The sequence below is a fragment of the Athene cunicularia genome, assembly GCF_003259725.1.
Source record: "Athene cunicularia isolate RWA chromosome 1 unlocalized genomic scaffold, athCun1 chr1_part2, whole genome shotgun sequence".
NCBI classification, from domain to species: domain Eukaryota; kingdom Metazoa; phylum Chordata; class Aves; order Strigiformes; family Strigidae; genus Athene; species Athene cunicularia.
The window spans coordinates 49,454,600-49,526,688 of NW_020799092.1; the positions used below are offsets into that span (position 1 = coordinate 49,454,600).

The following is a 72,089-nucleotide window of genomic DNA, read 5'->3' on the forward strand; positions in this document are numbered from 1 at the left end:
TAAATATGTTATGTTTTTCCTTTTCCTGAGAATTCAGCTTTAACTGAAGAAGGTTATCTGGAAGATGGAAGTGCTCTTCCTAGACCAGGTGTTTGCCAGTGTTGTTAGCTTCTCTTTGTGAAGCCACTTCTGGGAATGGGCCTTCACAGGTCCTCCAGCCTGGCCAAGCCTTGGTAGTCATTCAGCTTCCTCAGGGTGTTTGAATTCAGCTCCCTTTCTCTTTCCTTCTGGCCTTGGCTCTGCATTTTGAAGATGTGTACTCACAAGTTAAGACATCACATATTCCTCACTCCTGCTCTAGCACAGACAGGGTTTAATATTAACTTTATTTACTCAACAGTAGAAGTTGTATTTAATCTAAGATCTTTTAAATTTAATACTGATAAACTGAGCAATTTCTTAATGTATGCTCACATTTTGTCAGTCTGTTATATATATGCTGTACAAATGCGATGCACTGGCTTTGTAAACACACAAGACAAGGAGAAAAAAAAAGCATTTGCAAACCGTTACTTTTCTGTGAAGTAATGGAGCTGTGAGAGCTGCAGTTCATCTTGTGCAAGGCTGAGAATGGCTGAGCTGATCTAATACATCCTGGTCCCTGAAAAGGCAGGTCTGATCCCCCAGCTTCTGCTCGTGTGCTCCCTCACCCCTTGCACTGGTTCTGGTGCTGTCTGGATCTGTAACAAACCAGTTTGACTCACTGATCCAGAATAAAACCGAATAGGTAAAAATGGAGGTAATTTTCTGCTGGGTTGGTGAATTGAGTCATCTTCACAAAGGGCGTGAGGAATGCTGTACAGAAGTGCATGGTGAAGGTTGATGGAGAGGGGCACTTTTTGGTAGCAGGGATCTGTTAGACCTACTCAGCTGCTTCTTTCACCTCCAGGACATGTGTCCATGATTGTTCAAGCAGTCCAAGTGGGTCCTGCTGTCCTCGTGTCATGACACAATGCCTTGCTCTTTCCATGTACCAGCAATTGCATCCATCTGGTCCCATGATGAGCTGGTTCAGTGTGCTAGACTGCCAGAAATATTCAATATTTGTATGGTTTTAGTTAGGTCTCTCCCAGTTTTGCATTCTGAGTTGGTTCTCCAGGATGTTAACTGAACACAAGTGATAGTGGAGAAATGTGCAGGAAAGCTTGCCTGGGGACATGGGAGGTGGCTTAGATTAGTTGAAACTGTAGACTGCAGTTCTACAACATACCTGTTTTCTGTATTTCTGTTCTCCCTTTGCTTGGATGAATTTGAGGGGCACATTTACATTTCCCGTCTGACTGAATTTTCATCTTCACAATGCCATTATGTATACAATGGACCTAACTCTGATACCTGGTTTGCAAAAATCTCTCTCACCCACAGGATGCTGAGAGGAACCTACAAGAAGGAGAATCTATCTAAAGAACAAAGGTGCATTAATAATTTTAATAAGTTCATACACAGACATGAAAAATAAAACCCAAATCTCTAACTCATGTTTGCTCGTCAAAAATGTCTGCAGCTGGTCCGGTTAATTTGACAAGGTACAGAAATTAGCAAATAATTTCCCTTAGACTCTGATAAGGCTAAAGTGGATTGTAAGAAATGGATAGGCTGTATTTCCAGGCCCATCCATACATCAAGTCCAGCAGTGAGAAAAAGTTCCAGCGCTGTTCCCATATGTATCATAGCTCACACTTCAACTGCTTGCTACTTTGGGCATTCTTCTCATAGTAAGGTCCCCGTACTTGATTGAGTTTGTAGTGCAGGTGATACCTTGGTGAGCTATGCACAACTTCTGTGTGCCTGGGACTGCTAAAGGCCACTGGAGAGCTAGAGCAATCATTGTCTTTGATTTAGTAGCAAAACCTGTTTTCATTACTTAGTTTCAAGTCCTGAGGACAGCCCAAATCCTCCAGCACTGGAGCTTTCAATAAGACATTGTTTGTTCTGCTGGGCTGTCGATAAGATGTCATTACTTTAGCTGCAAGATAAGAAGGGATTTGTTAATGGCTTCTCTTGGGGGATGGTGACATTTTTTTCCCCCTTATAGATCACTGGGGAAAAAATATGGGAGCCAGCTGACAAGGAAAGAAAATCAGTTTGGCTTATTTTTTGTATTTATGCCCCCCAGTTAAAGCTTTAAGTTATGAAAAGCACAAGTGCAGCCTTTTTCTTTTATTTGTAGTCGCATGTGAAAACAGGGATATAATATGCAATGTGCATATAATATATACCTTTTAAAGACCAAAAAGATAATACTTTAGCATCTCTTTAAAAAAAAAACCTGCTGTGAGCTGTAACAGGTCTAAAACCTACTGTTAATCTGGAAGTATGGTACTCCACAAGAGGCTGATCAGTTTTTGCTTTTCCCAGATCTGACTAAGTAGTTACTAATTAACAGCAGATATGACAAGAATTTTTCAGCTTTTTTTTTGCTTTGGCATAGCTGTCAGTGCTGTAACCTGGGAGCTGCACTGCTGGGGATGGAGCTGCTGTCACCCTCGCCCATGACCTCTGCCTCTGGCCGAAACCTCCTGCAAATACCCCTGTCTGGTGTCACCTCTGACCTCAATTGCACAGCAGGTTTCTGCAGGCTGCTGTCACAAAACTCCCTGGCCATTCTGAGGTTTTCAGAGACCAGGTGACATTTTGGCAGTCTCAGAAATAACAATGCCATATTCTTTGCAAAACCACATTTAAGACAATGATTTAAGGGTCCGATTCTGCTAATTTTTAGCTGTCTGTATAATCTTCTATGTAGTTGAAGCACCCAGAGGGCATGTCTGAACTTGAAAAATTTACTTGGCTTCAGCCTGAGCTCAAGGCACAATAGCTACCACTGAATAGGGATATTTAGAGGACCCAGACCAGGTGCCAACACCAGCCCTGCCTGTTTGCAGTTGTGCAGGGGACTTTTAAAGGCACAGCCCTGCCCATTCAGCTGGGTAACCAGCTCAGGCAGGCAGGCAAGCTGCTTTTTAAAACTCATGTAAATAATGGTGGGATGAGGGACTGGGTTGCCTCTCTCACTGCCCTGTCTCCCACTACCCGCCCTGCAGGACCCTCTGCTGGGCTGGTGCTGCCACCACAGCCACCCGTGTGGCCACAGCCACCCATGCCAGCACAGCTGCCCATGCCAGCACAGCCACCCGTGCCAGCACAGCCGCCCATGGCACCGCATTCCCCTGCCCGGCATGCAGCTGCACAAACAGAGGTTGGCATGAAGCAGCCCCGGGGTGGCTGGGAGGAGGCAGAGCCCCTGACTGCTTATGCTGGCAAGGCCACCGCAGTATTTTCACTGAACGATTAACCTTAACCCCTGGCTCACCTCTTGGTAGCCAGGCTGCTCTTACCTCCATAAAACCCAAGAATGTGACAAACCAAAAGTGCCATCGACCCTCAGTCGAGTGGATGGATGTTCAGGACTCAATGCTAGTCTGGGGTTATTGGTCACTATTCCCACTGGCTTGCCAGGCTCCAGCAAGCAAAGATCCTGCAGTGCCCTTGTCATAGAGGCTTACATGTAACTCTGCTTATTCTGAGCAGCCAGACTGGTTTAGAAAATGACTGCATGAATGAGCACAATACAGCTGTAACAGGAGACCAAATGGGATCTCAGAGAATGGGGAGGTAAGGTGATAGCTGAAGATGGCTTTGGCTCCCAGCACAGCTTATTTAGCCATTTGTGGTGTGTCTCCACTCAGAAGATCTTACATGGATACTACATGAATATGCATTAAAAAAAAGGATCCCTGAGATGTGTTAATGCAGTCAGATTTGGCTGTAATTTCTCTCCTGTTCCACAATTTAAGAATAAATTTCTTTTTTCCCCTATAAACTCTCTCTTCATATGCCAGAGGTGACTTTTTGGTGTTCTGGCCTGTGCTCACTGCATCATGGAACACAGTAGGATTTTCTCTGCGGTCTGTGTGTTTTTTATTATTTTTATTTATCTTCAGCATTTAGGAGGTTACCATAGCCCACATATTTATAGAGAATAATATATCTTGATACAATTGGATGGAAAACTTTTTTTCTTTACTGGAAAAGAGCATCTTGAAGTGTGAGGCAGGCCAGGAGTTATGTTCTTTACAGTTGGCAGAACACTCATCATTTGAGTGTGCTTGAAAGAGGATAGAGGATATGGGTTCAGATGTGCACTTCCATACTCCATGCTAGGACTGCCTGGAATAACCAGAGAATTGATGAATCCGTTCTAAAAGCAAGAGAAGTGATTTAATTTCTTTGCGTCATTACTGACTGATAAACTGTAACTTCAATCCCAGCAATTAGCATTGCTTTTACAGGATAGCTGTAACAGAGAATGCAATAAAATTTGTAGAAAGTAACTTTAAAAGGCTCTTGTTTTGATGCACTTCCAGCTTCTAAATAAAAAACACTTTCTTCAACTTTCCCGGAAAGACTATGCTACTATTATCAGTCTGTTAAGATACACTATTTTCTTGTGGGGAAAGTATTGCCCCAAGCCATGTGGAGGTTATTTATGACTAACTACATCCATACCTTTCCAGTGTTTTGTGTACCTGTTACCATGGTTGAGGTCCATGTAAATGCAAATAAAAATAAAGCTCATAGCCACAAGTGCTGCTCCCCTGTACAGGAAAAGCAGACTTATTTAGTAGACTGGAAGTGACAGGTGGGCATACCAGAGAAAAATCTAGAGTTGCTGTGAATTGCTGATACATTTGCTGACATTTCTGGTGATGTGCAGGTGGGGTGTACCAGGTGGGGCACACCTTGCTTTCACCTGGCTATCCAAAAGCAGCACAATTTATCCACTCTGTGATAGAAAGAATTAGAACTAAGCAGGGACCACCAGAAGTAATATGCTACTTTGGCTACTTGTGTATTAAGTAGAAAAATAATAAAGCCTGTTCTTTGAAGGGTTTAAAATGTATCAGTCAATTTAGGAGCACACCGTCCTCATAGAGATTTGGCCTATATACTTCTGCTTATAGGATAATGATCCTTCTTATGCTTCATCACAAAGTTTCTTCTGTTCTTGCTCTGATAAAACCAAATCAATGCAATAGTGGCAGAACAGCTTGGGTACTGGCATCAACATGACACATAGCCCTTAGTCAGCAGAAAACAGGTTGGAAGTGGTAGTGTCTGCTTCCACAATGATCATAAAGCTACTGAAAGCAGATCTTGGGAGTCCCTAAGGGAAATAAGACCAACACACCTCAGTGCAAACAAGGTGTCTGTTTAAAATTATTCTTCAGCCTTCCCGTTCTCTAAGTCTTAGAAAAGGATTTCCTTGAAGTAGAAGAAGCAGAAAGGAACTGATGGCTGGCTGGCTGGGAGAGACAGAGTGGACTGCCTGGAGGTGGGAGCATCACAGACTCCATCCAGATGAAGAAATAAATGATGACTCTGAAACATAACACAGGGTTTATCATGACAGCAGTGAAAGGGTATAAAGACTTAAACTGTTTATTTGTATGAGAACATAATGGTCCTTGTCATCGACTTGGTGTTGAAAGGAATGACTTCCATCTAGAGGATGCAGAAAAAACAGGAGATAAATTTCAGTACTAGTAACAGTTTAATGGAAAAAGATTGAAAAAGAGGAGGAATATGGAAATTAGACAGGGATGACATTGTAAGAATTTAAATATAGCATTTGGCAGCAGCAGTATCATTCATGGAAAAACAAACAATGCTAATCAACATCAGATGTATTGTTATTTTAAAATAGACTTTATTTAATGACAATAAATATTAAGAAATCTTAATATTCAGAAACTAATAGCAAACATTCCTAGAAAAAATACAAAAAATACATTCTTACATTCTGAATTTTATCAACATACACAGTTTAAAACAGTGTTGATGGTCTCTAATTTATGATGCTTGTTAAGGCAACGAAATGATCACTGGTCTGAATTCACCCTGACTGCAAAAAATCTGTACGAAGTCTGGCGTACATATCAAGTGTAAAAAAGAGTAAAATTGATTCATAGTTTAAAACAAATGTTAATTTTCCCTTCAAGAAGATCTTAAATATTACTAAAGTGACCTAGCCTAAAAAAAAAGAAAGTTAAAAATATATTGGCAACTGCCCCCCCCCCCAGCATTTTGTTCTGATGGCTCTACAGAGCTCCCTGTGTACAAGTAGAGCATATTTCAGCAGTTGGAGGTAAGGGCTACAGAAATGCACATCTTAAATCAAACAAAATGCAATTATTAGGCACTCTGTTGATTTTCTTCTTCTTTCTCATTCAGAACTGTGTTGTGAATAACACTGTGTATATGGCAAAATGAAATGCATTTCTGATATAATGTTTTCAGAAATGAAATGTTACAGCTACCTTAACAAGGAGGGTGGCATTTCAGAAGGAAAACACTAGAGCAAAAAGTTGATGCCCACACAATACTCACTGCTCTCTTCAGCCTAGCTCGGGTTTTAGCTTTCTGGATTAAGTGCCTATTAGAAACCATTAGGTAAAACCTGCCTCCTGGTTCAGTTTAAACCAAGAGGAATCCAGTCCATGTGCCCCGAGACCAGTCTGTGATGGAAAGCACGGCCCCGAAAGTAGGGACAACTGGAAGACTAGTTTCAAAAGCACGCTCTTGATCTGAACAAAAATGGTAATGTAGAAACACACCCGAAGCTGAATAGGATTTTATTACGGGAGGAGCCCAAGTCATAGATACACACACTTTGTCGATGTAGCATGGTTTTTAAAGAATAATTATTTTAAAGGAATGAACATAAACTCTCGGTGTCATTGGGGGCCAAGTTTCCCTTCAGGAGATGCTGCCAACTGATGTAAAAAGGGGCAACTGAGAGAGGCCACAGGAACCAAACAAGGAGCAGATGACCAGGCACTCCTGAAAAATCAGCCTTAAAGTCTGCAACTCACAATATGACCCCAGGCAAGGCACTCAATTTCTTTATTTCCTAGTCTCTTTGCCTCTCAAAGAGGGCCATAAATACTTCCTTAAGACCAAATAATTACCTGAAATGGCCCATTTAGTGCTGCATTTCTTTTTTCCTTTATCACAGGATGTCTCCTTGCTTGCCCCAGCCTTCCAACACAGCACGTGAAAAGGTATTTAAGGCACACTGGCGCTGTGATTCCTGATGGGGGGTATGAAAATGGCAACTCTCAGCTGAACACAACTGCAGATGGGGAAGGGCCAGATCAAAACTAAATTCTAAAGCTCCAGGTCTGAAAGAATCTGACTGGCCTTTGTAACCAAACTAATTTTGCACAGGAAAGTCTGAGTACTTCACTAAAATTGTTCCATTAAATAGTTTTTTTCTGACAAAAATTTGTTTTAAACTGAAGTTTGGTATACTATGTAGTGACAGGACCAGAGGCATTGGGTACAAACTTAAACACAGGACATTCCCTCTGAACATCAAGAAACAATTTTTCACTGTGAGGGTGACCAAGCACTGGCACAGGTTGCCCAGGAAGGTTGTGGGGTCTCCATCCTTGAAGATATTGAAAAGCTGTCTGAGCATGGTCCTGGGCAGCTGGCTCTGTCCGAGCAGGGGATTGGACCAGGTGACATCCAGAAGTCCCTTCCATCCCCAATCATCCTGTGACCCAGGGAAAAGGTCAAATCAGTATTGAGGAGATATATTTTGATAAGAAATTCTGTCTTGTTTAGAAACTTCTGTTTGTCCGTCTGCCCAATTTATATTTGCTTCCTGGTAAATTAAAGATTTGTCACTATTCTGATGAAATCAAAACAATTGGCAAAGGGTAATTCCCTGTGCAAAGAAGCACTGGTTCCATCGCTGCTCTGGTTGACTGTCATTTATTGTTATGGTCTGTTTTTCTGTCCTGTGTTTTTTACTCTTCAGGTGGTGTCTACACAAAGTTTTCTGGGCATTATAATAAGCTTCAGTCCTTCAGTGTCAGAAATGGAAGTGGTTCTCTGGAACCTGTGAGTCTCTTTCTTTAATCTTTCCTTGATTTCTGAACCAAGCTTTCCTCTCACATTCTTCCATGCAATCACACAAAGTGTTGCTGAGTGAAAGCTTGTGTATCATGACTGATGAAAGGACTTCCCTCATGTGCTACCACCTCTCCTGGTTTAAATGTTGCTGTTTCAAAGGACAGGCTTGAGGAACAAGTCAATATTTGGAAATTTTGCTACAAAAATCAGATTTTTGATTCCTCCTGATTACTAATGGGATAACATATATCTTATAAATGCTACTTAGTTTCTGCAAATGAAGTTCTTAATATGCAAAAAAGCTATATCTTTAATAAAAAGCTATATCTCTAATCTGCCTAAAAATTCTGCATATCTATTACATTTAAGAGTGTGACATTACAAACACAAGAATAATCACCTGGTTTACAGAGTACAGGCATACTTTTGCTTTTTTAACAAGTTTTTTTTTTTTGTTTTCAGACTTAGTAGAAATTGGTCCACTAAAACTGTTCAAAAAAGAAAGCAAGTTAATAATCTGGAATATCACTGCTGCAGACACAAAGCAGAGCTCTACATACATGCTTATCTGTAATTCCCTAACTCCCAACAGTTTGCAGCTGGAGCCAAAATAGCCAAGCAGATCTGCAGCCTAATTTGAAGATGACTGATGGCTCTAGCGCACGGATCCACATCTCTAACATCCCTCCTAGTTATTTAAAGCTTCATAACATGGTTAAGGCATATTAAATGGTTTATTCCAATCTCCAGTTTCAATAGATTCATGGTCTATCAGGGAAGAGTACAGTGCCTCTGGTGTTGGAGAAATGCAAAAAAGCCCTCCACAAGTATTGATTTAGTACGTGAAAAGACTTTTGAACACTCATTACTGTTACAGGTAGGAGATCTTCAAGGCTATGGTCATTCAGAGCACAATGGGCAAGTGAACAAATGAAAATACATTGACTGGGGAAAGATAAAATGCCTGAGTTTTCTAGTCACTTGGAGTGCTATAAAGTCAGTTTGTATGCATTGATTTCAAAGGCAATTCTGTTTACACAGAGATTGATGAACAGGATGGGCTTACAGTCCTGCTGCTTCTTGTGATCCAAGTCCATGATTAATTGAAATACGTTGTTATCCATTTAAGTCTCAGTATGCATAGCTAATTCTGTGTAGCACACAACAGCGCTTACTATGTCAATTCCAGTGGCTTAACAACATCATTCTGAGTTGTATTTTCCTTCTTTTTCCTTCACGTTTTGGCTTTTCCTCTTCATTTTATAGTTGGGGTTTGCATTATCAAGTAATCAAAACTCCTTCAGAAGATGTGATGGCATTCTTACAAGAAATCATCGTTGTTCTTAAGGTTTTATTCAAGTCAAACAAGAGATCTAATAGCTGATGCCTAAATAATGTGGAAAGCATTCTATGTATTTGAGAATTAATCTGCATTGTCTTAAGATGATAAATAATTTTTATCTTTACATGTTAAAAAAATATGTCCTACCAGAGCTGTTTAAAAAATGCATAACTCTTATCTGAGTTGCAGCGGTTGCATTTGTCCAAGGGAAATACATAAAATGAGCAGGTAACAGTTGCAAGAAACTCTTTAGTAAAGGGAATTAATCCGAAGCGTTTGGTTAGCTATTGGTAATATCTGGACAGGTATTAGTTGGCTAAATACTATTATTCCATATAAAAAGTACTTATTCAGCTTTAGGTTGGAAAGTACTGTCTATTCCTCTGATAATTTTGTCGGCAATTTTCCCCATGGTTTTTTTCACAACTTTGAGATCGTTCTCATGTAAGAGTTTCTGTGTTAGGTACTTCTCTCGTTTGACCTTGCTCTTGGTCTTTTGTGATACATCCGGAATGACATATGAAATAATAAACTTCACAAAGTATATGACATGCTGAGGAAGGTGAAAATGAAAAAAAATGTCAGTCAGGCTGAATAGGATGTTATTATTATTATTATTATTATTATTATTATTATTATTATTATTATTAAATAAAATGTCACATTATCTCGTAAGACTCTGAACTGGTTCTGTACCAGTATCTATCACAGTGGAACAGTATTTTAAAAAGCAAGACATCACTAATGAATAGAAAAATTGTCTGATAAACAAGAAATTATCATTTTCTAATCCTGATTTTAACAAGGACTTCTCTGCTTGGTTTTGGGGAACCCTGGTACCCAGTGCTTCCCCCCCTGCATGGAAATACTGGTTACAGTTTCTTTCAATTGTTTTAGGTTTGTTCAAAGGACTCTGGGACAACGGACATTTCTCTGCTGCAAGAACTCCGATCCAACCAGTTGCATGTTTTTGGTGACTTCAGTAGGCCCTGTATCAGACCCTAGGTACATTTTATAATGAAATAGTACCTAATATTCTTCTCCTTTCATCTTGGACCAACTCCCATCTTTTGTAAGCCCAGATTGTAGCTGCAGAGGAAGGAGCAATTGCTTTTTGATGCTCACCTAGAGACTCACTTCTTGCAGCAACTGTCTTTACAGACATTACTCTGCTAGTGCACATGTATTATGTATATGTATTCATGAGCCTATGCACAAATTTTGTGTAAGTATATGTAAAAATATTTTGGTGTAACTGTCCTTTCTATTTCCGATACTAAAAATAATTTTACAGTTCTTGAGAGAAGAATCTGCAAACACGTGGGGCAATACTCAGCTGATGCCATGACTTCAGAGACTTCTTATTCTAATGGTGCTACACTTAGTTTACATCTCACAAGCTCTTGCCCATGCTAGTACACATCACCAACTCTGACAGCTGTGCCTGGACAGAATGTCTTTGAAGGATTTCCTGCATGGAGGGAAGTTTAAATAAGTAATGCTCAAACTCCCCTACACTTACCTCCATGACAATGATGAAAGCCAGCTTGGCTGCAATGACATGCCAGTAGTATATGTTATGCTCATATTGGTGTTGGTCACCAGGAGGGTAGCGAAGATCCCGGTATCTGAAAGCAATGTAGGAAAGTCAGGAACTAGTCTCAGGCATCTCTGCAGTGTGGCACTGTGGCCAGAGGATGGAGCAAGACGTGTCCCTGCTGAACACATCCAGGAATAGTTCGCTACATATAACTGCAGTAATGGGTAAAATCATATCTGCAGAATAAACTATATTTACTTGAAATTTCCTTTTTTTGGACACTGTATTAAGAATTACTTATAAAACTTTTAAAGTGTTGGGTTTTTTTTTAAAGAATATTAATTATGAGAAAAACAAAATAAAGTAAGAATTTTCTGAGTAGAACAAACTCATCAGTAAATACTTCCACTCAGTTCTGACATTCAAAATATGCTTTTATTGTGTTTTAACATGTCTTACTGGATATTGATAACTGAATTAGATGATTTAGATATTAAAAAAATATATTTATTTTTGTCATTGGAAAAAATGGTTATTTGAAACTTGCCTGCATGTTGTTATGTTCCCAAACCAAGGGGAAAATGGCTTGCTTTCATTCTTGAAGTCTGATATATTGAAGACAGAAAGTGTACTGTTTATATACCCTTTCATAGTGTGACTGCTGTGACTCCCATAAGGAGGGACTGAAAAGGACCAATAATAAACCAGGCGAGGAATCATATCAGATGTAAAAGCAATGATCATAGCCTGCATTTCAGAAAAAGAAGACAAAAAAGCAGAGCAGTGTTTAAGAAATAAGCCTTAATATGCATGGCTTTGCCATATACTTAGTATCTCAAAAGTTACAGTATGATCTAAAAATAGAAAATATGTGCTGTTCCTGTTAGTGGTTCCCTCTGTAAATGAGCATGTAGTCACTCACGGGCATAAAACAATCTCTTTCTGGAATGTGCACTTTCTGGAATGTGTATGGTTTTTAAATTACTCCAGCTCTGCTGGATGCCTTAAAAAAAAGTTACAGTCTAATACAGTTTTTCCCTCATGAGCATACAGTGGAGGTCAGCAGCCAAACTCACCTTCAAGTACTCTAAGGTAACGTTCAGCAAATGTGCTTACTATCAGATGTACTTATGAGATGCTTAAAGAAATCCTGCCTGATGAAACTCATGGAAACAATGGAATAGTCCTTCAGTAATAGAAAATTAAATTTCACCAGGAACCCTGAAGTTTGAGTAAAGGACTTAAATAAATTATATATAGCTGATCCATCTCTGACCCTAGAAACATCCCATTCTCTCTGAGGTGCTAGCCAGCCCAAATTAATCTTGGCAGTTGTTGCCTCATAAGTTTCAGTGTCAGTACATGTGGAAAGTGCTCTCAATGCCAGATAATTTTTTTAGTAGCAGCTGTTTTTCATATGACGTGACCATTTGTTTTTATCTTGCTCCCAAGAGAGTCCCTGTCCTACTCAGTAAGATAGTCACAACCTGGGTAGGAAATTGGATCTGTGGGTTTGTTGTGGTTCTTTGCTAAACTCATGAACTTCCCAAAACATTCTATTCTGGAGGACAGGTTAACTATGTTTAATACAATTTCCTTCTCTGCTATTGCAAATTCAAAGGTTCCCTGTGAGGAAGGCTTTCCACCGGCAAGATCTGGAGCTGAGTGCCTAGCAAGAAGCTCCTGGCCAGCTCATGACAACAGGCGCCTCTGGTGCCCAGCACCTAGGAAGGAGTGATGAGCTGCAGTCCAGGGCTGAAAGAGCAGCCTTTTGTCCCATGGCAGGGTAAAAACTGCTTGACAGCATGGATGGAAAGAACCAAGCAGAGAACTGAGGAGAAAGGCATGAAGTAGGAATCTAACGGGATCAGGGGGAAGGACGTTTAGGCAGAAATGCATAAAAGGGGTGGAAAAAAGCCATAGGAAAGGTGTGGGACAGAGAAGGGGCAAAGTTAAGCAGTAATGGGTAACAAAGGAGAATAAGATCTGATTAATATTTTTGTCCTTCATGCCAGTCTGTGATCCATGCAGTCTGTATTTCTTTATTTTCATGCGATGGGGCAAAAATTTTCCACCTTCATGCAGTGTTCCCAGCAAGACAGCCCCAACCTGAGGAGGTAGGTATCTGTAACAGTTGTAGAAAAAAGGGAAGGGGAGAGAGTAGAAAGGCTGAAGAACAGCTCTTCAAACAATGCTTCGGTGGCAGTGCTACCTAAAACATCTACCGTCTCTCCTGTCTCTGCCCCTAGCAGTTTACTGGTGCCCTGTGCTGGCTCAGGTGTTCCTGCAGCTGGGCAGCAGATCAGATCGTGGTGCTGATTTGGCTGGGAACCCCCACTGGATACGCTCCCTGATCTGGTTCATTGTGTGTTTGTCAAATTGCTGGTGCCAGCACAACACAAGAGGCAGCAACAAGGGGAAAAGACCGGGAAGGGAAAGGGCAGGAAGTTGAAAAGGGTGCAAGACCCACCCCGCCTCAAGTAGCATCACTGCCAAATGATGAACCACTATCCTAATGTCTTACCTTTTGATCTGGCTTACTTTAAAGTACCTGAGAATGTAAACTCTAGTTAAGACAAAGTTGCAGAAGCAATACTTTTGAGACCATGGTCCAAGATCTGTATTTGATTCTGCAGAATATTGTTACAGTTGAGTTCAGTTGAGAGAAAGTTAATTTAGCTGATAAGAAAGGGAGGCATCCTAAGACTAAAATAGACTCATTTAAAATTTTCAAGGATAAGATTTTGTTTTGTTTTGTACTGTACTCTGGCTTAAATCAAATGTGGTTGGCATGTGCTTTTAAAACTGTTTTTAAGCATTACATGCCAGTGTGAAATGAAGTGAAAATTATGTGTTGTTTATATTTACATGCAGAGTAGGTGTTTTTGGCTGACAAGAAATATATATTATCATGCCTTGCAGTTGCAGGGAGACAACCTCACACCTAAATTACTCTGGTTTTAATTCAAGTACAAGCATAGAAAGTTTTAGTTAAATAAAATTTCTTTCTGTTCATTAGCTCATCCAATTAGACCATCAATGAACTAATAGCAACTAAACAGTAAGGCAAAAAAAAAATCCCTTCTCCCTTTGGACCAAATGAGTTTGATGCTGCTTCTTTATATCATTCAGAAAGATACTGAAATATGGTATTTACACAATTTAATATTTGCAAGGCCCCAGGTCTCTCATCATGCTAAATTTGAACCCTGTCTCACTCTCCTCCCTCGCTCAGAATGATCTCCAGATGTGCTCCAGAGAGCTGCAAGGACAGAAATATGAAAGCTAATCCTACGGTGTCCTCTCAAAGGGAAAACTTTTTTTCCTCCTGAATTATGGGCTGCATTTCAGAGTATTGCACCAAAGAACTACAAACAAATAGCATATTCTCTACTTCCCAAGCATTACTGCACACAGTGTTCCATTTATACCATAACTAATTAAAATAAGTCTTCAACAACAGATGCTTTGGTATCATACAATAAATAGCAAGTCCAGTCCTGAGCAGCAAGTCTCAAAACTGATAGTTTTGTGCAGAAGTTGCTTGCAAGTTCCTAGCAGATGTTACAAACGTAATGCATGAAGGAGAAGATGATACACTACCCAAGTCTAATCAGCTGTAATAAGTCACACAGAAGAGAAGAACAGTTTCTGCATACTAAGGAAAAATCAAGGCAGGGATGGGAAAGACTGATGACCTATACTAGATCTTGGATGTCAAACAAGAAAAAGCATACTTAAAGGAAGAAAACTGCTTCTAGCATTTGCTCTGGTACATGGCTTTATCGCAAGAAATACTGATCTCTTTGAGGTCCTTACAACACCTGCAGCAGGGCCTTCTGAACACGACAGTCTCTGGTGCTGTTCTTCTTGCGCACTAATAGCCCCACTGATGTCAGTGGCATTCACACTGACGTTAACTGTATCTAGCACGTGAGACCTCCAAAAGGGTGACTCTAAAAGAAGCATGCCTGCAGCTAACAGTTATATGAACACCAGGATTATTGACAGGGTCTGTCAAGGAAGATAGAGCGTAAAACCAAGCTGTAAATATACTTTTGCACATCGAGGACTCCATGTTTTCTGTGATGCCTTGAGGTGTGTAGCATTTAAGGAGGAATTTGGAGTGAAAAAATTTGCAAAGCTCAGGTTAGTCTCAGATGGGCTGTGACTGAGCAGTGGACAGACACCTATTGCTGGGTCATTTTTCTGCAGAAAGCAGGGCATGAATACATTCCTAACAGAAGCCTACACATGTCTGAGTCACTGCAAGGTCACCAAAGCTAACTTTAACTCTGCCCTGAAAATCTTATGACTAAGGTACTTGCAACAATATTTTAAAGTAATCTTAAGATGTATATCCAACTTTTTATTTCATAATGGTATTACAAGATCCAGCTGGATGGACTAGGAAAGACAGTTTATCCAATAGCATAACGTGTTTTTCTTCCAGGATACCAGACACTTTTTTACCTTTTATTTTATAAGTTTTCTAGCAGCATCATTCAAAAGAGGATATTAACGCACCAACAATGTTGCCTCTACTCCTAGCTATGCTAGATGAAGCTATGCTTCATCTGTGAATTTTCATTATCTGCTGGGATTTGCATCATTTGCTATGAGTTATCATTAACAATTTTTTGCACAAGCACTAAACCACAAGAGCCCCAAAGCATCTCTGGTGCCACCTGATATTTCGAACAGTCTGAACATGTGTTACCGAAGTTGCTTTTTTTAAAAAAATATTTAACACCAGATTTACTAGTAGGCCTTGGATGTTCACATGCCTATGGAACAGCTGGATTTATGTTTGCCTTGCCTCAGAAGAGCAGTGCAAAACAGATGGAGCATATGCTTGAGCTTGTTGTCATCTGTCTCCCAGATTCTCTTGTAAATTTTCCATCCTTGAGTTCTCTTTTTCTTCTGACATTTCTCTGTGCTTAATTCTCTGCCTTTATGTTGTCCTGAGTCTCCCCTTTACATCCTAGTTATGTTTACCATACCTGTTGAATTGCTATAGTGCAAAATAAAGTTCCAAACAAGAATAACGGCCATCTTGGGAGACCTTCGAATACCTGAAAATACATCTGGTAGCTAAGGCTGACATAAAATTTTCCTAATTGCCGAAATCCACTCTGTGCTCCCATTTCTACATGGTACCACCCCCAGCCCTCAAAATAACAAAACCAAGCTACTGAGAAGATGATAACCCAATAGGCTGTCAGGTCATGGAAGTTCATCTACCCATTCTTCAAAAACAGCCTCATCCTTCCAGGGGCAAAACAGAGACTTCTTAAAGTGGGGGGAAAAAAGAGAGAGGAATATGCAGAGACACTGGGAGAAGAAGGGGCACATACTATCCCTATATTATTTCTGTAAAGCAGAAACCCTGGGGTTGAAAGCCCAGACCAGGCAAGCACCTAATGACTATAGAAGGTGTCTGAGATACAGAAATGTAAGTTCATGTCCATATTTAAATTTGAATTGCTCTTTCACTTGAAGTAAGTCCCCTAACTATCGAGTTAGCATCTATAGTAGAGTGTTCAGCTGCGCCTTTCTCCTCTTACCCTAAGTCCACCATTCTCCAAACAGGCAGAATCTCCTGTGAAAACTTGGGCTAAGATGAACTCTTGTCTTCAAAATTCAACTGTTTTCTCCAGAAACTCCTACTGAGCACAATAAAGTATTGCTACTGCAAGGACAAGGTCCTAGAGAAAGTGACTACCTTTCAGCGTGCCAGAAGGGATCCCTGATCTCACCAATAACAGTAGAAAATTATGACCTTGTTGTAAAAGGCTATTAACCATGGACAGTCTGTGGTGTTACTGTTCCTGCAGAGCAAACCAGTGGTCACTGCTCTTTTAAGAAAGGTCAACAGTGAGAATTTTTGGAAAGGTAATACATATTAGCTACTATTTAAGAATAAGCAATCAAATAATTCACAGTGGTAATGTCCAATAAATTATTTTTCTCCCCACAATTAAGCCTATCTATAAAGTATTGGTGAATTAACGATATGGGAAATTTGAAAGGTCTGAATTTAATTGTTAGGAGTATGTTCATCAGGGAAAAATTTCTAAATATTTTAAAGAAACTCTTTTAAAATTATTTTAAAATCCAAATGAAAACCAGATTAATTTGCAGTTTCTCAGAAAATTTGTTTTGATCTCTAAAGCTAAGTGCTGCAATTTTGATCACACAATGTATTTTAAAGTACCTTAAAAAAGAAGCTGAATTCCTATTTTAAGTGCAAGATTCCTTAAAGCCAAATTCACATCTAAAGGCATTGAGTGTAAGAATGTAACAATTAGGAACAACAATCGGTTATAACTTAGCTAAACTGCAACCTATTTTTTTTTTTTTTCAAGATTCATGCATTTAGCTGTAGACTGTCCAAAAAGATCTCTGTACTATGTGCTATAATTTTAGGAAAGATGAGCTACAGTCTTCGTATGTAACATTTTTCTGAAGACTCTAGCAACTCTAAATAAAATGTCTTTTCTTTAGATATAATATTTCAGACAGTAGCCTTATTCTGTTTCCAAAACATCTGGAAAGTAATTGAGAGCCTGTTTCACAGGGGCTGAAGTCTTAAGGGTCTGATGCTCGTAATTCATTTAGGATCATTTAAGTGCTACATTGCCACACGTGGCATTCCCACATTTGGATGTAACAGCTGTAGTGAAGAAGGCATTTTACTTTTTGCAGTTGTCGGCACTGTACTTACATTGGTGACCACTGCCAGAATGGCTATGCCTTGCATGATGGGCTGCCAGGCACCAATGTCTTGTGCCTTCTGTGGAACCATGCGCCTGTACTGGGTCGTCAGCTTCCATGCATCCAACCGGATTTCCAACATGTTGTTAATAAGAGCCAAGAGAGGAGCCAGGGGGAATGACGCCACAAACAGAGTGACAAAGCCAAACTGTATAACTGTCAAAGGGAGAGGTTACATACATCAGTGAGGCTTTCACTTACTGAAGAAAGCATGCATGAGCATGTATACTTTATATACTTCAACTGTGGGAGAGGAAGACAAGAAAGGGTAGCTGAGTTCCTAGCAAATCTTCTATATGACAAGATGGGAGCACAACAGTACTGAAAAAACCTGCTAGGCGAAGGGGACAGGAAAATGCTACAAGTCATAACACACCAAGAGGAAATATTCTGGGTATTTAAACATCCATTTCTTATGTCTTCATCACGAAGACCTGGAAATCTAATGATTATCTGCCTCAGTGGTGGAAAGCCTGAGCTAACAATTGTCTCACTGGTGTCCAGGTGCTGTGACAAGTACGCAGGCAATGCTGTGACAGAATGGATGGTGGCAACAAACCAGAGATCTGCCAGTTCCCAAGAGACAGCAACAAGTCCTAATGACTACAGACCCCTGGCAGAGCAGTCTGACACAGGGCTCTGCTGCGCAACACCAGAACATGGCAGTGGCCTGCCTTCTGGACTCATTTCTCAGAGGATGGGGCAAAGAAGCAGCAGTACTCCTCCTTGTACAATCAGGTGCTCTTTCCTAGTTATAAATTCGATTAAGGCTTCGCTGCTTAATAAAAACTTGCAAAATTATCTGTAAGGGTTCATCAAAACTTGTCTTGGAAAACATTAATGTCTCCTCTGTCTGTACACTTATTACACATAAATTGTTTGAAGATTTTCTTTAGAGCATGCTTGTATGCAGCACTGGTAGTGAATCCAAACTAAACTGCTACTTACCCATTTCAAGATACTCATAAAACAGTCCAAGTTTTCCAATGGGCTGGAGGTGGTAGTCCTGTTCCCAGCGTGGAACAACTTTTTCTGATCTAGCAGCTGCACAGTATCTTCCGATTAGATTCTTAACCCAACTATCAGCCAGGGAGAAAAAGACCACTAAGATTGGTAAAATAACCTAAAATGTTTGGTAAATGGAAAAAAAATGACATTTGTGCTGTTACAGCTTTAAACAGTGCATTTAATTATTCTTGAATTACTGAAAAATTCCTTCAAACATGAGTATAATCTTCTGTTGCCCTACCCCAAAAGCAGTTATTTACAATCATAAATAAGAGTGTAAAATGGCAATGTATCAGAACCATAGTGATTTATACATATGTTGTACAGGCGAACGACCACATAAAATTCAAGGTAACAAAACATCGAGCTAAATGTAAGCCTGTGATCCTTCTATCACAGAATCACAGAATGGTTGAGGTTGGAAGGCACCTCTGGAGGTCATCTGCTCCAATCCCTCCTTGCACAGGCAGAGCCACCTAGAGCCAGCTGCCCAGGACCATGCTCAGACAGTTTTTCAATATCTCCAAGGATGGAGACCCCACAACCTCTCTGGGCAACCTGTGCCAGTGCTTGGTCACCCTCACAGTAAAAAGATGTTTTCTTTTGTTCAGAGGCAATGTCCTGTGCTCAAGTTTGCGCACACTGCCTCTGGTCCTGTCACTGTGCATTAGTGAGGTGCTCCAGTCCCTTCATCATCTTTGTGGCACTTTGCTGGACTTTCTGCAGTATGCCCATATCTCTCTTGTACTGGGAGGCCCAGGACTAGATACAGTACTCCAGGTGTGGCCTCCTCAGTGCTGGGTAGAGGGGAAGGATCACATCCTTCAACCTGCTGGCAACATTCTTCCTAATGCAGCTGAAGAGACCATTAGCCTTCTTTGCCATAACAGCACATTGCTGGATCAAGTTCAACTTGGTGTTCACCATGACTCCCAGTTCCTTTTCTTCTGAGCTGCTTTCCAGCTGGGTGGCCCCCAGCAATACTGGTGCATGGAGCTGTTCTTCCTCAGGTGCAGCACTTTGCAATTCCCCTTGTTGAATTCCATGAGGTTCTTGTCAGCCCATTTTTCCAGCCGGTCGAAGTCCCTCTGGGTGGTAGTACAACCCTCTGATTTATCAGTTTGGTGTCATCTGCAAACTTGCTGAGGGTGCACGCTGTTCCCACAAACAGATAACTAATGATGATGTTAAATAGGACAGGACCCAGTAGTGATCTTTGGGGTACACTGCTAGTGACTGGCCTCCAAGTAGACTTCATGCCACTGATCGCTACCCTCCAGGCCTTGTCATTCAGCTGGTTCACACCACTGTCTGCTCATCCAGCCCATACTTCAATAGCTTCTCTAGGAGGCTTTTACGGAAGACATTGTCAACATCCTTACTGAGGACCTGGTGTCAATATCCACTGCTCTTCCCTCATCTACTGAGCCAGTCATTTCATCATAGAAGGTTAGCAGGTTGGTCAATCTTAACTTCCCCATGCTGACTACTCCTGATGACTTTCTTGTCCTTCATGTGCCTGGAAATGGTTTCCAGCATTAGCTGTTCCTTCACCTTCCTAGGAATTGAGGTGAGGCTGATCTTCTCATCTGAAAGGCTTGCATGAGAATTTGAGAAAACTGATGAATTGGCTGTAGTCGTTTTCATCAGTCAAAGAACAATATTCAAAAAAAGGCAAATGGGGGTGAATGTCTATCACAGAGAAAAAAAACCCAAATGATTTTCTTTATACTTGCAGAGATGCAGAATGGGAGGGCAGTTAAGAACCACATCCAGAAGTGATACTTGGCATTTCAACACCTAAATGTTACTTGTCACCCTGGGAAGTGAATTAAAAATTCTGGTCAGATGGATATATTTCCTGTATGTAGAAGTGAGAGTCAGTTGTCTATGGCTGGAGCTGACATCTGCAGGCATGCTCAGCCTGGGGAACCTTACCCAGTAAAAGAAGACATTGAAAAGAAGGATGGGTCTACAGGTCCATCCTGCAACCAGCAGCATGTATGGCTCACTGGATCCTGGAGGAACCGTATCTCAGCTGAGCATCCTAGCCTCAACCCTACAGTATTTATGACACACTTTGAAGTGGTGTCACTGTGTAGCAAAAAAGCAGAATGTGTGGGCTTGGAAGAACCACAGTCAGAGGGAATACAATGCTGTTGGCTGGTGCTTATGGCATTTAGGAGGGCATGAGCAAATTGGGAGTTCCCTACACTCCAAGCAACAGAACAGCCACTGATCAGCATAAAATAAACAACAAGTCCTGGGACAAGGAACAGAGTCCTGGATAGTATCTTAATCCAAATTAAATGGAGGGCATTCGTGGTTAGCACTTTGCTTATTGTTCACATTAAAACATGACCTTCTAGAGGTCTGCTCCACCGAAAGAGAATGTATAGGCACTATGAATGCTAAACATGACTGTAAAACTAAATGAGTTAATTTGGTAACTTATGCATGACTTCTAAAAGCCCAATGTATAACAAATCATTCCACTCAATATTAAGCAACAGTATTTAGTTTAATATTTTTGGAGCTTCTATTGCCTCAGTTTTAAATATCCAACCTGAAACATACTGAGTCTGATTTATCGAGGAAGGAAGCATTTCTGATTAGAACTCAATCAGTCTGAACGACAGAGACAGGAGCTCAGAGCTACCAGACTGTCTAAAAAGGCCCCGAAAGACTAGTCTTATTCTTTTAGAATACAATATGTGCTTATCAAATTTAGTGACCAAATGCCTGAATGCATCAAGCAAAAGCAGTATCTTTCAAGTGTGAAAGAGCAGATTACTTAATAGTTTGAACTTACGGAAGAAGCACTTCTTGAATGTTGTTCCAGATTGCTTTACCTCCTACTATGATAGCAAGCTGAGTTGTGAGTTCAAGGAGACATCCTCCTGGATCACACTGAATGTTGGGAGAGACATGAAAAATTTTGGAAGCTGGATAATTTTTCAGGTTGAAGCATTTAAAATGCTGCATTCCTGGTTTATTATGATAACATTTCTTAAAGCAATACAAGAAGACTATTCAGGCAAACCTTTCCAACAAGGTATGCAAAAGCCAATTCCGGGCCACATATGGTCATATATGATAGATTGAGAGGACACTAATGAAAGAGTGAAATACCAGGTGAAGTCATGCAGGTCCGTACTGTGCTGTCACCAGGTGAGGGTCACCCAGCAGAACAGGAATGCTTCTACCGATGTTCTCCCCTTCCCATGTGCCAATTCACAGATTGTTTGACCATGGGCAAAGAAGCTTGTCTGGGTACACATAATACATTTGTAAGCCCAACTGGTCTCGTGTCATATTGTTGTATGTTAGGCGTTACTAATGAGGCAATTGGGAGACAGTCACTTTTTGAACCTTCATGTTAAGTATGTACAACTATGTTATATACTCCTAACTGCAGCAGAATACTTGGTCTAATGGCTCCTGATGTCTAAAAACAAACACTACCATACATTCTTACCTCTTCATTGCGATACTTTCCCAGCCAATAAACTGGATTTCCAGGGTGACCTACAAATTTCCCCTTAAAGAAGGCTATGTAGAAGCATGAAGAATAGTAGTTGACAAACTGGAACAAGAACATCTTTGTGGTTAGACTGTTTTCATAATCAGTCTGTGTCCTTGGAAGCTCTGCAATTAAAATAAATAAATAAATTTTAAAAAGCCAACCTACAAGTTGCTTTAGAGCCTCAGCTTGAAAATTATGTGTATGCCCTGTATTCTTCACTATGACTGAGTGTTATAAATTAGTTTACACAAACCCCCCATGTATTCTGTAACCACTATGCTAATTCTAAAACTTTTAAAAAGGAAATAACTTGTTCCTTGACAATAAAGAAAAAGAACATGCAAAAATTCTGATAACTCAGGGAAAAAAAAGCACCCAAATCTAACACACTCAGGAAAGATGCAAATGTAACACTATGAACTGATGAAACAGTATTAAATGAAACTATATTAAAACACCACACTATTTCACACATCTAAAGTAAAATAGCTACTTTAATGTTGATGGCCTGGATATAAAGAATAATAATATTTGTGACTGTTTATCTATTTAATAACATGGGAATAGTATCTAGCTTTGGAACAGTGACCTTATTTCATTTATTTACAAGAAAATAGCTATTTTCCCCATAAACGAAAGCTAATGTAATTGAATGTGTTATGCGTTACTGATCTGTTTTCATAAAGCTTGGATATTATAGTAATTTTCTTTGCTTTGTCTGTTTCACAAGCAGAAAACTGTAAACAACTGATCTTTCATACTGGCTATACAAGGAGTTTTCAGGCTATACAAGGAGTTTTCAGGCAAAGAGCTGAATATCATATTCTTTTGATATTGAGAAAATCTGTATTTGAAAATTTCTAGGGGGTATTGTGTGATTTGGTGGGAAAATTCTGAAATATGTGGTACAGGTGTTCATTTACTGGAATTCTTATTATAGATATAAATGCTGTTTTTTCTTGCTATTTTACCCCAAGTTTCTATCTGAGGTACAGCAGCAGCATACCAAAGTCAGTAATCAGGATTGCCACTTTTTCATAGACGACGTTGAGAACCATAATGACTATAAAGCTGATGAACGAAGCAGTTACTGAAGTGGCTGTCTGCGGAGTCAGGTACTTGCGGATTGCCTCCGTTCCATTAATGTGCTGTGACAACGTTGAAGAAAACACCAGGAAAACTGAGAGTCTGTAGACAATGATTCCAATAACTGAAGCAATAATCAAAAGAATCTGCCAAGGGAACACAAGAAAGATGTTAATATTGAACCACTGGCTTTGGGAAAAAGTGAGTTTGAAATACTTTCTACAATAGGCAAAAGGAAACCTATTGTGTGCCTGTCATTCCATCACATAAGATGAGTGCAAGAGGATGCTCAAATAAGATAGAAGGCAATAAATTTAGAATCCATAAAAGAAATGTTTTTTTCATGTAGCATAGTCAATCTGCAGGAAAGAAAAGAGATGGTCTGATTTATGACTAATAACAAAGTTTGTACAGATGTGAGAAAAGATAATGAGATGCATAATCAAATCTTATGCCTTGAGGCATGTGATGGAAGAAATCTCCCTCTTTTGACAGTGGGCAATTGTCAGGATGGCAAATGTACTAGCAAGACTGCAATGATTATGGAGGGGGCTGTACCTTCTCTTTCACATTATAATATTATAGACTACAGAACCCTCAAAGGAGTAGACAAATTTTAAACCAAGTAATGTAATCTGCAAGAGTTGTAATAATGATCCATGTACCCCATCTTGCTTGCTATCTTCTCTCTGTTTCTCCTCCTGCTTTTATTTCCTGCTAGTTCTCTAGCTATTATTCAGATTGAGGTCCATAGAGCTGTGAATCTTTTTTTCACTATCTCTGTAAATTGCCACGAAACCACCTACCTCCCCCTACCCTGCACATAGTAAAAGTGCAGTAACACAAATGACAAACCCAGACCAAATCTCTTCCCTTCAACCTGAAGTCCTGCCTATTGAAATCCACAGCAAGCCAGTATTCTTTCCTTTATGTTTCAGACATGTTAGCGTTGAGGCTCTCCTGGGCTGCCAGCCACCACTCTTATCTCCTGTCTGTCTCAAATCAGGTAGAATGAGGTCTTCTTCAGTTGCTGTTTGTGCTACAGGCGAGTAGGACATGCAGCATGCTGAAACACTGAGCTTTTCAAGGTGACCTCTTTGGGCATGCTCACCTTGTTACATATTGTTTCATGGATGACTGGACTGCTTTCGAGTTTTAGTTGTAATTAAAGCAGCAGCTCTGGGGGATTAGAGAGCACCCAGCTTTGCTCTTTTAAGTGAAATGAAAAACCTGAAAGAGCGCTGGGACTGTGAGACATGACATTGAAGCAAACAGCTGGAACAAGTAGTATAGAAACTGGCAGTGAGGAGAGCATATAAACCAAAATCCTTCCCCTATCCCCGCCCCCCTCCCAATAAAGACATTTATCTTAAAATAATGAGTTCAAAAACAATGGGCCACATTTGCAAGCATAACTCACAAGCTAGAGCTGCAGGATATTTTGATACATATTTTCTATTGACTGTATGCTAATGAGTGTTCTGTGACTACGGCTACCTTCTTCATGTGGGTTCACATCTGATGGGCTTGGTTTATGCATCAGGTAGAAATCCAGCTGAACCTGTTCCATTGTTAGCTTTTGTTCAGTTGATGAGGATCTTTTTTTTAAGACATTTACTAGAGAAGTGAATTCATGAGGTTAAAGAATAAGAGGACAACTTTACCCAGAAGAAGACTGCACTTGTACAGAAAGTCATCCGTATGCACTTCCCACAGGCAGTGTATGGCACATGTTCTTCTTGCTGTAAAAAAAGATCAAGGATGCACCAAATATTTTTTTCATATTTTTTGGTGTGTTCCAATTAAGCCCTTTATGATATTCAGGGCAGAAAAAAATGAAGAAGTCCCTTGTTTTGTTTCCTTTCCTGCTTTGTTATTCTGGAAGTCACATTTACTCATGATTTCAAAAGTCTTGCCTGATTACAAGTGCCTTTTTATTCCTGCCAATTCTAAGATAAAAATGACTCCCATAGAAGCTGGGTGTCCTCAGCTCTTACTGAGTTCAGCTATGACAGGGTGCATAGTCCTTTTGAATGGACCCATCCTTCTTGGCTGATCATGGCATCCAAGGTCATTACCTTTCTAACCTCACTGGCCAAAATTAGCAGGCACTAAAATTTTTGTCCCTGATCTCTGTCTTTCTCAACTTATCCCATAGGAACAATGGGATGTCTTTCCCAAGGAAAATGCCTACCTCAATATGGTGGTGTAAAAAATTCACTGAGTCTTTATAGGATCTCTGAGAACCAAAATCATTATGTTTTAGCATATTCTTCACTCTTTGAACTGTCTGAAAGGAACTTTCTATATATGACTTCATACATTACAGGTGGCACAGGTTTATAAGCTTTTAAACAGAACCAATTTTTTTTGTAGTACAAGATATGAAAATAAGATCTATCTAGATAGTTTAAACTATGGCAGTTAATTCTGAAACTTTTCAAATGCCCTCTAATAAACATTAGTGTAATGTGGATGGAATGTGAAAGCAATGCAAATGATCAGATAAATGCTCGAGTAATATATTGACAGAGAATAATAAAGTGAAGCTGAGCTGGAGTGAGCTACAGAAGCTAAAGCTACACAAAATGTATAATAAATAGAGATCTAAATTAACATCTTCATAAATATGAATTCTATTTAATCGAAATGAGGATAATCCTTGTCCCTGTGAGCTTGCTGTTATTAATCATAGTTGCATCCACATGCATTTAGCAACAATACCTATTTACACATGTTTCAAACAGAAACATCTTTGGTTAAAAAGAGTCTTGGCATGATATATAATGTAACATCTTTCTCTCTATTTCACCCTTTTTTCCTGGTGCATTCTTAGGCAAAGATAGCAAATGGCCTACGATCTTGGCCTCTGGCAGCAACACTCAATCATTTCCCGGGGATTTAATAAAGTACACTTAGTCTCCTAAGCTGGGGACAATGCCTACTTCTGTTTATTTATGAGACAGGAACCTTAGCAGTGCAAGCTCCTCAAACAGCCAACTACTTTACGGCACCTATGGTTAGATATAAATTCCCTCCCATGCATCTGTACTTTCTAAGTTCACTGTTTCCAGGCTGGTTTATCAACTCTCCTTGAAGCACTGCTGATTTATACAGCTCCAGACCAGATTAACCATTTTCATATTGTCCTCTCACAACATCACCAGTAGCCAAAATATTCCTTACCTGTGTAATTTCATTCATTACCACATGAGTGCACTGAGCTTCATATTCTGGACGAACTTGTTCTTCTTGCTCTAAGTACTCAACTGTGTCCCATTCATACTCTAGTTCAGCCTGCCGTCGCTTCCAGAACTCCAAAAACAAAGTAACTATGCAGAAGATAGACAAAATGAGCAATACCATGTGAGTATTGGACACTGCTTGACCCCCTGGGCTATAACACGCGGCTCAGTTTTCCATATAGATTTCTACAGACATGGAATAAAACCCTTATTGGCTAATATAATGGTGAAAATAACCAGATCTACTCCTTTATGTAATTATCGCTTTGGATACATAGGTACTTTAATAATAGAAACCTGAGGTAAATGGTGGTGTAAGCACATGTTAAAGAATGCATATATACATTTATTTGCTTTCTGACTAAGGCTAGAATATGAGCACTTTGGATTTCATATTACAGACTGCTTTAGAAAAAGTTTATCATAGGATGTATAAGAAAGCAAGCTGGTTGGATAGGTAAAGACAAAATAGAGAGTGCAGGACTTCTAGAAGAGAAAAAGTCAGTATGCCAAGAATTGCCACAGGGAAAAGCTCATGTTCATTCAGTCTGCAATTTTTGTGTGGATAAATTAACAGTTTGCAAACTACAAGAAGCAATGATGGTTCGGGTAAAGCTGCTTAAACACATCTGTCTTTCTTCCTCTGCTAGCACAAATCCGAAGGGGCTGCAGCTCCTTCTGCATGGCATGGATCTTAGAAACTCTGGGCTGGGCCAGCAGTTTCCCTAGACTGGGTTCTTAACAACTGGAAGCAGTGGGGTAGCAGCTAGAGATGTCTAAGTGTTACTGGCTAGACATGAATCCAGCCAAATTCATTACCTTGTCCTGAGACATTATGCAGGTAGATCTGGCAGAAGAGGCAATGGCGGACCCAGCTGAGAAGACTGGGAGGAGCTCAGGATGATGGGTGTCAGTACCATGCTACCCAGTACATCCAGTTGCTTTATTACTGAAAACAGTGCATCCTCAGATTAAATGAGTGGTGTGGCTCTGCAGTACGACCTCCAGGAGGAGTTAGTATCCCATCACTGCACTCCTCATTACTCCCACTGTCTGGGAGTAATTAACTATCAAAGTGTGGGGGGTTTTATTAGCTTGGCTCCTCATTCTGAATGATGAAACATCAGTGGCACGCAGTTACAAGTCCAAACATTAAAGGTTATTTCCAAAATCAGGTGTAGTCAATAAACCCCAAACCAAAGCATTTAAAAACCAGAAAACTTCATGGGCTGGGCTGTGAGATGACTTGGCATCTGCACACAGGCAAAATCCCAGCAAACCCTCCTCCCTGATTATCCAGGGGCCTCTTTCACCAGGACTTCTCTGCTACTTCATGCTTAGAAGCACAAAGGCAAGTTGGCCAGATGATCACATGTGCATTCTCCTGAAGAGCAAGGAGATTAGTCTTCCATGAACCTCGAACTGCTGCCCAACCCAAATCACAGGAAGCTACAGGCTACACAGGCTACTCCAGCTGCAAATCCAGCTGCTGGTGGTGAATCCAGCAGTGCAGGGCCTCCTGCTGTGATTGCCTCTGTGCTAATAGCAAAAGAAGGGCACATAACATGGGGACAGCTCTCTCAGCCCCAATACAAAGAAAATTTCTGCTAGCTAAAATAAACCAGCAGCCAAGCTATGTCTTTCAGAACAGGGAAGGAGCTACTTCTGGATTTGACATTTTCCTTTTATTTTGAAACAGCATTTTTAAACCATGGAAACAAAGGAAATTTCAGAATCAGGAGATCCAAGTGCTAATTCCACCTTGTGGTGTCCCCTGTCACACGTCCCTCAACACTGCCATTCAGTATGACCCAGGTATTCTGTGTCACCAAGAACTGAAGAGAAATGCCTTAGTTGAAGAATATTTCTTTGTTTAACTGATCTTGTTCAGGGAGGGGATCCAGTGATGGCAGCAAATTAAGTGGAATCTTCTTCTTCAGGAACTTTGCCAACTAGTCTTGCCATCACAGGAGAAGTGGTAGAAGCACTGGTCTAGAGCACTAATGTATAGAGGGTTAATTCCTGAGGCCAAATTCCCTGTTGTTTTATTGTGCTTTGAGATCTTTGAAGGGAATATACTAAAAAAACCCCACAGGTATTAAAAAGTGTATTGATGATAATGATGCAATAATATATCTAAAAATCTAAGATTCTTTTGATTGTTTTGAACCAGGATGTCTACAAAAGTATTAGAGCAAGATGAAAATTACATCTGGAATTGTACCAGGACCATGGGTCATTTGGATCCAGTACAATTTTCACTGAATTTCTGTAATACAATTCACCTCTTTATATAGTGGACTTATGATAAGACTACTAATAGACTCTGCAGACATCTCTATAACTAGGAAACTTAACTTTTGTAATTATTAGTCTTGGAATAATTTTTCAAAACAGGAAATACAATTTTAATTGGAAAGAAAATTGCAAGTAAATTCACTATTCAGATGTCAGGAGAAGATTACAATAGTATCAGACTTCCAATTTTCTTTTATTTAGAGAATTTCCTGATCGTCTTTTGATTTTAGTGTATATTTTGAAATAAATATTATTATCAAAATGATATGTTTCATCTTATATTTCTTAAAGCAGTAGCTATTTTGAAGCACTTTAAGTCATCATAGGATAATAAAAATACAAGATGTTTTACAAAGAAAGCAAATTATGTTTTCTTGTTAGCCTACATATGAATTCAAAATGTTACATGAGTTATTTTCTCTACAGTACCCTGTATATAGACCTAACGTATAACTTACTTTGGTCATTTCTGGATACGACAGTGCAATAAAGAACAGTTAACAAAGTGGTTAATATGAAAAAACAAAACTGTTTCTGGGAAAATAAACCTTGCCTAATCCCTTACATACATCATCAAATGGTTTCACCCATGGGAAAGATCCTGGTTTCAGATACATTTTCTCTGCTAAAAGATAAATCTAGTGCTTGGAACTACTACACTTTTTACAATCGGTTTCCTCAATAAAGACAGGAGGAAAAAATTCCTGGGAAATACAATAAATGACTATTTTTCAATAGCCTTGCACAGTCACGCAGCTGTTAATAGGCACAGGCAGCTCCAAAACTCTGGAAAAAAAAGAGCTCCTCTGTCAGATATACTTAAGCATGTGGCTGGCTCCTGCTGGATGAACATGAGGCAGTTCTAATCACTTCTTTGGGACTTTTCTCCAAGTCAAAACAAAACAGACACTGAATACCAACTTTTTAAGTTCTACAATTTTTTATTTTTTGAGGATGCTAAAAAAGAGCTCCTGTGCATATATGTATCTTCTATGGAACAACCTACTGGTGAATTCCTGAGTGCTAGAAAATGAAGTCATTGCAAATTTATCCATGTTTTCTTGGCTGATGCTGGAGGCTTGGCCAAAATTAGATGACAAACCGCAGTTGTTGAAATTAACTTACCCCATATTCCCATAAATACTGCAAACACCAGTGTTCCAAAGCTATCAAATATACAGAGTTTCTGGAAAAAATGGAAAAAAAAAAAAAAAAAAGGCTTAAAATATAATCGACCATAGTTTTTCTTCTACACTAACCTAGAACAGAAGCTGCTTACTGAACATATTGATTTTTAGCTTTTATGTAGTTTAATAAACAATCTTTATTATAGAATTTACTCAAATTCTGTCAATGTACACCACCCTCCATTAAATTAAGAAAAATAAATGCAAAGCCCAGAATTAAAAATATAGGCCAAATATGCAGCAAGAGGGTAGTAAAATGGTATGCTACCAAACTTCCTTCCATCTGTTGCATAGGAAGAGGAAAAACAGCGCTTCTGCTCTGGGAACTCAATATAGAGTTATGTATTTTTAATACAACCACAAAAAGGCAATGGACACATCTGGTTCTCATGAGCAGGACGACAACAAATCAAGATAGCTTGTAAAAATACATTCTGAGAAGATACTTCTGTGGTCACAATTTGACTTTTCTTTCCATCATAGCCTTTCCCTGTATTCTTGTATCTTTTACCCTTTAAGTGCGCCGAAGCAACACATTAAAGCTGAGCAATATATTTTTGACGAATAGCTGAAAAACTGCGATTTTGGGAGTGACTGAATCTATGGAAAGGAATGATAAAATGTTAACATTAGCCTAGTGTGAAAAGGTAATGGAGAAAGAAAGCGAGGATCCTCTTAGTAACTCAGACTTGTGAGTCTCTAGACAGGAACTCACAGCTACTGTCTGGCTGTGTCATGGCTAAGAGGACATGGCTGTGTCACAGCCTCTGTCGTGGCCAATGTCAGCCTCTCCTTCTGCCCGTCTCCTCCTTGACAACACAGGTCAAATTCAAGGCATGGATTCAGATAACTTCTTTTGAGAGGAAGGGGGCAGAACTTAGAAATGTCAAGACATGCTTTAAACATTTCCTTAGCAAAACTGATTCAGAGCTACTGAATCAAGACTTTAATAATTGAATCTTTCCCCCCCCCCCCAAAAAAAAAAGAAAGAAGTAGCCCCAAATGAAACCAAAGAGTTTCATTAAAACCCACTTTAGTCCTGTATCAAATATTTGGCAGCTATCTAAAATAAAACAACCATTTTTTTCCATCTTGGATCAAATTGGAGGAATTAGTGTTGTTTTTACTTTTCAAAGTTCAGTTGTATCAAAAGGAACAACTATTTGCACAGTTCTAGCAATTCTGCAGGACATTAGTGGAGGAACATCATTTTATACGTAGTAGTAGAGAGAATGCAACTAAAGATCAATAGTGTGTCTATAAACTGTAAATGTAGTTACCTTGGACGATTCACAAGTGATGGTGAGGTTCCAGTAGGTACATACTTTATCACACTGAGGGCACATTATGATATTACCTCCTATGTTGGGATCACATACTTCTTGGCTAAAAACAAAACTAGTCAGTCACTCACCAGCACTAAATTCTTTAGTCCTTTTTTTTTGCATATGGGGACAATGCAATAATCTCAGGGAACTGAGAAATAATTTACCAGTGATCTGCTCTCAAGAATTCCCCCCCGCTGCCCTGGCAACACATCCCCATTTCCATTCTTAGTCCTCATTTCAAAAATGGATGACATAGGAGGAAAATAATTTCCATCCTTTGTATGTGGTGGTAAATTCACAAAACTGCTCATATTAAAAATATAATGACTCATCAAAGATCTCATACCCTTCAATAGGTAACTCACACCTGCATGCTCACACCTGCTATCATAGCAAGTCCAAGGGGAGAAGGAAGAGGACCACTGCCTACCAGAGCAAGGAATAGCTGCAGAACCAAAATGTCTACCTAGGGTCAGATTGGAAAACATGCAGAGGGGGGCTGTTAAGGTGATTCAAGGAATTGCAAGAACTGTCTCCTAAGACATTGCAAAAGAGTTGCCATATAACTAGTACATACTAACCTAGTATGGTGGAGGTTGAAAGATGATGTAATTGCTGTCTATAAATACATCAGTGGGGTATAACACCAGGAAGGGACATCAGCTATTTCACTAAATTATAATACTGGCATAATGCTAAATGGGTATAAAATGACCACAGGAGTGGAGCTCTGGAACCGCCCTTCAGAATGTTTTATAGACATAAACACCCTTCCAGAAGGGGGTATACTGTGTAATGGCCTGTAGATGATTTGGCACAATGACCCAGGCACTTTTTCCTGGGTTGTTGTGCCATGGTTGGATTTTGTCATGGCTATGACTGTCCTCCCAACGTAGCCTGGTCAGCTGAAGCTCCCTGTGCTGTTGCTTTTCCTCTATTCTCTCAAAATAGAGGAAAGAAATTTTGGGGGTTTTATCAAGGTCTTTGGATAACTCCTTTAAGGATTACCACAGTGAAAATTATGTGTTAGAGCAATTTGTATTGACTTCTGATTGTCACTCTTTTCTCTGTGTTTCTGTAGTAGGTGTGGTGAACCTAGTGCAAAATATAAATAAAATGATAAAATAACAAATTGTCAGATGTCTATTACTGTACTGGCCCATGTACATCCATTACTTTTCTTATCTCATATTTTATGCCTTTACCTTCAAATCCACAACCGTTGTTCTCAGGCCCTTTCATTTTGCCTCTTTTATTATGCAGTGCCTTTCAAACCCTGTATATTCCCCCTCTCTGGGGGACTGATCAAAATCACACATTATATTAAAATAGGCCTGATCAGGTACCTCCATGTGCAGTTGTTCTTTGTCAGGCATCCATACAAAAAACAGCCAGCTCCTACCACTGCAGCCACGATCAGCATATTAGTGTAAAAGCCCAGCCAAGCAAAGTAGATTCCAATTTTCTCTCCATAGTACTTCCTGTGGAGGGGAAAAGTTGTTGGGTTTTTTTTCTGAAATGCCAGTAAATTCACATTTCTGTTTCAAATGGCTCTTAATTTCACACATTTTGTGCCAACTCTTATTGTCATATTCCTCTGTTTAGAACTTTGGGATTGCAGGAGTATTGCAGTTGGGTATTTCTATCACCACCTTTTATACTTTTATAAGAGGATAGAAAGGGGAGGAAAAAAAAGGGAAAAGAGAGAAAGATCATAGCTCACAAAGAATTTTAAGTGGTTGCCTTTTCATGAATTGGCTTATGAAACCAAGCTCAAAGAATGCTCCCATGTATCAGCTGACACAGGTGTATGTATCTGCTGTCAGAACTGAGCTCTGTTTCTTTGACATCCCCCAAACCAGACCTGTTATGCAAATTCCTAGTTCCCTCTGCATTAGTCTAGGCCCAGTCACACCAACCTGATGAAATCCAGGGGTTGCAGTTTGAAAATGTTTTTGGGATGAGCCCATTCTCTGTAGAGAAGATATCGTTCACTTGGGCAGTTGGGATCAGTTGACATGTGCCTAAAACTAGACTGCAAAACAGAAAGAGCATGAGAAGAAGATGCTATTAATCTAACCAGCACAAATCAGCTCTTATCTCTACAGACATTATGACGTGAAGCCAGAGCCTGGAATAGCCTTTTTGCCCAGCCTCACTGCAAGCCAGAAAAGGAGCAAGAAGGCAGCTCTGGGAGTGCACCAGGATTCAGGATAGAAGGCTGTCAGATAGGCACTGAATACTAAAGCAAATGCTTTACACTTGTGAGCTGAAAATAACTGAGGCTCATTATGAACTTAAATCTAAGCACATGTCAGTGTCTTGGCACTTAGGCACAGAAAATAGAAAAGGATTCATTCTAATTAGAGCACAGGACTAAATTAAAATTGATTTTAAGTAGCTCTAACACGCTAACATGCTTTGCTTCAAAATAATATTGTACTGGAATGAGGGCTGGAAAGTCTCAGGGATAAATTCAGGGCTTCTAGTCTCTGTTTTAAATTTAAAAGAGAGTTCACATGGAGATAAACCCTGTGTTTTTTACCAGGTTATCTGGAAAACTATTTCAATAAAGCCTATTTTATTTGAGGGAATTTTCCATTCTATCTATCCATCCACATCTATCTGTGATGCACAAGACAAGTGACATTTGTAGAAATCTATAGGCTACTTTTGATTTTCAGTGTAGCTGTGATGTATAATTTTAATTGTATAAAAAGACAGTCATTAATTACCAGGCATACTGAGTCCAAATTCCCCATGCCATGACAGAAATAGCCTGCAAGGCAGGTTTTAAATCTTTAAAAGGAAAACTTAAAAATGGATAGTCACGATGATATTAATTCTATCCTGTAAAGCCTTGGGTTACTTACAAGAAATATGATCTATCTTGATTCTGCCTTAAAGATTTCCTTGAAATTCTTGGAGACCTTCTGAATATTTTAAGCAGAGTCCACACAGCCGAAGCAGTTACCATTCCTGACCTCCCATGTTCTTATTGTCTTCTAAACAGAACACACCTTGGACACAGAACGGTGGTTCTGATATAGAGGAGGTGTGGGGGGGATGGGTATATAATAGATATAATGCAGAAAATCAGCCCTCAGTCTTTGTTTACTGTATCCCATTTGCAGCCTCACATGGAGTTTTTCCTTAGTCAAGTTCTACGAAATCTGATTTTTTTCTTCTTAATTTTCTTTTTCTCTGCTATTGCTAGCCTTTGTATGCAAAGCAATTTTCAGTATAACTTTATTCTTTAAATTATATAATTTTAAAAGTTTCAGAAGTGTAGCTACAAAACCTGGATTTCTTATTATTGCAAGGTGAAAAATTAAAGCCAGTTAAGCTTGGCTCTGACATCACTGACATTGACTGCATGACTCTGACCTCACCTGGGAGGTGTCGGACTGGCTGGACAGAGCCTTCCTGCAGAAACCCAAGTTTCCCTGCATGTATGTCACAAAGTTTGGGAACTGTGGGAATGTTTCTCACTGTGTGAGACTGCCATGCATCCTAAAATGAGATTTGTAGTCTACATCTTTATTAACAATGATGGTATTTGATAGGAATTTTAATACTTAAAAATTGAATACTAAAAAAAGGGACAATATTAAAATTGATTTAGAACTGATGATACAGTGTGTCATGGGAACTATCACTCAGGCCAGGCACTTTACTGAACTACATCTCCCAGAGAATCCAAGTTTAATACCTCCTAAATGAAATATATTGTTTTTCAGTTATGGACCTACAATTTTAACCAACACTACTTTGGAAGAAAATATCTTTAGCCAAATTATGTCCTATTCTACTGTGTGGATATAATAACCAGCTGAGAAGTAAAGGCAATAAACAGAGCTTGTATCTTCTGATATAAACCCCACAGATGTAGTTGAGACCTCTATTTAGAAATACATTTTAGTTACAAACACTGGACTTACATCATGCAGGGGAAATGCTGCTTTGTAGATTCCAGTGTCCAGTAATTTGTTAATGCCAAACTTCTTCACATTGTTTTTGGTTGCGTATTCCACGCGGGACAGGATAAAATGAACCTGAAATTTATAAAATATTTTTGTGTCTCTTGCAACCTGAAAGTAATCATACACAGCTATACCTGCCTTAGCATATAAAAGAGTTAGAAAAGGGTAAACAGTGCAGACAAAATTAATTGCACAGGGTATAGGAACCATTCAAATCCCTCCTTTAAATTCAGGTGGAACAGAAATGGGACAAATGCAGGGAATGTTTTCCTTCTGGATTGTCCAGGTTGTTTCATAAATGACACAGGATTATTGCATCCCCAAAACTTCTTATTTTTCAGGATGCTTTCATGAAGTTAATTGCACTGATTTGATTAAAGGAATCTTTTCTTTTTAAGATTAAATGCTAGAAAAACTCCACAGACTTACAATTCGGCTTCTAGTTGCAGGATTGAAAAATGTGACTTTGTCTTGTATATAAAAGTTGGACAAATGTTCCATTTGAAAAGGGGCAGTGAAAAACTCTTGCTCAGGTTTGATGATATTTTCATTCACTCTGAAGAATTTGCTAAACCAGTTGAAAGCTGAGTCTCGGGTTTTCAGGTCATTGGGTTGCAGAGGCAATTTGATGTGCATAACCTCAGCGTATGTGCACAGCACTTCCCAAGGTGCATGCACTTTCACAAAAATAAGTTTTTCATCCAAAACCTGAAATGAAAGAATATTAAAAATATGTGTGTAAGAAAATGAAAGCAAAGAACTTTTCATAACACTTTTTAAACTATCCAGAATTTTCTTTCTCTTTACAGCTCCTAAATGACGTACTAAAAGTCGTGTTCATTGTCCATCTTAGTAAAATATTATTAGCTTCTGTAAAAGCACTGACATGAGGTGGAAACACTCAGGCATATAAAGGCATATAAAAAAAGACAGCCAAATGTTCTCTTAATGCTTAATGTTTACATCTCTGCAAAGTATTTTAGAAAGCAATTTAAGTTTAACAACGCTTCCCCATACGGGTTCATTAGAAGTGTTTGTACATGCATCCCGGCAGGGCAGCTGTGGCTTTGGAGCTGTCAATGACACCCCAGCAGCTCAAGTACAATCTCAGGGTGACGTGACTCGATGGAAGCAGGCTAGACAGCCATGGGTGCTCCTGGGCAACATGAATTCCCAGCTTCATAGGGAGAATAGGGAGAGAGAAAGGGAAATCAGCTGAGACTGCTGAGAAAGACAGCATGGGGCACACTTGCTCCCAGTTGCATGCCCAAATCAGCACCAGTATGCAGTGGGTACAATGACAGCCACTCTTGTCTCCTGTCTACACATCGCCTGAAGACCTTCTATTGATGCCCTTCATTAATGAGCCTCATACACATAAAATTACATTATGCAGCTCACTGGCTCAGGAACATTGGTCAGATATCTGGTCTAGCCCAGGGAGAGTTCCAGTTTCAAAAGTTTTTCAGTCATGATCATGGCAGAACTACTGAAAACTGCAACATGTAAGTATAGCAAGAGGGCCATGTCAGACTTCCAGCAAGTGGAATGTGAAAAGCCAGACTATATCCTTGGACATACAGCAGGAATCCTCTCAGCAGAAATCAAATAAATACTGTGATGTCATGGATTCTGTGACTAATTTGGGAGGTAGGGGCAAAGCAACCTTTTCTGGAGCTCACTGTGGATTACCAAACAACAACAAATTTAGACTGAAAGTGTTGTCCTGGATAGCGAGACCCAGATGGAGTGCTGCAGCCCTGTAGGGCAAGGAGAAAAGGGGCTCTGAGGGGCTCTAACCCTCCATGCAAAAGAGAGCACCTCCAGCAGCTGGTATGCATTATCACAGTGTTCTTGAACTGCCCGCAGGAGACACTGCAGCCCAAAGATACACAAAGTTTGATAGATATAACCACTTGCACCACAACAGGCCTTGTGAGAAGCAGGGTGACATGCAGGAGCCCTGTGCTGCTCTTCTGGCAGAGGCGTTCTGCCCTGGACACCCACTGGCTTCCCATACATCCTACACAGCCAGAGGAGGAGAACCTCTCCTCAGAGTATAATGAGTAATTTTAATCTTCCGAGTGCTGAGCAAACACGACCTATGTATCTCTTAGCTTCCCATCTTTCATTTTGCAGAGGAAGGAACGTACACAAAGCTTAAAAGAATTCACATCAGATCACAGAGACACTTCTGACAGAAAAAAAAGGTGGATCTTTTTCTCCTGAGAGAAATGTTATAGTAAATTAATATATCCAGTTTCCTTGTTCTCATAGGGACAGCTTTGCTCTCAGACACAGCCATTCACACAGCGAAAAGCACTCACCGATCTTGTTGCTTCAAGTTGCAAGCCATTGTTTATCAGGTTTGATTCATATACTTGTCTCTTTCTCTGTTAAAAAGTATTGAACACTGTAAGACATCTGTTTCAAAAATTCAAAAATACGTATGCATAAAAGAATGGAATTGCCACCCAAAATGAAGAATCACTGGGTGGTTATCTCTATAGCCCACTTGAAGCCACTGTGGTGATAGGTCAGTCTTACCTACTAATCCTGCTCAGGATTTTTGGTCTTACGTGCAATATTAGCCTCAAATGCAATTGTGGAGAATTCACCCTCTCAGTTGCTGGTACATTACAGAGGTAAAAATGTGCCCCAAATTTTGAATTTTGAGAGCAATTACCCCTGAAACTTGTAATCCCCTTCACATTCAGACACTAATCGAACTACTGATGGCAGCCTCCCTCCCCGCATTGATCTGCTCTTTAAAAAGTCTGCATGACAAGGGCTTCCATTCCACTTCCCTACCAGTAACCTGTAACTTAATTCTTCTTTCACAAGAACCATATGAGTTCACACAGTTGTTCAAACAGCCCTCTACATTTCAGTCCATGGCTGAGCATCCCCAAAGGAAGAAGCTGAGAGCTGTAGCACTTGTAGAGTCAGTGGTGTTATTCTAGGAGCTTTCAGTGTCCCCAGAAGGACACAAGTTTTTCATGGCAAAGATTAAATTCATGGTTCATTTTCATTTCACTTCATAGTTACCAACACTTGGCAGGTGGTGAGTTACAAAAAATCTGGAATGTCTTTGCAATCTTGAATTTCTTGAATTTGCTTCTCCACACACAAACACTTCTCCCCACTGCCAAACACCCAGAGACAAGAAGACCCTCTCCTCTCAGAAAACAAAATATACAACTATATAAACAAAATATACAACTCCATAAGGGATTTGTAAGAAATTTTGAAACTCCATGTGAAAAAATAAAATGTAAAAGCTATCAGCATCAACTGGCTATTTCCCAATGAGCTATTTTTAAATGTAAGTCAAGGGTAGCCAGCTCTACCTGGCCTACAGACTGCATGTCAAAATATCAGCACGGGTAAGGGGGGCAGCTGTAGGCAGCTGGGGATGGGGGGAGGCTTCTGTGAGCAGTTTGTCAGAAAGACATGACATTAATGCACTGGGGACTGATGGCTTTATTCCTGAACCAGGCTAGGCTAGGCATGTACCGAGGTTTTCAGAGTGACTTGGTGATAACTTCTTTCTTACTTCCAGATTGCTTTCAAGTCACTGACCAGTTTTTGGTTGTTTATATGCCCTGTATTCTAAGGATTCTGCACCTACCACTATAGGAACTTAAAAGAAGAATGGCCCAATGTTTTTTGTGGCTTGGTTCTCTATAGCCAGACTAACTGCCTTAAGACCTATGCTTAAGATCCAGGCCTGTTGCTACTGTGAAGGACCAGAGTCAATGAATGACCTTTTAGATAAAATCTTGGGAGCTTTGATAGGTACATGGAAAGTGGTCTTCAGGACTAGACCCAAGACCTCTTAGTCTAGGGGGCAAAAACCAGATGCTTCAGCAAAAAAGGCAAAAATCTTCAGCATTTCCACAGGAACAGGCCAGTTGTATCTCCACATAAGTTTAATTCAGTTCTTTAATATTTAAAGACTGTTGTAAGTCCCCAAAGCAGAAAAAAAAATATTTTACCCAAACTCTAGCAAGTCTTGGAATTAATAGCCTACCCCATTTGCACTTTGTTAGTTCTCAGCTGCAGCACCTGCGTGTGACAACAGTCACGATGGACTAATTTCATAATTTGTTAAAAGGTATTTATTTTATCTGTTTTGGGTTTTCTGCCTTTTATTCCAGTGAATATCACCTTCTTCTCAGGTTAGGGACAGGAAAAGTCAGATCTTTCAATTTGTTGTCTTCCTTCATCAATACTTACTACATTTTTCCTTATTCCTCTCTTTTCTCAGGATAAAACCACGATCCCGAACTTTGATAGCACTCTTCATGGAGGTATCTCTCCATGTCCCATTAATCCACTTGCTTATTGGTGACAGTAGAATGTTCTTTATATTTTTAATTGTGTATATAACATTGTGTATATATATATATGTACTATGCACATTTATAACATATTGTATATATCTAATACTTTCCATTATCTAGAATTTTGATGGTAGCTGAACCTGAAGACAACAGTTAATATAGCTGTTTTCTATGACATCTAATTTTCTTCCTTGTATTAACAGTGCTAACTTAGAATCCCAAATGTGAATGAGTTTTTTCCTTGCAGTAATGTATTTCCTTGCATTTTCAGCATTTCAAAGGTAATAGTGCTCTCCATTCTCCTTCAAAGCTAAAGATTCACAGTCATCTTGGCTTCTGAGTAAACTACATAATGATTTCCTCTGCAATTTTTGTTATATCATAATTCAATCCCCTTACCAGATCATTAATATATGTATTACACAACACAGGAGTTTGTTACTCCACTATTAACTCCTCTTCCATTTCATCCTACCTCTTTGCTTCTTCCATATTCATGTGGTTCTTTGTAAGGTGAATACTGAATCATGAAAATATTTCAACCTGAGTTTTGGTTTGTTTCAGCAAATAGAAAAGGCAGAGGGATAAATACTTGTTTAATTTGTTCCTAAATAGCACAAAGATGGATGTAGGGCAATTCTCATTTGTGGAAGTCTAATTTTTTTTTTCTTCAGATTGCTTTAATAATTTATTATGGCAAGGAGTTCCCCAAATTAATTTTGCCCTCAAAATCTTAGAGTAATGTTGACAATATTAAAGTTTCTAATAATGCATTAATGCAAGTAGTGAGAAACAAAGGCCCCGGGAGGCTTTGCTAATTAGGGGCTTTGCTATTTTATATAAATGATTGAATTATGGATACGATGATCTATGGAGGAGCTAGACTTCTACCTAGAGGAGTCTACAGTAGTTTTGCATTGATTAGGGAATACAGTATAAATATATGATAGCTTATAAGGCTGGAAGGTGGACACTATCCAAAGTTTATTTTAGTATCTGTCATGTTGCTCAGCTACCTGCAAGCTTAAGTTTTAATAATAATGCAATCATGGTAATGCTGCTGTTTTAACATGCTGACATAGATTTTGAAGATTGAATGGCTAACCAATAGACTAAGAGACTGTGGGATGCATAGTTATATACAATCTTAAGAAAGTGAAAGCACAGTATAAGTAAATGCCAAGTATTACAGGCATGTAGAAGGGTTAGCTCTTGGGAGCTGCTTTTTCACCATAATGCTTTCAGTGTCGGGTGATTGTTTTGCCAAGCTGAGAGACTAGCAAGATTGTTGGTCTGGAAATTGGTAGCAGACCACTAGCAGTTTTTCTCTTAGTGTTTTGTAAATGGTAGGAAGCACGTGCTTTGATTACAGTGACAGAAAAATGACAACTCATATCATTTCACAATTTCTTTTGTGCAAAGAGAAAAGTTCCCCACAGCAATATCCATGTGGCTTCAGGGGAAAAATCCTAACAAGGAAGGAGTGCTTGAATAGCCACCTCTGCCTTATGCGACAGCAACAGATAAATCACAGTCAATAAGAGAGAGAACATGGGGCCCAAAGCCTCCCCCACGGAAATCAGCTAAAGGGAGTGGAGAGGATCACACTATCAATATTAGCTGCCAACTCTCAGTTTCTATGATGGCATTTGGAAGCTTTCCTGAAAGTCCCAGCTGTCAGCATCAGGAAATTGATTGAGAAGCTCTGCTTCTGTAAGCTTCTTTTCCTTATGTTTGAAGATACTTATAAAAATGTGAAGCAGAATATGTTATAAAGGCCAACACAAAAAAAGTAAACCCAAAGAACTCCAAGTACATATTTTCTGAGATAGCCTCTGATTTTAAGCCAGCCTTGTGATTTTCTGAAACCTGATTCATGACCACATGGGACTGGCAATTCTGCAATCTAGCCCTGCTCTCAACAGTGGTGTCTAGTCACCCTGTTTGGAAACACCTGTTTCTGGTCCTTTGAATATATGCAGTAACTTCAGAATAACTCCCTCCTTCCATTCGTCTTCCCATCCTTCTGTCATCCTTCCATCCATTAGGCAGTGAAGTAAAATTTGGGTTTGGGGTTGCCTCAGGAACAGAGATTTCAGTGAGCTCCTGCTTCAAAACCAATGCATCCAGCATAGACCAGGGCAGGTGTGGTCACCCTCCTCCCACTGTCAAAGGTCCCTTTCATCCCTGTTACAGACCTCTTGGGCAGGTCAGCTGAGCACGCCGTAGGCATGTAGAGCCTGCAATCCTCTACTGCCACAAATCACTGCATAAAATGGGACTGAGGTACCCTTCTTTCTGTAAATCCAAGTATTGTTCTCTCACTGCAGGTATGACACATGCTAAACAACAGGAGAAGTACAATTAGATCTTGAAAAGTTATCCAAGCTTTTTAAAATTTATTTTATTTTATCTAAAGTAAACAAGTCTAGAGGCAGGAACTGTTCATTGTTTGCTTATGAAGACAAAATTATCCAGACCTGATGAAGTTCTCTGTGAGACCGTACTTAAAAAAAAAAAGATGTATGTAATATTGTCTGTGAATTATAGTTTTCACTTAATTTGAAAAAAAAAAAAAAAAATCTGTCCATTTCTGTGAAGGACAGATTACTTAATGGATGGAAATGAAGGTTTTGCCCACATTCCTATTTAAATTACTGACAGTCTTTCTGTTTATTTCTGTTGGGGAGAAGCAGATGGACTAGAATGACATTCTGCATCAATTTATTTTGAATTCACCTTTCTGGCACTGACCCTTTAACTTTCAACAATGAGCTCCTTGAGGACCCCAACAGATAAAACTGGCATTTTTGAGCATTCCTGGAAAGACTGGTGATATTTAATTTCTATTCTGATGGTAACATATCCTGACAAATAGTGTACATAAATTGTATGTTTAAAAAAGCATGCTTTGGGCAGGAATTTCAATTGCTTGCAAGGTACAGTTCCTGGAATCTGCTCCTGACAGTTTTATTTTTGCTAGTGCTTGCAAAATTAATTGTATGCCAACTTATAAAGGTCTGGAGTTCAAACTGAGTTGCCTATATAAACGTTATGTGCTAACTTTTGGATCTGTAAATTATGTTAGAAACTTCATGAGGATGTCATTTCATTAATTTGACTTTGCCTCCTTTAAACCAGATTTCAGAAACACATGAAAATGAGGGAAGCACAGCACCACTGCACATCTTCAAGAGCTCCAGAATCCCATATTTTTGTTCCTTCTATTCAAATCACCCTCATGTTTTTAGTTAAGTTATTTCCTTCTGTCCTCTGAGATGTTTTCCCAAGAAAAATGGTAATTAATATAAGTGAATGCTGGGTCATTTTCTCAGTTACAGTCATGCAGGTCTTTTGAAAAAGGACAGAAAGCCATTAAAATAAAATATAACGATGGTCCCAGGACCCGATTCCTCTTTTGCTGCAGCAGAATAGATGGATGTGTGCCCCATTTCTCTGAATCCAGTAAATTGGATACCTAGGTTGAGGTCTGATTTTCAAATCCTTTTGACTAAATTCCATAAGCATTTGGGGATTCCTCTACCCTCAGTATCATACAAAACCACCCAGCAGCACCCAAAGCTTTTCACTTCAGAAATGTAGATCTATAGATGTCCACTAATAATTTAAATTTTACCCCAACTTCCACATTATGCAATCAGGTGGGATGCTGTGCACATCAGACAGAATTTGTCCCAGTGGCTACACTCCTGGTTCCTACATTTCACAGACCTGTAACATGGTACATGGCCACTGGAGACCTTGCTGCTGACCTCGGAGAGGTGAGGATTTCACCCTACAAGAACAGACTTATCTGCAGCTGCTATTCTTGAATAAGCTGGAGTTTCCAAATTCTGTGAACAATAAAGCTCTGGATAATAGCACTATAAAACTGTCAGGGGAGTCAAAGAAAGAGTACCATGAGCAGAGAACCTATTCAGGCTTAAAGCACCTTGAATTACACAAGATACTGCTTATAAAATTTGGCATTTTCAGTTGATCATTGATCAGAGACAGGCAGTAATGTATGCAGTATTTAAAGTTGATAGTAAATGGCAATACTCATTTTTGTTGTATTTCATCACAAGGGTAGAAGTTATTTGTCCCAGAAAAAAAAAAACAACCAAATAAACAATGGTGTCGGTAAAGACAAGCTATCAAGTAGGTTTTACGCCAGCACTGATGAAACCTGTATGAATCTTGTGCAGCAACATCCCCACACCATTCTGGGAACTGTGGCAGGCTAAAATAGAATTATCTCCCTGGAAATCCAAGGATGCAAAACTGTACCATAAATGTCATCTTCATTTCCATCTGAGATGTAAGTTATATGTGCTTTGTTTCTTATTTTCAAATATTCTATTCATATTTATATGTTATTTCTCAGTTTCTCTCCTTTTACTCCTAGTATGACTTTGAGGTAGGTCCCGAGGCAGCATCCCACATCCCGCATGGGAGGTGGTACAGGAGGAAAAATGTTACCAATGCTGCCAATTCCTGCACAGTATTTGCTTGGGGAATAAAGATTTGCTGCACATACAGCTTCCTCCACTTGCATTAGCAAGTGAACTCAAGTGAGACAAAGAACCTCTCTGTCTTTGAGATGACTAAAGTGTTGGTGTGCTTGGAGGTGACCTGCACCTATCCCACCTTAAAAAGTTAGAAAGCTTACATCTATTCACATTTAAAAAGGCTGTTCCTCCAACAGTAGATGCACGAAACATGTTTCTAAACCAATGACATCCGTATGTGAGTCATTAGAGAGAGGGAGCAAGTACTTCTGAGTTGCATCCCAGGAATTTGGTTATGACCTTGTGACTCATTTCAGCTTATGTGACAGACTCATTGAAGAAAATCCTCTCCTCATGCCCTCTTCTCCTTCCTCAACATTTCAGTCCCCTCTGATATTTTACCCGATGTGTAACGCTTTGTCTGATTTGTGGATTTTTTCATTAGTTCTCCAGCTCAGTGTCATCCCACTTGTATCCTTTGTTCTTGTCCTTGGAATTCCTCTGTAACTGCCACTTCCTCATCTTTGTCTCTTCCTAAGCTTTCTACTTCCCTTTCAGCACCTTATGTGTTCCCAGTATCAAAATTCTTGTCTATGCCTTCCACAGTGCCTCTACAGCTTCAGATTCTCCCTGTCCATGGAGATCCTGGCTCTGAAAATTGCTATCAATCATCACTGTTTTGAGTTTCCTTCTGAAACATCCATATCACCCCAGTTGCGTGCCTCAATCTCCTGGCCATGCTTCTGTCCCCATACAGCCTTTGTTGGCCACTTTGCTGCCAGGTCACAAGCTGGCTCTTGTTCCGCTTGCTGTCCACAAAGACCATGAGGGCCTCTTCCACAGAGCTGCCTCCCAGACACTCAGTCTTCAACCTTATCTGATCATTTGTCTCATTCTTACATCTGTTGCACGTAGGTAGCCTGCTTCCTCTTCCTCAGCACACCACAGATTCAGTGTGGCTGCAGGTCTTTGTAAGACTGAGATCTTTGAAGGTAAACTTCTTCTGCAAGCATCTAGCACATTACCCACAGTCTCCTGGTCTAATTATTCATGGTTTCATTCTGGCTAATGTCCTAACATTAATGCTGCACTAAAAATACTACTCCATTTCTCACATTTAATTTCCATCACTGTTTGGAAAAGACACTCATATTTTTAAGTACATTTGGACAATGACCAAATATTACAAACATAAATGTAAAATGCTAATTGGTAAAAACAATTGTTTCCAAAGGGGCAGCTTTTTGTTTCTAATTACCTCTTTCAATTAATTTTTATCACTGATCCTGTGATCACCCCTATTAATGCCAATGACAACACTGTGTAATGACTATCAAACAATTCAGCTACAGGTCTTTTTACTCCTACTCTTCTCCTTCCTAACTGCAAATCATTATTTGTATATGAGCTGCTTTCAGTGATAGCTTTGGCCTTGCCTGCCTCTACCAGAGGCTGCTGCTGGAACATGAAGAGTTGTGAAGTCAGAGCAGCAAGCAGGTGGATGGGAGAGGGAAGACGTCAAGGGGGCTATAATCCTGTGGATGGACATTTCTCAGGCAGTTCACAGTTAAAATAGCTCAGTGACATGGCTTTGTTTTTGTGGCCCTGGGTGCCATAATTAATGTAGTCCACTGATAGAACTACTGAAATAATTAACAAATAATATTTAAAAATAATCTATGATTGTCATTCATAGCTGCTAAGGAGCACCAAGCAGTCAATGGCTTGAGTCTGAAATTTTTTGCAAGGTCTCTAGGGAGGGTCAAGCTGTTGAAGTGTCAAGGGAAGGAGTAGTACAGAGAGAAATTCTGGTGGCAAAGTGACGTACAATTATTTCCCATAAACAACTTCCGTACTTTATTTGGTAGAATGTTGGCAACTATGTTCATAACTGTGATCTGGAGAACCTGGTTAGCTGCCTCCTTCAATAGGTTCCTCTGAATACCCTGATTTTAATACCAAAGTCCACTAGGGGTCTAATTCAATCACTGCAGGTACAGAAAATGGCCCTAGTCTGAATATCATGGTGTCTAATTCTAACTGGGAACCTGATATGAGCATTTTTCTGCTCATATCTCCTGAAGGGTTCCCTCCTAGGAGGATGCTCTGAGGTCATCCAGCACACACTGACAGACACGATGTGCAGTGCTCTGCCCATTTACACAGCACTCTGCTGGTTTGAGCTCACTCCTGTTCCCTGTTCAGCTTGATGGGTTTTAGTCTCCCAGGTCCCAAGAGTACTCCTAGGACAGGACAATGCAATTGCCATTCTGGGTAAGGGCACTGTCCTTTCTGTCAACTGCTCCTAACACCCAACAAATGATTCAGATTTATACTGATAATAACTTACCTTTTGCTTTTTATGATCACTTCTCCTATGAGTAATTTTTTTGCTTTCATCTTCATACACCAAAACAAAGTCAATTCTTCGCTGTCCATCGTTGAAGAACAAGGAGTCAGGCTTATCATCAAAATCAGCCTGGAAGGCATGTAGGATAGGTTAATATGAAGAACTTTACTTGGTTCCTTACTTGCTTCCTGTTACACAGTATTTCAGTGAACAGAGAAATTCAACATGTCAGGCTCATATAACAAAAAGACCAAAGTGACAACAAAAGTAGCATGGAGTAGATTGGATTAAAAAAAGGTTTGGGAGGTCTCTGCATGATATAAGAACAGCAGAAGTTTAACCCAATTTTGTAGTTAAAAATAGCATATTAGCTTTTGGCAATGGGAGGAGCATTGAGATGAAGCACCATTCCTGAATAACACATCTGTCAAGTAATTTGCATGCCATCATGGATACAGTGTTAGTCTATCTACAAGATAATGTTGTTATGTGATGGGAGTCGCAGAATTAGTGCATTCCCATCTGTCCCTTTCCTTATCTGTCAGAAGTTTAAGCATCTCTGCAATTAAGAAAAACCCCAACCAAAACCCCAGTAGTGTCATGCACCCTAATACCCAAACCTACCTTTGCCCAGAGAACAGAAAACATGCCCAGGCTGCAGATGAACTCTCAAAATGGACACATCTTATGTGGATTTATTTCTCTTTTTATTTGCAACATCTCAGCAAGCAAAAAACTTTGTTGTATGCCACACATCCATCACATTACAATATATGCCAAAATCAAAAGGATTAATATATCCATAAGCCATTATCCAGTCCCCAGAGGAAAGTAGGATAGATTGTCATATCCACTAACATCTTAATGTGTTATTTCATGTATGAAACAACACAGACACATTGATGACAGGGGAACCTGAATCCTCAAGTAATAATTTTGTAGTTTCTCAGAGTACTCTGAGGGCACTATCACATGTAATAACCCTTTCAGGTAATATGTAGCTATAATGTTATCAGAATTGTCATGTAATGTGCACCAGACTCTCAGGTATTTGGCCAAATCCATCCATGGTGTTAATGAGGGCAGTGCCACTGAGGTTGATAGATATCAAATGTCTGAGATGGAACTTAGCATTGTATTAGAGATAGTAAAATCTCCAAAGCTGGCAAGATTCCCATACAGAACCACTTGGCTCCCAGATGACTGGGCATGTAGGGTGGCGCAGGGCAGGATCAGGCCAGGCAAAATGACCCAGAATAATCTCTTGAACATGCTGTGCCTTTGAGGACACAGAAAAGATTCCCGGAGTCCTATCCCTGAAATTTCCCTGCCAGTGCAGACCAAACTTCATGAAGGATGTCAGGTCCAGTTTGGTTAGTTCTGGGATGTCTGGTCCACAGAAAGGCACGTGGAAATGTGGTTATGGTGTCAGAGACCCCTTAAGTGCAGATAGAAATGGTTATTCTTTGTCTGTGATAAAACTGAGAAGGATGCCAGTCTTCAGTCAGTAGAACCCCAGTTCCAGGGAGCATACAGTGTTTTAGGAACCACATGTGTCAGTGTTTCCAAAACAAAATTTCCCAGGAGTTTTATTCTAAACCTCTCCCTGTAGACTATTTTGTTACTGTTTATTGGCTGAGTCAAAACAGCCGACCAAGATGTGTCTCCCCGTAATTATGACAAAACTTCCATATTTTAAATAAACTCAAGGGAGTTTACACTCACTATTTTTTTAATGTTGTATGTGCAAAGGCTAGGACTTGCTTCCAAAGAGGTCCTGTGAACTTAGTTGTTTCAAACCATCTGAGCAGATTCTTGGTTAGAACAGTTTTCTTTGAATCTCACCTAGAGATTTATGACAAACCTAACATCAAGCAGCTGCTGACATGCAGACTTGCATATATCTATATATCTCTATATATCTGCTGACATGGGGCCAATATACACATATATTCTATGTTAGTTTCACAACCCGGCCTAGGATTCAGAAACTACCTAGGCAGTCACCAAATCAACATACAACTGCACACTGTAAATAAAGTTTTAGGAAAAAAAAATGTTTTAAACTTTCATACAACATCACCAGACCACAATGACACTGAGTATCTCTACTAACCAAAGCAAGTCACAGATGTGAATTTCTAAATTCTCGAGAGCTAGATCTCGCATAGTCCCATCAAGCAATCAAACTTGACCCTGACAAGTTTTTCTCCCTCTGAGGACTAGCCATGGATGTAAAATGCAGCCCTGCTTCAATCATTTCCAGTCTCATTTAAACCATCATCATGATGATTTCATGTTGACTAGATTCCTATCAGGAGGAAAGCATCGACAACAGCCAACAGCCCCTGTTAGGAGACAGCTTGGGCGGTGCTGGGGCAGCAGCAGAAGAGAAGGCATGGGGACCTGAGCCCAGGCAGGCAGAGCCTGGCCCTGTATGTCTCTAATCTCCCCCGGGGCGCCAGCAGGCTCTGGCCAGGGCTAAAATTGCTCCGTGTTGCAATTCTGGAAACACAGAGCCCAAACCTTGTGATAATGAATAAGGAGAGGATGTGTTGCCACCGCATAAACCAGAAGTCTTTTTTTAATTGGGCTTCTCATCTTTTGAATCTTAGAAACAGAATTATAATAATTTCTGTTTAAAGAGACAGTTTAGTTGTGAAATTCAAGCACTTGAAAGCATAAAAAAGTAATAGCTTTGAGATTTTTTCATTATAGCTTTTAGCTCTTTTTCCTAAATGACCTATCCACAGGACAGAAAGTAAAGAAATGGCAGACAGCAAACATCAGATCAAGTTTTAAACTAACAAGCTTTGATCATAATTTGTGATTGTGTAATTTTACCATTTAAATATTTTTCCTTTAAACGTAGTCTCCTTTAAACTTATAAAACTAGTATGTAACTTAGCAATAACTAGTTTAACTGGATTGTCAATAACCAGATGCAAAGACTGCCTCTTAATCAGTATTCTGACTCATATACATACTATTACCATATACACACCCCCTTCTATATCAAATTATGCATATATATAATGGAATATAGCTGAAAGATTAATCAGTATTGGACTACATGAATCCAGATACACAGAAGTTCATACTTTTGATGCCAACTTCTTAAATGTAATCTTTATTGCTTTTAATCACGAGGGCATTGTTCAACTGACCTACCCATAGACATGTTATTTATCAATAAGATAATAAAGAATTGAGTCATTAAGCCCGAATACTTAAGAGATCAAGATTAAGATCCACACAAATACACTGTAATGTAATGTTAAGTGTTGCTCAATTTAAAGAAGTAAAATGCAAATGGGAATGTAATAGTTAAGGTTACGATGGCCACTTTAACTGAGATATGTGGTGTATTTTATAATCCCTAGTGGACAGTTTGTAATGAAAAATCACGTATTATTCAACATAATTATCAGGGGAAAAACAAGACTGGAAACCAAAAAGATGTGCTGTACTGTATAGTTAATAATTCCTTTGAGACAATGTTTGTTTGTTTTTTTTTAAATATGCAATATTATTTGACAGTATTACAAATGTTATTATCATACAAATGCACACAAGCTTGTATTCATAGACACATAAGTTAATGGGGCTGAAATTCCAATACGTAATTTTTCTTAAGTATCAGTAGCAAATTATAACCCAAAATAATGAACAGGCCCATTGATACCTCTTCGTTTTAGAAGAAACAAACATAGGGTCTATTTACTGTACTCTCTAATTTTCTTAGCCTCAGCATAATCACATTTTAAGTACTGACAGAGGCAATCAGTTGTGCACTCTAATGTTATAATAATACCCTAGTGGACAGCAGGTTAATATTGATTAACATCATTAATAAATTAAAAAAAAGTAATACACTTAGCTGTAAAATACTAATTATATTTAGGACATATTCCACAGCGCTTCTGAACTCTCTAAGTGCTGTACAATCAACTGCTTGCCTACCACTGAGAGATGGGGAACTATTAGCTGCTTTATTAACAGAAGGGATCTGAAGGAAAGGAGGGCCTGGCCATGGATAAACCTTTTTGGAACACTTAGGTTACACATATGAGGGCTAGTCTAGAGGCAGCATGGCCACATTCATGTGGGTATACCTCTGTGTTTCTGTTCAGAGCAGGGTCAGCATCAGTGGCTCTTCACTCCAAGGAATGAGATGGGTGGCAGCCTGCGGTAACAAAAATCCCAGAAACATGTATAATGTAGACACCACCTCCTCAGCACCAAATGCCTTGTTCTACACAACCCCTGCTTGCGTCCTCACTACCAGCAGACGTACTCACAGCTGGTGGGATGCTGGTGGAGCTGGGAAGTGCTGCACTGATGCAATCACACTGACGGTCCCCAGCCATCCCTGAGCAGCCCTCTGCCATGCACACCCCATCACTTACATGCCTTCTATTCATCCTTCATGACTCCGGCCCCCACGGCCACCTTGGCAAAGGAATAAGGAGCTTCCTGTGTTCTTTGTTAATCCAGCATAAGCAGTCATTGGTAAACAGCATCTGTTCTACCACCCCCCAGGACAGAGTGGCACTTGGAGGAGGCACAAGTGGGACATGAAGACAAGCTTGCCCCTCCACACAGGGCTGTAAAGGCTGAGGTAACCGGTTTGGCTTCAAGTGTTGATATGATGGAACTTACCCTCATCCCCCTGATTCAGAGCTCCTCAGGAGGGAAACTACCATGTGTTCCTCTGCACCTATAACCAGGCTTGTCAGTGTCTAAGCTGAGTTGCCATGTCTTACTCTTGAGACCATTCCTGTAGTCATGGCTACATGTGATGCCTGCAGCAGCAGGTGAAAAGACACCACTGTAGTGGAAAGCTCCCTTTGGCAACAGTGACACTCCATGCCAGAGGAGGAAAAACAGTGGTGTTGCAAAGAAACTTGCCTTTGCTTTTCCAGGCTTCTCTGGGCATTATAGTGTTGAAGAGTTAGTGGGGATAATGGTGGGAAGGGCAGCACGGAGAGAAGCATAAAGAAAAATATGTGCACAGGAATTGCAGTTATTTATTGTTTACTACATTCTGAACAAGCACAGTATTGTAAGCTGATTTTTTCTAAATAACAAGAGATTCTGCAGGAATGACTTATCTAACTGGAAGGATAAAAGAAGTGCTTTATGTTGTCTGCATGAGTCTTTGGTGTGACTGTCAATAACACCAAATGTAATCATTACTGGAGGGACAAACTACTTGTCTGTGACCTCACATAATTTTCAGATATGCTTCAAAACAGCTTCCTGCAGCATGCCAGGGAATAAATCAGTACTGGGAAACAAGAGAGCAGAGCAGAGCCTGTGTAACATCACCTCTGCTGACAGGCACCTGCAAAAAACCCTCCCACTGGAGCATGGCAACAGTCCTGTGGGGGACACACTGATTATATTTCAGCTGTGGGTTTTACGTAGGTGAAAATTTCAGAGTGCCTGTTTAGGAGAACAGTCATTTCTCTCTACAGGCCTCAGGAAACTTCAAGTAAATAAAAAGGAAACAAATTATATTACCAGGATATCATGAAACATAATAATTTGTAAAGGGCTTTGAGATCATCTGAAGAAAATGTTACAGAACTCTAAAGTTCTTCTCAGTATCACAGCTATATAACAAGACCTTCTATTACTTGATGTTCTGTGACCAATAGAGACAAGTTTCTGACATTAAGACCAACAAAAGCATCTACTTTCAGAAGATGTAAAATATATATAACATAAAAGATACTGCTGAAAGATAGAAGTTTATTTGCATATCACATACTAATGTTGGTCTGTCTCCATAGGGCTATAAAACTGTTGTGCCTTTAACATTTTCCCTTGTGACTCATATTTGCTAATAACAACAGAGGACTGTTTTAGCTCTGTTTTTAGCAACAATGACACTATTAGTGAGCACTTAATCAAAAGAAGATTTTTTTTCACTTCCTCAACATGCAAAGAAATTTTTGTTATGTAATGAACTGAAACATACTGAGACTAAAGACAAAGTAGAAAAATACGGGGAGTCATTACAGTCTTACATTTCTGTCAGCAGAAAGCAGTTGGTAACTGGCCAGGCATCGGGATGCCTCGTTCCCTGAGCTAAGTTTGGACCAGACACCCACTTGACTTCCTGTCTGAGCGTCAGGTCGCTGCTGGTTGCAGAAGGAATTCCAGTCACTCCTGATTAGAGAGAGACCAAATGGCCTTACTTTTAAAGAAAGGTGACTGACGGTACTCTGCTGAAAGCCTGCTTTTCAGCAACTCCCAGCTTTCTTGAGATGCAGGAGCTGGGAAATTCACTCTTCTGGACTTCTCTGAAGCCTTCTCGCTGCAGTAATTGTATTTGAGGGCCAGTCAGTAATAGACAATTTGAGGAAGTTATCCTCCCCTCTGCAGATGTTGACTCTCAAAAAAAAAAAATCTTACTGTTGCTTCTAAATTCAAATTATCTACCTATAGGGCAGATAAGACTGCAAAATGAAACATCTGAGAGGGGGAAAAGGCTTGAATCAATGCTGTCTATGCAGTTGTCTTCCTTGTACATACTAATGACACATGACTTAATTGCACAACCATGTGCCATACTTCTATCTCCTTGTAGTAGTTATGGAATACTCCTTATTATCTTCTTTATTCAGTGTCTTTTTTTTTTTTTGGTTACACCTCACCTAAATAGCCCAAACACTTAAAATAGGGAATTCCTTCTGACTATACCTGTGGTATACTCCTCATAGAATCTCAATGTTCTACAAATGTTGAAAAATTCAATTTTACAAGGTCTCCCAGGAGAGAAAGTAACAGTATCACCCTCATGTGGTAATCACATAAGGCACCTAGAGATCAGTGCCAAAACCTGTTGACTGTCTCCTAAATTTGGAGTTCCAGCTTGAGACAAGAGTGACATCTTTCCACAGAGCTCAGCAATTCTCTCTCTTCAAAGAACAATACATTCACTTTCACGTCCTTATGTGGCTATTTTGAACTAATGCAAACAGGGCCCCAGATGTTCCTCTTTGATACTCAGGAAATAAACAAAGGCTGGATATGACTTTGCAAGTCTTGCGCAGAAACCCTGTAGCAGGACCAGGGATAAAATCCAATTATCTAGGACCAAACTCAGTTTCTCTAATTGTAAGAGCCTTCCATTTCTATCCTGCAATTTCCTGCCACATTTACACCTTGCTGAAGTAGTACAAACAGCATCCTCACACAATTTGGGCTTTTTAGAGATTAATGTCCCACTCATGTCCCAGATGAGGCAGGGATCTTGTAGCAAACTTAGCATGTGATCCTCTAATTAGAGACAGCACTGTAAGAACAGACCCATTTTTATGAGCCAGTAACTTACTCAGTTTTGGTTACTTCAGGACAACTTGCAAAATCAACCCAAATTTCCAGAATACTTTCAGCTGCAAAGCATGATCTAAGTTTAGAACACAAGCATAGTACTTCCCTTCTATTAAATTGTTTAAGGTTAGGCTTCCTATTCAGTTTCCATTTCTAGCTACAATTAGCATTCATTCATTTCACAGACAGGCTCAGTAGATCTTGATACTATCTTTCTGGCCCCTCCAACCCACTGAAACTGCCCAGTGGCCAACAAGGAGGAACTGACACAGAAGGAACCGTACAGAAAAGATGCTGCTAAAACTGAGCAGAAATTACAACTGCCGGTAAACATGAGTAACCAAAAATAAAAATTGATTTTAACAGTTGATTTTCAGTAGAAATAAAAATAAATTCTACCAAGACTTGTCGGAGGAGACTGTTCTAACCACAAGGTATATGACATTCCAGCTGTTCTGATGCTATTTCACTTCATATAAATACCTTAAAGAAAATTTCATTGAACCACAAGGAGAGTTTAAGAAGGATTTTTATAACATCCTAGTCAGGGCACTCAGTTAGGAAATGGAAGCTCTTGGTTCCACCTCATGCTCCAAAAAATGTTTCAATATTTTTCCAGAGACCAAAGCAGCTTCAAACAAAGAACGCTGCCCCAAAATGCTGGGGCAGGGGAGGCCAGGGTATCCAGCTCCCAGAAGGAAACAAATTTTCTGCTACTTCAGGTATTTGTTTCCTACAGCAGAGGCAAGAACAAACTTCCCTGACCCATAACTATGACATGTACTTTGCCATCTAAGCTGTTAGAGCAGCTTCCCCAGGCTCTGGTGCACCTTGATACAATGAAGACTGAATCTCTCCCTTCATTTACACTGCTTTCAAAATGCAATACCACTATGGAAATCCTTTGCCTCTTTCTTTTATGATTCTGTTTCCCATTTCAGTTTGATAAGAATCAAAATAGCTTTCAGTCATAATACCTACAGGTAAGACAGGGCAGACATAATTCAGCTCCCTGAATTTGAATGCTTGATTTGCATCTTTTAAATTTTTATCTCATTTTTCACTATGTTGTATGTTCTCCTTATAAATAAAACAACGTATTTCCTTATAGGCAGAGAAGTCAGCAGGACCTAGCCTCCACAGTCATAACAGACCTCCTCTGTGCAAGCTAAAGGGATAACTGGTAGCAGCAGTAACAGGCTGTTGTTCCTGGAGTACGATCTAGTAGACAGCAGTGAAGAAATACACAGGCATGTTCAGTTATTTGTAAATAGCTCAGAGTTTAAATGTCAATGCCTAGGGCAGGGTTGACTGGGAACCAGCTCCAGCTCTCATTACTTGGTGGCACCATTACAGCACTTTCTTGAATGATTTCTCTATATGAAAACCATCATAAAGTTCTTAGGTGCTCATAATTAATTGGTCCAACAAGCAATCTTGACACTGTCGAACCTGTTTCTTTACACCTTGTCCTCCTGGAAACACTGATCCACTTGTAGAGGTAGCTTAACTAGAAAAGTCAACCTATACACATCCAAAGCCAATGACACCTCTGTCATTAGAGTAATGAAACACAGATCAGGCTTTTTTGATTTATATGGAACTGCTCTATTAGCTTTAGAATATGATTTTACACATTTTTTTAATCCAAGCTTATAGCTATCTACTTGTGCAACTGCAGACCTCACTTGTACCATCCTAGAGGAAAAAATAAAAATGGACTCATCAGCATGCCAGTTGGGCATCAGATTGGCAAAGCATGTGCCATGGCAGGACTTGTTGGGGTCAACTAGCCAGCCCTTGGAGATAAATAAGATCTAGGGCAGGGGATCTTGAGCTAGAGCCAGAAGCCTGTTAGCTGAAGAAAATATTAGGCAAGCTGGGGAACTTGAACTTTGGATAAAGGAAATGGACAACTCCAGGTCTTTTTTCCTCTTGTCACTTCAGTCTCTGACTGGAGTAAGAAACTTCTATAAAGCCTATTTCTATAAAGATGAATCCTGAACTCACATGTTGGCCAACTAATACCTGGGTTTGTATGAATCTATAAGGTATGTGTGTTTATATGTAGGGTGTGTTCGTAACTATTTATCCTTGTATACACACAGAGAAATTCTATACACACTCGTAGAAAATTATATATAGAGAGGAGGTGTATGTGCTTGTATCAGTTTATAATGAATATATATTGGTCACTTTTAATTGAGTCCAGTGCCTGTGACAACCTGCACTTTCACAGCTGAGTCAATGACCTCACATACCTTTATGAAAGAGAGATACAGCAACTCAGATTCAGTCACACAGATGACCTGCATGTGCTGCAAAAGCAAAGGCATGCTAGTCTTCTGAAAGAGCTATTGACTATTGTTTATCTATATGAGAAAAGATAACAGGAAGTTATAGTTAAAGTAAAGAAATACCCACCCATTCAGGAGTGTTAAGGTTTTGCTGAGCTGGCACAGTTCCGTAAGTTGGAATAATCACCTGGTTCAGTTCCAAGACTAAAAATAAACATAAAAAATTAAAACATTTTAGCATTTTGTGTGGTAGGTGTTTTGGGGGTTTTTTTATGTTTTATTAATGGCTCGTGGAGAAGCCACTTTATTGCACTTTATTTAGTGTTTCAGGAACAAACTGTTTGTGTCTCACACTTCAGTTATAATCAGCAGTGGTAAGAGAGCAAAACATAAATTTTACCAGTCTGACAAGCTAATGCTATGAGAGCATCGTGACCAAGCTATAGTGATGCAATGCATCCCTTTGCTAGTATGTGTTATTTAGTGTTTCAGAAACTTTATCCACACTCTTAGCAGTAGTTATGTTTTTCAGTGAATAAGGGTATCAGAACTGGCTCCACCTGCACAAATAACCCTTGCTCATGCTGACTGTCAGACAATAACAAATAACAGTACAATCAGAAATCCTGGAATGGGTGTGATACAGGAAGTGATGCTGTAACATTCACTCTGTAACAGGAATGATTTTCACATAAACTACTAACCCACCTACAAGTTCAGTGTGGATTGATGCCCCAGTTATTCCTCACCCATTTCTCCAATACCTTTTAAAAAAGCAACAACTTGCAAACTGAAGTGGTTTCCTGAAAATACAGAATAAAATAAAAATGATCTTGTGAACTATGCTACACCATGATACCATTATCAAGCACACTGGAAAAACTGGCCACCAGATCAAGCACTGGATAACACACAAATTCATCCCAATAAAGCTGCTGGAAATAAGTTACACAAGCTCTACAATCACTGCAAGGTACTGGCTTTATTTTCTTAAATATTTTGGGGTCTTAAGAAGAAGTCAGATAACATGCTGAGGCTGAAGGAAAATCAAGCAGATGAAGGGAGAAGGCTGCTTTCTGCCTATGCATGACAGGCAGATGGACCCCATGTGTTATTTTTAGATCCTTAAAATAGAGAGGTGTCTTGGTTAAGTCTGTCCCGCACTGAAGAAAACGTCATGGCTATCAATGGTACCTAATGCATGTTGTCTGGAAAGAATAGCCTCAACATCAAAAAATACTACAATACTAAAAGAAAATCCCCAAACTCTAAAATAATCTAATCTATAGTACTCCTAGGATAGTTAAACACAAATTATATACAATGTCAAGACAAACATAACTGATATGCCTGGTGTGGTTTGGTTTGGGGATTTTTTTGGCTTAAAAACTTCATTCATATGTGGCCAAACTCTCAAGAATTTTTAAGAAGCTTTTTTCACTGGTGATGCTCATTTATACCAGCTGAAGATATGTCAAAACACTTAGAGAACAACAAGACTGCTCTTTACAAAACAACATAATTCCCACATGGCCTCTAAGTAGCTGAATTCTCTAGTTTAAATGGCTCTTTCACAGAGTTTGGTTGGGACCTCATTCCAGATGTTGAGCTGTCAGTTTCCAGATCTCTACTGTGGTGATAGTATATACTCTAGGGAGGAGACAAAAGCAAGTCCGTGAATTTTTCCATCAACATTACTTCAGAAACATTTGAGTCATAACCCAAAGGTTGGTCCAGTTGAATAATCAAAGTCCGTGAGCTCTCAAAACCACTAATGTAGTTAGAAAAGTTTCCTATCATTTAAAAAAAGAACAGAAAAATGTGGACTAGTGCATCACACAAATGGTGAGATCAAAATATGAGGACTCAGAAAACGAGCATATCTCAGCTGCTACTGCAAGATTGCTGTATATGTACATCATTGTATTTTAACGGGTTCAGCTCAGACTACTGTGACAAGGGTAAACATATATTCTTGATGCCAGTGTAATGGGCATCACCCTACATTCCATAGGGCATTCTTTATTCTCTATCTGGACACAAAGATATCCAGATACAAAGGGCTTCTGAAAACCCACAGAAAAGGGAATGTTTCTGCCCACATATAATAGGCAGAATGAAGGAGAAATATAAGCATCTTGCTTTGAAATATAAACATCTGCTCTGAAACTCTGTGTGCCATTACACGAAACAAGCAGATGTGAACACAGACAAGAAGAGGTCTGACAGTCATGAGTTAAAAAGGCCTTTTTGCTAAGTCCTCACAATGTGTAACTACACACCCCGCATCAGTGCTGTCTAGAAATCCCTTCAGTCGGAACTGAGGAGAAGGGGGAAACATGGCCTTCACATCAGAAGGGATAACTCCAGTTCTCCCAAATCCTGATGGTTCTGGAGACAGCCAGGAGTATCCTCTGAGGAAATCTATACATGAGTAAAATTTGCTTCTGCCACAGTGTCTCTGACCAGCATATCTTCCCCACAATATGGCGAGTGTAATGCACACTTTATAATTTTATCAATATTTAACATCCTAACACATTTTTACTTGAAATAATGCTCAGTACAGTCCCTGAGTCATTGGTCCAATGAAAGGATTCATTCAAAAGGGACCTGCCACTCTCACTTCTTATGGGACATTAGCCCCAAATCTCTCAAATTAAATACAGATTAATGTTTGTGTGAAGCCAAAAATACAAAGCCCTGACGCTACCTGAATGTGTACTTAGATAAGATTTGTTGCGGCAGTGGTTTGCAAGGACAGCTGTGCAATCTGTGCAGTTTTTAACTAGAAAAGACCATTCTAGTCTCTCGGAAATACAAAAATGGTATCTGCAAAAACTCAGCTTTGCCAGAAAAAGCTGCACCCACACAAAGTGGCTTTCCTACCCCCAAAATCACTTCATTTATTTCTCCCACCGTCCCCTCCAGCATTATGGTAATGTCAGTTTTAAGTATGGAGGACAAGAAAGAAAATTGCAGTACAGAAGCTTGGGGGTGGACATTAGGAATAACTTTCTAACAGAGAGAACAGTAGAAGAAACTGCCTCGGAAGGCAGGTGAGGCCATGTGAGGTCTTCAACATCAGAGATTCTTCAGTACGGATTAATTAAATATCCTTGAACAATCTAGGCCAAATTGAATCTGGTGTGAACCTTAGGAGGATGGCCTAGATGAACTTCTGGAGTCCTTTCCAGACCCAGTTTCCTCTGAGTGTAAGTCTGGTCATAGTGTTCTTGTAGTTATGTCCAAAAAGACCACTGTGCTGAGATTTTATATTAAAGTAATAGTTCCGCTAACCCATTTCTTCTTCAGAAGCATTATCACTCCTATTAAGGTTTGGTTCAGAGCACATCAAATGTAGATGCTTATGTTCTACCACCTACTCAAGTAAAGCAAAGAAGTTGTAAGGAAACTAAGAAATCTACTGGATTTGTGTTGGCATATTCTGGTTTTAGTTGACTGATACATCAAGTTCTATCTTCAAGCAATCCTGGCAACATAGGCTTTTGTCAGAACATTTCATCTGATTTCTTTGAATTGTAATCATAGATTTTGAGTTCCTGCTGAGTAATACCTTTCTTCTAGTCCTTACAAAAGATGCTGTTGTAAAAATTTCAGGTACTGAATATGTGCATGCTACTTCACAAGAACATCTCAGGGATACCTGAGCTGCCAATATGTCACTGGTATTTCCAGCTGCCCAGAGACTGTTCTGCAATCCAGGACACTAAATTGTGCTGTCAACATTTCACACCTTACCTCAAGTATGTCTATACACACGTACTAAGAAGTCTATGTTAATCTCAAGCTGATTCTTTATAACCTGTGTAAATCCCACACTTTGGGCCAGGCCATGGGAGATTAATCCTGCTGTTCCATCTACCAGTGATTGTTTTAGGAGCTTTCTCTATAGCTTTGCTTTCTCACAGGTTGGCCAGGATTTCTGACTGGATTGAATAAAAAGCCTAAAATTCCTTGAGAGCCAACATAAAACGTTTAGTCTTTTCATTAGTTAATTGGTATTAACAGTGAATGGTTTTGCAAGTTCAGTGATCTTCCCATTGAGTAATTACATTTGAAAGGCTTTCATGAACATTACTACTAGCAATCTCTACCTATTGCTATGGCACACTGATAGGCATGGAAGCTGCTCTCCCTATGGAATAAATATAAAGAAGAATTAAACCTTGCCTCGAAGTCTGAAGAGTGAAATAATAGAAGCTGCCCAAAGCACAGGCAGTAAGAAGGAAACAGTGTTTTTGAGACTGTAAATTAAGAGGCCCAAGAATGGAAAGAAAGCAGTATTCAGAAATGAAAAGAAAGATGCTGTCTAAAAAACATTAATGACAAGAAAACCACAAAGATTGGATAAGTTGCTGTTTGAAAAAAACACTGGGCTTGGCTCTATAAGAAAGAACATTGCCAAATGTGCCTGAAGTTGCCAAACTTTTTGTGCCAAATAAATTCTTGACTATCACTGATTTCCTTTCTAATGGAAATAATCAAAGGTGAAAAAGGGCAGCAGCACTCTTTAAGTTTGTAAATCACCTACATAAGCCAAATTAACAGGCACAGAATCATTCGTTGAAGTCAAAAGGTTTTACAACACCAAATTCATAGTACCTGGTACTTCACTTCCCTCAACAAACCTGTGAGACATTGCAAAAGACAAGATCTCAGTCCTGGCACTGCGGGAGAGCTGAGCACGCACACGACCAATGTGATCAAGCAATGCCCCTTTATTACAACTAAGAAAGCCCTTTTATAATGTTCTCCCGCACACGTGAGTAACATGCAGTACAAGTCCTCAAGACTGGACAGTTAACTTAGCCCGCGCTTTAAATCTTCTTATGATTGGATAAAAAGTGCCACATCAGCCTTGCCAGGCTTCCTGCCTGGTGTAACTTCCTCTTCCGTCCCAGCCCCTTCCGGGGGTTGTTTGTCTCATTGAGTTTCTCCCCCCTCAGTCAGGGTTACGTCCTTATCGCATTCTTGCTCGGCTGAGGCTCTTATCAGTCTTGTTCTCACACAGGATTGCTCATGTATCTATTCTCTCGCAGAAAGTCCTCTTGAATCCCAACACTGGCACTGCACATGGTACCTCATGAGCAATCATAAATGTAAAGCCAGGAAGCGACACCTGGAATCCTCAGGCATTGTTGCTTTGCTATAGATATCATATCGCCTCTCACTTCCCTCAGAGTATTTTGCAACAGTACTCACTGTCTGTCACAGAGTTTTAAAAAAGTGGAAGTCCCAAATCCTGGTCTTACAGGTGGAAAAATAAATTTATAGAATATTGTGCTCTCAAGTACAAAACTGATGTGGCTCAAGAATATCTGCTCAGCCCCTCTGTGGATTTGTCTGCTGCACAGAGTGCCTCCTCCATACGCAGGGAAGTTTACAGTATGGTTACAGAAAAGACGATGTTGCAAAGATAGACAGCAGTGCTGGGGCACATTAACTTACCTGTGTTACTAGGCTGCATGCACAGTGCTGTCCCACAGCAGATGCAAGTGGAAAGCATGGGCAGAAAGGGCAGCAGGCATTTACCAAAGGAGAACACCGAATAGATGGCGTGCTTCAAGCCCACACTCTAGCTTAGCTCACAGCACTGCCCTCATGTAGCCGTGCCTAAGACAACAACATTCACTGCATATAGAAATGTAGAAACATAAGTACACAATAAGACACACTTAGGGCTTTTAGCCCTTAAATAGATTGTGAAGAAAATAAATATAACAACGAAACACTTCACTGACTGGAAAATATCAGGAAATATTTACATGCAATTTTTATCTGAATTGATGCATTCTCTGAAATTTTTGTTTGGTAGCCCTGTCACCACATCAAACCAGGAAAAATAATCATTAGTAAAGCCTATCTATTCTAATGAAAATCAAATGAAAAGATCATATCAGGTTTGCCACTGTGAGTCTCAGAGAACTGGATGGAGAGATTGTTCCCATCTGCTGGGATAAACAAGAAGATCCAAAGATGGTGGGCTTTGCCCAGATACTGCTTTCTAAGTAGAGTTGATCCTGCATCACACACTTCCTCAGAAAACAGACCAACACCGTGGTAGTATCTCCCCATCTTGGCAGGCTGCAGTCACGCTAGCAGAAGATCAGTTTTGTGATACCATCACACATAACACCCAAGAGGCAACCAAGCAAGTCCCACCTCACAGGTACTGTCTCAAAAGCCATGAGAAGGCATGAGGTAGTATACTGGATATGAACCGAGTCCTGGAATGAATAAAAACTACTCTGAAGCCCATCCTGTAATCAAGTCAAATTACTTTCACCTTATTTCATAAAAAAGAACAAACCACTGCCGTCTGTAATAAAACTAAGGTTTCAGAGAGATTAATCTTCTAAAAAAGAATGCCTATTGACATATCCAAGACAGGGTACCATGTGAAGAAATGGCAAACACTATATCATAACTGTGGAAATGATAATAAGAGGAGAGCATCATTAGCAGGTGAATCAGTCTGCAGATCCAGAGTCATCCTTGAATATAAGCTGGGGACTGTAGTAAAGCCACTGTCCTGAAAGAGACTTTATGTAGATAGCAGCTTCCTTAAGAATGTCCAGTCAGTCTCTTGGTCCAAAATCAATAAAATGGTACTGAAGTATATGATTCTGTCCCAGCTTTTGGGGAGAGATTTATGCCATGTTGTTTTAAATAACCCAGAAAATCAAAAAAGGTGGAGAACTGATAATACAAAGGAGTTTTCCTCCTTTGTATTTGTTAAGATTATGCTTTTACAAATCTTAACACTTACTCAGAAAGTAAAGACATTGTTATAAACATGACAACAAGCTCTGGGGCTATGAAAGAAAATTTTGAAAATATGCTATTTGGGCTAGACAAAACAACTGCTGTCCTTCCTGTTAATTTATATCAGATTATATATATATATATATATATTAATATACTGATTATACATATGTATAACGTTAATCTAAGAGTAATTACTAAAAAAAGCCTATCAGAACAGATCACAAGCCATTTTAAGGGCTGATGATAGAAAAAGTATTTTTTACAGTTAAATGTAAACTATTCAAGCCATATGAAATCTGAAGTTGACTTTTTCTGGGAACAGAACTGTTGGACTGATAATACTGGTTATTGACAGCCACAATCTCTTTTTACTAGTGCAGAATATTTCTTTATTGTAGTTTATTTCCTATGTTCAGTTCATTGTATAGGAGTACTCTCAGAGCTAAGAAACTATTTAGGAGTTGAAAGAGCAAGAACATGTATTTTCCTTTTTAAATATATTAATGAAAGGAAGAAAAGAGACAATGAGATCCATAGCTCCAAAACAAAAATAATCAAGGCCATTAAGTTCCTTGAGCTACTTCCTTTGTTAAAAAAATCCGTTTCAAAGGGAAAATATCATTGATGATCTTGTTCCTTATATATCAAGCCATATATAAAATAGTAACATTTAATCACCTAAAATTAAAAAAAAAAATAAAAATCAAAATCCTCCTTAGCTAGGATGATATGTTAATCTAACCTAACCTTGCTCCTTGCTAGGTGGAGATAGTATTATCAGGATGGTTAAGGGTCTGTCTGGGTTGAAGTGACTTCCAGATTAGCTCTTTTCTGGGATACCGTCTTTTCTCCACTCACATATGAGGGCAGTCATTAAGATCACAAACTATCAATGGTTTCACCTCATTCTCTTGGCTTGCATTTATTGTTCATTTGATTGGTATGTGTTTAAATTAGTTTTATTTCATACCTATAGACCTTATTTGAAGAATGCATGCTACTAAATGCCGTAGTCTTCACTTTCTGAAAAGTTATGTACTTGAAGTGAAATTGAATAATTTTAATTGTAAACTATACTTTATTAGATATTATTTGTAGTTAATAAGAGATCTATATATCTGCCTTCCATGTGAAAAACATGTTCTCTTCTTATGGTCACCTGCAGTCTTACAGCACAAAACCTGATGACAATTAGTAATATCAAAATAGTTTTCCAAAGCTGTAAATAAGTTACATTCTTTGTGCATTCACATAGAGCAGATCAGCAAGTATCATCAACCCAAAACCTAATCTATGCCACATAATAAGAAAAAACATTGATTTTAATTTCAGATGCCCAAGCATACCCAATATGAAGCTACAGATGCTGTTGGATCACAAAGGAAGTGAAATGGCTGTCTTGGAAGATGATTCTTTCTTGTTTGAAAGACTATTCTTTCCATTAAGTTATCTTCTCTTACAGCTGTGCAAACAAAGAATTGGGAACATGTGGTATGACTTTCAAAAATAAATACTCTTTCATGACTAACCCTAAACAGGAAAACATTCAGTTGGAAATACAATACAGAGTATTGCTAGTGTAACACCCCATGTCCTGAAACAGCCAGCTGAGAGTCAGGGTAGCTCACCAAAAATAATAAAATAATTAGCAGGCAGCTATAGAATGAGAAATTAGACTTTGTTGAAATGATTCTGCTGATAGCAGTGCCTAAATATTTAAGAGGCAGAGAGCTGGAAGGTTTAAGGGGTTCAGTAACCAGATCGTCAAACAGTTCTTATGTGTTCAGAGCTCAAAGTGGGACACTTGCCCAAAAACTGTGGAAAAATCCTGAAGCATTTCAATGAGACGTGGAACAGCCCCAACTTCAGTTTCAAAAACAAACACCGGGCTAATGACTTTTTAGTTACAATTCTCTGAATCCAGAGTAATCTGCTGAAATGCAAATGCTGGCTCCTGGTATTCCCTGCTGCAATGTACGCCAGAACCAACCCGTCTGCATCCAGTCTGCACATCAGACACCAGTTGACTGTAAATCACTGCTGAAATTCAGTTGCTAATTAGACCATGCTAAATGCTTTTTCTGAAGCTAAACAATTTACCCACCTTCAGCTGAAATGGCTGCCACAAAGAATTATTTTGGCTTTCATCCATCAATAGGCCATATATAGATATAGAAACATTTTTTGGGGTTTAGAATGTATTAACACACCTGCCTGCTATAATTTTAAACAATACATGGTATAGTTTTCGGTTGCATGCTGAATGCATACATGTCAAACAGCTAGCTAGCTTTGTCAGAATATAAAATAATGTAATAAACTGATGAAGTCAGAAGGCTTCAGAGCGGTAATCTTCAGACATTAACCTCACATTGGAATATGAGCTTGAATCATTCTCTCTTTGCCACAAACACTTTCTTATAATCTATTAAGTAATTTAAATATATTAAAATGATGCAACAAGTGATCCTTCTTAAATTTTTTTAATTAAGGGATGTTTTGTTTTAATTGTTTATGGAGTCAGGTAGAAAACTGCTGTAATGTTGACTGCCACATGAGCCTGTTTCATGATTGATTCAACTTATATCACATTGTCACTCACTGAGGCACACATACATACATACCTTATTTCTTTTATTTTTAATAGTAGTGCAAACATTGTCATTTCTGCTACCAAAAATGCAAGTTCTTAGTTTCTAGGGTTAAGAAAAATATCTTGGTCACATTCAGAACATAAGACATAAGGGATCAGATGGGTCACTGAATCCAGCAGCAGTTTACAGACAACTTTGATTTTTAGTTTATTAGTAAATTCTGAGAGAAAATTTTCTTTTCTTGGAATAATCTGTTTAAGTCTGAAAAGGGGATCAAGAAGAACAGACTGCTGTTTTTCTCTTGCAATACATAAAATCCAGGTGGCAGAATATGAGATCTGTGGGACTGGACTTGAAAGAATCAGACATGATGGCAAGAACTGCTTCACTGTTGTTGTTAGAAGAGGACGTGGTGGAACTTGTAGGCCATAAACCTTGGGAAGCCTGATAAGGGGAATAGAGAAATGCTGATGTGAGGGAGAGTTACAGCCCCTCTGAGTCATGCGGTGCAGGAGGGAAAGAAAACTTAAAGTCTCTGCAAAACAACTTAGTTGTAAACAGTCCAGTTGCTAGAGTTTAATTAGCGACCAATCAACGAGCGCTGATAAGAGTGTTGAAGCATAGCAACCAATCAATGTAAAACACACGTCTTCTGATTTCTTCTGATTTTCTATATAAATGAGTGTTTTCTGCAATAAACTCTCTCTGACTCTCTACTTGCATCAAGCTGTGTCCCGTCTCTCAATCATGGCAGAGATCCACCAATTCTCAAAACCCAGAGGGTATTAGGACAGATTTGGAGAAGGTCTTAGGCATATAAAGTTACGATAAATTCCTGCTGGGGTATTCAAAAGTGTCCAAGCAGTTTGACAGTTTTTATGCCAAATTATATCAAACACAGTGTATGGCCCTTAGTGACCAGTATGAATCCCACAATTTCATTAATCAATCCATCAATTTAATTAACTACAGTTAATGTTTCCTCTGCTTAATAGATTATTTTAAATGCAAAATGTGTTATGAATGTACTTTCTTCTTAAGTATACACCATATTTAAGATAGCTAATAAACATGATTGCACGTTGTTTTTCTCTACGGTTAATTAACTCTACTTACTAAGAAGATGCATCTAAATACAAGTTCAGAGTAAATAGTTATTATCTAGTAGGTAAGAGAGAAGTAATTCAACAACAAATTAAAAATCAGAGTAAGTGTGCACTGAGCTATACACTTGATGAAATGAATGTGTGCCTATGGAATTAAAGAAGGGATGTAGGCACCTAAAACAGGATTTGGGAGTAACCAAAACATTCAGGTTCAGAAGTACAAACCAAAACCACAGCTGTGCAGTTGGTGGCTAACAGGAGCCACCTGCCTCACTGTCATGCACTGTGGGCATTTCCCCTGGGGGTCACCAGGGACCGGGATGGGGGGTAGCCCCTGTGGTGCCCTCAGCAATATCATTACTCAGCAGTACACAACGGGTTTACTGTCTTAGCTGCTCTACCAATCAACAAGAAAAACCTTTCTCTTAGAAAGCCTTTAAAATAAAAATTCAAAACATGATTGAGAACTCTTAACAGGTTACTACTTATTATAACCTGTAAATTAAATCAGTTAATTTCAGTTGTTCCACTTTGGTTAATACTGCTCTACTTCATAGAATATGGCTTTCAGGGTTCTTCAAAAAAATAGAAATTTACAGCCAAATGTGGCAAGTGAGCAGATCAATGAGACTCCAAAGTCAAACTCACAAACACTGAAATAGTGCTGGCTCAAGACTGTCTGTCATCACTGATGCTTATTTTAAAGAAGGCAAAGGAAGGGAGTAGATCCCAGTCTTCCCACTTCAGAAGTGGTTCTAACCATGTAAAAGGTAAAAGGAACACAGCAATACCACTTGATCTAGCACAGGTGATGCTGGTTGATTTTAAAGCGAAGTAAGTAATTTTTCAATATAAAGCCCAAATTGTTACTCTTTTTTCTTGAGGACCCTACCTCCTTTTGTATAGGAGACGGGTCTGCAATGAGGAGGACTCCAGGTTTGGCCAAGGAAAAGAACTTGTCTGTCTAGACCTTTAACTTGTTTTTGCAGAACATGGACAGGATACAGAGACTGTAGGAAGATTGAAAGGAAGAAAGATTATCTGATTGTCAAAGAATTTGCATGGGGACTTGGAGAAGAGACCTATGCCCTAGCTTCAGGATCTAATATACGTGATGCTGAGCAAGCTACTTGAACAAGGTTTTGCCCATCTTTCCACAGCACAGTTTTCAAGATAACTGCCCAGGGTGTTACAGGTGGAAAGCTCAGCACTTTTACATCAGAGCTAGGCATTTGTCATGAAGTTAGTTGGAGAAATATGGTGCGGTACTTGGAATAGAAAGATTGGGAAATGCTCTTGTTTCTGAAAAATCAGTTCCAAAGCTTCTGTAATTGGTGAGCATATTTTGGATAACTTTGTATGAAATGCAATGAGTTTATCAACATAAACCCAGAATGGTGTAAGACATGATTGTGCAAATGTGGTAGAAAATGAATAGATTTCTCACAGTCCTGCAGTAGACATGTTCTAGGGAAGCCTGCTGGTGGGATGTGGGTGCCTCTGTTCAGCGTCTTGTCTTCGCACAACCCATTCAGAAATGTTTCACATTCCCCACATCTTATCACTTCAGCAGCCTGCATACCTATCACGGGGTCTGGATTCCTGAAACTCCAGCTCTCCCAAAAAAGGGAGTTAGGCAACCTGACACTCTAATTCCTGTTGGATACAACACTCAGATGTGGTAAAAGCAGCACAGAAACACAGAGGAGGAAAGGAATGAAAATGTATGCTGAGTGGCTTGGATAATTTGAGATAAACAAGGCTTGGAGCCATGCTCTTAATGAGGAAGATAAAAAGAAATCTGCAATTACTACCAGTTTACTGAATGAGCCAGTGGACTTAAAGGAAAAAAAGAGCAGTGAGTGTGTAATTAAAAACTGTAACATGCATGCAAACAAATGGCAGGAAAATTGAAGTTGCCTGGGCAACGTTAATGCTGACATTGCCCAACTTCTAAGTGCTTGACTTTGTAACCTTAATGTTAACATTTTTTAGACATAATATATAATTAGCCACAGCCAATTAGTAATGCTATAGCTCCTGTTGGTAACCAGTAATATTTGCATTTAAATATGGTGAAAGATTACTGCTGGCTATACTGTATTATTTAATTATAAAGTCAGTTTAGAAGTGAAATTATATTTGAAGCATTTGAGAGATTTTCCTTGAGCTAAGTGATGGAACAATTACTACTGCAGTTTGGCATGAGGAAACTTTGCTGAAAGTCTTGAATTGCACCTAAACAGACAGTTTGATTAGCTGTCCATGTGTAGGACCACTCCGCACTGCTGATGAGTAATTTAAAAATGCAGTCTAAGAAAAGAAATCATAACAATTATGGACACTTCTTAGTAACTTGCATATCAAATTTATTGTTTTAAAAGTCAGTTCAGAATAATGCAATTAGTGTAAATTCAGTACCATGATGGGAAAAAAAACCCAGTGTGTTTTAGCTGATTACAATCACTATGAATAAAAAGTTGTGGTTTCTGCTGACAATTCATGATGCCCAGACACTACAGCTGGGCAAGGTCTGACAGCTTCATGCCAAACAGCTATGGCTTTGAAGACACAGAGGTTTCTAAATCACTTTCTGGAAAAAGAGGTATTAACAAGAAGGCTGCATGAGTGCATGCAGCTTTCTAGTAATGTGGGCAGACTGCTGGAAAATAAGAATATGCTGTCTCTGCCTGGCATTGGAAAGTCCACTATACAACTGAAGGAAAAAAACCAGATGCATAGGAAAATACTGACTTGAGAAACTTATACACAAACACATCTGGAAAATAGGAAGGCAATAAAAACAAACTCCAGAGTGATCGCATTTTTCCCTGGACTTTGAGAACCTGGAAGTAGGAGGAGGTAAGATCTCAACAGTCGCTACAGTTCTCTTACAAGACAAGGATGGAAAACTGCAGTGGATTTCTTTGGGGAGAGAATGCTGTACTGAAGGTCATGATCATTACAGTCACTGATAAAGATCCTCCAGCTTTAGGTGACGTGAATGCACAGATCAGGCACTGAACATTTACCAGACCAAGCCAATGCAGGGTGATAATGCTACTAGCTTTCTAAGGTAATGCCACCATCAGAGCACACCTTTGGCTGCAACCAGCCTCTTGTTGGATGGGTCAGCTGTGATCTCACTTGTCAGCCTGACTGGTGGCTTGTCCTTACTACCAGGTGTAAGAAGAAAATTCACCACTTGCCTGTGGTCATTCAGCTACAGGCCTTAGAGCTAGCTCCTGGCTTTTGTCCTTGGACAGACCGCCTGCTCCCAGTCCTAAACTTTATATTATAATGGAGTCTTTGACCTATAGCCTGTCTTCTGTCCATGTTCTTGCCTTGCTTTTTGACTATAAGGCTCTTCACCAGTTTTGCACAAGGTCAGTGACTTTTAAGAAGCAGTGTGTGCTTTCAGAAGAACAAGGGCACATAAGAACACAAGAATGTGTTTATGGATTATCTCAGTGGTCCACCTAGCCCAGCCTACTGTCCCCAAGAGAAACCAATGCTGCTCTGGGCCAAAACCACCATTCAGTGTTCTGAAGTGTAAGACAAGGTCATGGAGGCAGTGAAACTCCTATGGTATATGATCAGACAGAAGCAGTATCTTTTTTTTTTTTTATATATAGATTATTTTATGGCTTTTTAATTAATGAATTTCTCTCTACACCTTTTGAACCTGCAACTGCTTACACTTCTTTGCACTGGGAAGGGTGAAGACCAGTAAGTTTTGATTCCCCTCCACTCCATGAGGGGGCACAATAGAAATTTCTCAGATACATTATGCATTACTACACACTCTGAAGCAGACACTATAGATAGCCAAGGAAAAGTATCAACAGTGTTGCACACAGATAGCAAGAGCTTTCTGAGTTCTGATTGTGCAATGATGTTAATAATGTATTGAGTATCTAGATGTATTTGTGCTTATAAGCAACATATATAGAGGGATTATTCCCTGGGTTATGTCATACTTAATATTTCACAGCATGGTCACCCACCACCCTTGTGAATATGTCTTTCAGATTGCGAACAGTGGAGACAGCTTTAGACCCACTAAAGTAAGCATATGATAGTGTGGAATAAAGTGTCATTTCTAGACTTCTCTAACAATTGTTGCATCTTCCTAGATTAGCCATCCCACAGTGAGTATATTCAGTTTAACAACTCATCAGGAAAGAATGAAGATGAATTTTAAAGTACAAGTCTCATTTTGACTGGCAGGTAACATAAAATGTGGAAAATAGGTATTTTCATAGCTTGTCTCGGGAGAAAGCAAAAAGAATTCAGGGCTATACACGAATGAGGCTGATGAAAAATGACTAACTTTGAATCTTAGATATTGTTCAGCTATAACAAAACCAAACAGCAAGAATAATGAGAAGTAAAAAGCCAAACAGAAATTCTTTTGTTTTCCTCCTGTCTCACCTATACCACAGTGTAATTCCACGAAATCTTTAAAAAAGCCCACAAAAGAGGAGGAGCAAGATTTGCTTTGCAAAGCACAGAAGGAGATTTTACTTTGGTGTCTACAGAGTCCTGTTAAACTGTTTTACAATGTTATGAACGTATCAGATGGCAGTAACACAGGAATAACCATGGGACTTGCTCATTTCATCCCACATTGCAGATCTTCATGAAACCACAAAAAGTGCCAAGGGACCCAGCCATACCCCTCTTCACAAACTCATTTCCACTGAGATTCTAACCCATTTCTTCAAAATGGGACATATAAGAGGATGTAAAAAAATAGTTTTCAGATTAAAAAAATCCCAAACAAGCAGTCTCTACAGGTTGTTTTTCATTTAAGCTTGGGTAAGATTGCTTACATGTCTCATTATAACTATAGGGAAAAAAGCAAGTGTGATGGGCTGTTAGAATACTATTCATAACCCCGTGATATTGGCTATGCTGAGTTTTGTTTTATTTTTAAGAGGAAACCAGAGTGGCTTTCCTGCAGATTCAACTTTTTGCATGGCAGGGAAGAAAAATGATCTTTTGAAATCTGTGAATCCAGCTCCCAGACTGTAATACAAGAAGGTACCAATGAGGTCATCCAGTCTGATCCCTGTAACACAAACCAGAGAATCTCACCTCCTACTTCTTGTGTCCACTCCAACTTCTGGCTGAAGGCAAATAAACTTCTCCATTCCAAAGATATTACTAAATTGCAGCCTGATAGAACGAAATCAAGGAGGTCTCTTAAAACAGACAACAAACCAGGGTCCAGTAAATCCATCAAGAAAATCTTCTCTTTACACTTTATCTTAAGTATGGCCATCACAAATCAGTAACTTGACATAAGGATATACTTGTTTATAACTCACAAGCTATGACAGAAATGCTGCAAGCAAACACACAGAAACAGAAGAATCCAAAGACAAACCAATATCCACTTTCTCTATACATTTTTTTAGACCTACCTGTATTTATAAACAAAAACTCACAGTGCCATTATATTTAGAGCTATAAGTTTAAATGCAAACTAAATTTTGGAGGG

At 39.4% G+C, this 72,089-nt stretch overlaps 1 protein-coding gene across 1 annotated transcript; it reads right to left on the minus strand.

The window, feature by feature from the left end:
- Positions 1-6,699: 6,699 nt before the first annotated feature.
- ANO6 (anoctamin 6) lies at positions 6,700-56,844 on the minus strand. Its single transcript, XM_026867984.1, has 20 exons — positions 56,841-56,844; positions 56,219-56,295; positions 46,451-46,579; positions 37,571-37,636; positions 35,673-35,951; positions 35,202-35,315; positions 33,180-33,295; positions 32,607-32,741; positions 31,213-31,318; positions 29,871-29,931; positions 26,389-26,534; positions 24,867-24,944; positions 23,123-23,348; positions 22,069-22,238; positions 21,403-21,500; positions 18,531-18,661; positions 17,533-17,738; positions 11,353-11,552; positions 10,788-10,893; positions 6,700-9,818 (listed from the first exon to the last, which is right to left on the minus strand). The coding sequence occupies exons 1-20, from the start codon at positions 56,842-56,844 to the stop codon at positions 9,612-9,614; spliced, it is 2,655 nt and encodes an 884-aa protein (XP_026723785.1). The 3' UTR covers positions 6,700-9,611.
- Between the last annotated feature and the right edge of the window lie 15,245 nt (positions 56,845-72,089).

Bases quoted from the DNA above. Each gene is read 5' to 3' on its own strand.
- ANO6 (XM_026867984.1), bottom strand. The intron at 23,349-24,866 runs GTAAAGTTGTCC...TTCCCTTGGCAG, and splicing joins CAAGTGCAGTCTTCTTCTGG to ATTCTTTTGATTATTGCTTC. The intron at 18,662-21,402 runs GTAAGTTCAAAC...CCTGGCTGATAG, and splicing joins ATTCAAGAAGTGCTTCTTCC to TTGGGTTAAGAATCTAATCG.